This window comes from Gastrolobium bilobum, unplaced genomic scaffold, assembly GCF_033153095.1.
Source record: "Gastrolobium bilobum isolate Gb01-03AN ecotype WA unplaced genomic scaffold, APGP_CSIRO_Gbil_v1 utg12879, whole genome shotgun sequence".
NCBI lineage: Eukaryota > Viridiplantae > Streptophyta > Magnoliopsida > Fabales > Fabaceae > Gastrolobium > Gastrolobium bilobum.
The window spans coordinates 19,763-91,851 of record NW_026896657.1 but is presented as its reverse complement, the minus strand read 5'-3'; the positions used below and the strand labels follow the sequence as shown (position 1 = coordinate 91,851).

At 34.3% G+C, this 72,089-nt stretch overlaps 4 protein-coding genes across 8 annotated transcripts; 2 read left to right on the top strand and 2 right to left on the bottom strand.

Moving 5' to 3' along the window:
- Positions 1-8,201: 8,201 nt before the first annotated feature.
- Positions 8,202-13,200, bottom strand: LOC133301327 (P-loop NTPase domain-containing protein LPA1 homolog 2). Its single transcript, XM_061500956.1, has 7 exons — positions 13,054-13,200; positions 11,759-12,093; positions 10,545-10,626; positions 9,947-10,372; positions 9,099-9,836; positions 8,856-8,966; positions 8,202-8,582 (listed from the first exon to the last, which is right to left on the bottom strand). The coding sequence occupies exons 1-7, from the start codon at positions 13,198-13,200 to the stop codon at positions 8,202-8,204; spliced, it is 2,220 nt and encodes a 739-aa protein (XP_061356940.1).
- A 15,309-nt stretch (positions 13,201-28,509) lies between these two features.
- On the top strand, positions 28,510-30,075 carry LOC133301320 (uncharacterized). The gene has a single exon (XM_061500948.1). The coding sequence runs from the start codon at positions 28,510-28,512 to the stop codon at positions 30,073-30,075; it is 1,566 nt and encodes a 521-aa protein (XP_061356932.1).
- A 3,737-nt stretch (positions 30,076-33,812) lies between these two features.
- On the top strand, positions 33,813-45,536 carry LOC133301319 (phosphatidylinositol N-acetylglucosaminyltransferase subunit A). Of its 3 annotated transcripts, XR_009750170.1 has the most exons (10): positions 33,813-33,977; positions 34,161-34,303; positions 34,521-35,108; positions 42,440-42,594; positions 42,780-42,870; positions 43,035-43,151; positions 43,233-43,336; positions 43,746-43,836; positions 43,922-44,145; positions 45,406-45,536. XR_009750170.1 is itself a non-coding variant. In XM_061500947.1 (9 exons), exons 2-9 carry the CDS (start codon positions 34,184-34,186, stop codon positions 44,015-44,017), a joined length of 1,347 nt encoding a protein of 448 aa, XP_061356931.1. In that variant the 5' UTR covers positions 33,813-33,977; positions 34,161-34,183; the 3' UTR covers positions 44,018-44,058. The 3 variants fall into 3 exon arrangements, 1 of the variants encoding a protein (XP_061356931.1); XR_009750171.1 differs by lacking the exon at positions 45,406-45,536 and having other exon boundaries at positions 43,233-43,375; positions 43,922-43,945; XM_061500947.1 differs by lacking the exon at positions 45,406-45,536 and having other exon boundaries at positions 34,536-35,108; positions 43,922-44,058.
- A 111-nt stretch (positions 45,537-45,647) lies between these two features.
- Positions 45,648-60,792, bottom strand: LOC133301317 (protein LYK5). 3 transcript variants are annotated; one of them, XM_061500944.1, is made up of 2 exons: positions 59,459-60,792; positions 45,648-45,909 (listed from the first exon to the last, which is right to left on the bottom strand). In XM_061500944.1, exons 1-2 carry the CDS (start codon positions 60,763-60,765, stop codon positions 45,654-45,656), a joined length of 1,563 nt encoding a protein of 520 aa, XP_061356928.1. In that variant the 5' UTR covers positions 60,766-60,792; the 3' UTR covers positions 45,648-45,653. The 3 variants fall into 3 exon arrangements, with proteins under 3 accessions (XP_061356928.1, XP_061356929.1, XP_061356930.1); XM_061500945.1 differs by lacking the exon at positions 45,648-45,909 and adding an exon at positions 47,844-48,126; XM_061500946.1 differs by lacking the exon at positions 45,648-45,909 and adding an exon at positions 51,866-52,611.
- Between the last annotated feature and the right edge of the window lie 11,297 nt (positions 60,793-72,089).

Here is a 72,089-nt window from a genome sequence, read left to right as displayed (position 1 = left end):
TTGTTGGGGGGGATTGGGATTTGGGTACCCGTGTCTATATATAAACTTTGTCCTTCTTGTTATACTACATTTAATATTATATGCAGGAATTAAATATAATTGAAGTATAGACATTCTTCCAAGTGGTTTGCATATGAGGATCAGTGAAAATTGAAGCTGGCTTGGGAACTTGGATATACAAAATCACGGGCACTGTCTCAGTTTCATGCACTAATCAACTTTCGTTAATGGTTGCAAGACCAACAGCTAGAGACTCTCAGTAAGTAATCTCAATTGCAGAGATATTAATTTCAACCCATCTATTATTCACCTCACGTACAAATTTTTTGCTCAAAGATAAATAATGTAATTTAAAATATATATATATATATATATATGGGGCAAGATATTCTTACACCGGTGTAAGAGTTACAAGTCTTACACTCAATCTATCCACTTATATCCAATGGCTCACGTTACTAAAAAATTTGAGCCCTTAGATATAAGTGAGATCAGTGGACAAGATTGAGAGTGTAACTTACACTGGTGTAAAATGATCCTAACCCTATATATATATATATATATTCCAATATCTTCTTCATTATTCATGATAGTGAGTGATGATTCAGTCTATTTAAGATCTTATCATGGAAATCTGTGTACTCGCTTCGCTGTCCAATCTTGGTTCACATATTTCTCTCCATTTCAAATTAAGAGGTTATGTCACACGCTCTTCTGTGCACGAAATTCTTGCCCTATTTCTTTGTACTAGTACTACTACCTTTACCTGTAGAGCTTCGTGTTCTCTCTCTCTCTCTCTATTAGTACAGGATACAAGAGCCATTATTTTGCTTGGGTTTTGACTGACACATTGGCAGTTGATGATGGAAGTGTCTCACTTTTGCTATAGAAGAAGTTTAGGAGAGGGGCTTTTGCATTGCAAGTGTAATTTGCAAGAATAGGTGCAAGGGTATATTCTATGCAATTTTATCTTTATATATATTTTTATAAAGAGATTATTTTTCGTACTCTCTATCTCAAGGTACTATTGTTTCAAGGTTTGTCCTTTGGATTTGGTCACCTCCCGAGTCTTTCAAGGTCAATTGTCTGAAAATGATGCCAAAAATATTATTTCACCTGAGATAATATATATCATGGTGATTATCACCCATAATGACAATATTATAAACATAAGTCACCAAATAAATAAATCTTAAAACAGAGTGGCGATAAAATAATGAGCCATCATCATATATTTTCCTCTTTCCTCCAATTGTAAGACTATAATAAATTCCTAATTTTAGCAAAAATTGGGAAGTATGATTTGATATTGCTTATTAATTAATAAAGACTTTTCATTCGAATTCAATTGGCCTAGGATAGCGTCTCTTAATTCTACTGTTTCTCTTAGCTAGTTGATGCTGCTAATTAAGAATATCAAGCTCCAGGCTAACCTATAATTAATCTTTAACCAAATTCTTATTTGATATAGGTAGATAATTAAAGGAATATCCTCATCTAAATCTAATTTGGGAAGTCTAATTGGTTGGCAAAGATCTTTCGTAAATGCTCATTTGATATGTGTATATATATACGGGAAGCACTTCTTTACCTGTAAAATTAATTAGTACTGTAATTTCTTCGCATTACTATATGATGCCATTTACTTTAAAGCCCTCTCTGTAAAGATTTTTGATATAAGCTTTTGAATATAAAATAAGCTAATTCAGTGTAATATTATTATTGAGATAAGTTATTCTACCTATCATTTTTTTTTTGTCTACTTTTGTCTACCATTCTCCAACACCATTAGATTAGAATCTCAAGAGGAGAGTGAATGAAAAATATTAGTTCAGATTGTGATCTAAGGTAGTGTTTGGTTCGGGAGAAATTTATTTTTACTAGGGAAATAGTTGGAAAGTGAGTTTGGTAGGAAAATGTAAAAAAAGTTGTTTGGTTGACCGAAATATTACCAGGGAAATTTATTTAAATATGCAAAATCTATGTTCGGGAGAAACTTTGCACCTGTTTTTTTACTTCCCCAGTTATCTCAAAATACCACATCTCAAGTGGTATTCTGTAACAGTGAATTTCATCCAAAAATCAATACAAAAGTCATTTTCCCATCTATCCTATTTGCCTGGTATTTTTTGAAAAAACCTGAACCAAACGTGGTATTTTTCAATATCCACTTACACTTTCTCATCAATCCCAAAATAAACCTTCAACCAAACACTACCTAATGATATTTTAAAGTGGTAGGCAAATGCAGGTAGAATAACCTATCTCATTATTATTTATGTAGTTCTTTCCTCTTTCCCTTGATTTTTCTTAATTAACCTCGATCAGCTTTTAGAGGATACCCTTTCATTACTGGGATGTATACATTTCATGCAATTACTTGGTTCCCAGCCTGTTCACATGATGTATAGTATAAAGGTAAAACCTGATGAAAGACCAAACAAATTATAACTGTAAAACAAAGCGTAGATAAACGCATGTCTCCTCTTTCATTGGCATCGTGTTGTTAACATTTTAGACAAACCAAGAGAAAAAGTCATTCCATCAATTTTGAACTCTTGTTGTCAAGTGTTAACCTTATATATCTAATCGTACAAAAATAGCTGGCTCTCCGTTGCATGTTGTGCTGAACATTATAATGTAGTGCTATTGCTATGACTAAATGCTCTTATAAATTATGTTTTTCCTCCTTTTCACAAAAGTGGACTTCATTAAACGACCACTTCAAAGAAAATAAGTTTATAAGTAAATGTTAAGTAATTACTTATATATAAATGTTTGAATTATCTAAAATTTAACAAGCAGGATTGTTTATATATTACTACTTTATCCAAATGTTATATTATAAACTTTCATTAATCAATGCTTGTTGGTCTGAGGAAACGGAGATTAATTCCTTAAGCATTTAGTCCTAGACTCAACTTCAAGATTTATGTGAAAACATTGATGGGAAAGAGGTTTTTGCTTTCAACGCCTGATCTTATCTTTGGAGATTAGTCTTTCACTTACTAAGTGCTGATATTTTGAAAATAAAAATAAAAATTCACATCGTATAAAAAAGTTATTTAATAATGTAAGTAATTAAGATTTATTATTTAAATAATTAAGTGGGAGCCTCCCTTATATATAGTTTTCAAAAGGATGCAAAGGGTAACTTTTTCCCCATTTCAAAACTTCTAACTCTAGTTGGGGAAAATAACATGAACTTTTTGCGTCAAAATGAACACAATATATCATATGCCTCCATGTACTACATAGTTTCCATCATCCAATGTTTGAATATAACTCCTGTAGCAATAGCAAAGCAAGGTGGATCTGTAGTTTGAAGCAGGATGCTCATTGCTTTGTTTGACTAAGTTCTATAAGTTCGTACAAAATGTTCTGATGAGATTCTTATCCAGCATGTCTTGTTGGAATGATGATGTAAGGGTTGATTTCAATCTAACTTATTGATGTAGATGTGGAATTGATGAGGTTCTCCTTCTTTTAATATTTTTTGCCTTCAATAATATGCTGTAACTGCCTTATAGAGAACAAGGTATGTTGCCACATTTTGTTAATTTCATACTATATATTCATGACGGAAATGATATATATTTGATAATATATATAAAGAAGACAAGGATTTCATTTTTGACATCAATACTGTGAAGCTATCATTGAAACTGTAAGTCACGATTAGAAAGTCACATTTGATCGAAATAGATATAGATTTCATAACTTAATTAACAGGAGATTGTGGCATTGTGATGTATATATATATAGGAAAAACATTTTTTCATATTGCATAAGGATTCAATTCTCATGTTGTGACCTTTCGATTTACGTGTAATTTTTTTTTTTTTTTTTAATAAATATGGAGTTCACCACTAGTTGAGTCACAACATGAGAATTCAATTCTCATGCAATATAAAAAAATCAAATCTTATTTATATATATATATATATATATAAAAGCACATCATTTTTATCTCAATGCTTGCTTTTTGATTTCTATTATATTATTTACTTTTGACTGATAATTAACTCATAATTTGCATGTAGTCAGAAAAGAAACGTGATATGAGTATATTTTAACCTGCGCTCCACTCAGTGTGCTAGTTTTCTTTCTAAGCTTCGAGCTTAGAATGCTATTTCTCTACAAATTCGACATTCCCCTTAATTAGAGAGCTTCTTTCTCCTTTTTTGAGATATAAGAAATCGTAAATTTTGTTTCTTTTATGGTAATAAAGAAAATAAACAAGTCATTAGGATTGATCTAGTAGAGAAGAGTTTAGATAGATTGTATAAGATTGTAGGGTCAAATCTCAATATCACCATTATATAAAACAATAATAATAAACAAGGGTTTGATGTTTGTCCTTTCAAGGACATAAGTTATATCATTTTAGGAGAGAGATAGACACAAGGAATAGAAATTATGAAGGAGAAAGTGCGTGGTTTATTTTTAATTTAAATTTTAAATAAAAAAATATTATTTTATGTCTATCTTTCTAAATAACACAATTTTATATCATTTAAAATGACAAACCCTTCTCCCAATCAACAATGATATTTACACAATCATCCAAGACAAATTATTATCTGTACAAAGCCAAAAATTCCAAATGAATTTGAGTAGTGGGCTAAATTGGCCACATTTTATGTCTTCTTGGCTATTATCAAGTGCGGGTTTTTGGTCCCTGTGTATTGTACGTTATGGTCCCAGTGTATGTCATGCTGCTAGGTGTATATGCGGCAGACATGCAACTCAAAGGACTGTCTTGGGACCCATGCACAAGATCTCCTTGGACAGCAAAATCAAACCTATTTTCAGAAAATTATAATAAAAGCCTTTTTTATATACTTTTATTTTAGTTCGGTTTTTCATGATATAATTTAATTAGTTTCATCTGATTTATACGACATTGGTATAATTTTTTTTTTATCAGTACAGTATTTCATATCTATTAAATAAAGATAAATAATCGTTAAATATTTGATATTTTTAATTTAATAATATACTTTATCAGACAAATTTATGCAGTATAAGATAAATTAAAACTAATATGATTTTATTATGCATAATATACATTTTACAAATTTTTAATTTAACAATGAATTGGATAGGGAATTTATATCATTAAAAAGATTTACTAAAAACTTATAAAGGAAAATTTTCACTTTAGTGTTCAACTTTTTATTAGAATGCATGTGAATATTTATTTACATGGGTTTATTAACGTGTGCCGTTAGCTCACATGTTAAGAAATTAAAAATAATATTTATTAATTTTTAGTAAATCATCTTATCGACTGAATAAAAAATATTAAAGACTAATTAAAATTTTATTTTAAATTTCTTAATTCTATTTCATAAGAACACACATTAAGAAAACCTATTTACATTGTTATATAATATATAAGACTTCTAAATACATTTGAATAATCATAATAAAAATCTTGCATACTCATTGAATTTCATGTATATAATTATATGTGTGTGTGTGTGTGTGGGGGGGGGGGGGGGGCACGTTGTAACTGTGAGCAGGTCTAAATATCAAAAGCTTACACAGTTCATAAATCATTATGAAACTCTCATAGGACTTTATGTCCTAGTCCACTCATTTTGATGCCCCTTAGGTTCTGATCTCTGATAATTTCTTCGGTGTTACTTTTAGTGTATTTTTTCATTTATAATATAACACATATATTAATTTTTGTTAAATTACTCTTTTATCTGATATTAAAATAAATTATTTAATAAAAATAAAACATGTAATGAGTGAAAGATACATTGAAAACTGTATATGTAACACTGAATAAATTTTGCTGATCTCTCCTCTCAATCTCACTGTATTCCTCCATGTTCTCTCTGACCCAACTCTCGCCTCAAAAATCTATCAATCAGTTTTTTTTTTTTTTTAAAAAAAAAAAAACTATCAATCCCTCGTCTTCAGCGCTATGTTGTCCTTATTTGAAGTTTTCTCCAATGTTCTTTGATGCGGATTCGGCGATGAAATATGTGTCGATGTAAAAAATTTCAAAACACTCACTTCGTCTCCTACAACTACAAGTTGCGGGGAAAACTTTTTTTTTATACAACTTTTTATCCTTTTAAATGGTATAAATTGTATCATTTTAAAGGAAATAAGTTATGTTCTTTTAGCTATTTATAATACATAATTATAATATTAAAATTATATTTTTTTCACTTTCTACATCAGTCAATAACTTTTGAAGAGAGAAAAAAAGTACAACTTTAATATTATAATCAGCTTATATAATGATTCAAAATTCGAGTCCCAGAAGATACAGTTATGTGAGTACATAGTTATAAAGTATTAAAATGATATAACTTATATTCTTTAAAATGATAAATCGTTTTCCCCAAGTGGGAACAGTAAGAATAATGTTGCTGGAAAAATAAATTAAGTCCGGCTTACCCCTCGATAATTATGCAACAATTTATTTTTTTATGTGTTTTGTAATTGGCCCCACTACAATGTGTATGTGGTAGCACCCTTCTCCCATTGCATGACAAACAAAAAGCCCTTAATTATTTATAGGCTTTAATATTTTTACCATGAATATAAATAAATTATCTATATTCAGTCTTAAAATAACGTCGTTTTGTTTGAAAAATTAAAAAATTATAATGAGAAAGACTATTATAACCTATAATTACAAAAATACCTTGATTTCCACCCCGAAACGACATCGTTTTGAACTCAATGTAAATAACTTATTTATATTGACCGCAGAAAAATCGAACCCTTATTTATATATAACAAATTGATAAACGTTTTTTCCTCGCAAAATACAAGTATAACAAAATATATATATATATATATATATATATATATATATATATATATATATATAAGCACTAAATTTGGACACCCGAATAAAAAGTTATAGCTTTCCAAAATTTTATTGTAAAATTTTCAAAATTTTGTAATGCAAATGGGTTTTTTGATACCCACAACCACAAAGCTCCTACTCAGTCCCTAGAGTCAAATCCAATATTATGAGTATATGATTATAGAAACTTGTTTAATCCAAAAAATCTCGTGAAAAAAATTTTAATCGGAAAATTTCGGAAGGCTATAACTTTTGACTTGGGTGTTCGAATCAGATACTTTTTTTTTATTTCACATAACTTTTTGATAGCTACGCGTTGGCAAATTCTTGCGAGGAATTTGGTCACCATTTACTCGAGACAGGACCCATATACGCATATACTCGAGTATATGGTGTCATACTCGAGTATTAAGGTCATGTACTCGAGTATTTACTTTTCCATGCAATATACTCAAGTATAAAGATCTTGTACTCGAGTACATAGCTCGGTCAATGGTCAAACAGAAGGGTGGAATGTTTTGGAACGGGAGCAAAGTAATATTTTTTAATTTAATTAGGGGCACTATAGTCAAAATGGCTAAGATTTTGGCTCAAATTCAAAAAACCCTTCCAATTACGAGTTATTTGTAGAAAATCTCTCCATTTTTTGAGATTTAAAGAGTCTTATTAACAAATTTCAAAACAAAAGATTTTCTGCAAATAAGCCATAGAGGATATTTATTGAATTTTAGCCTAAGATTTTAAACGGATTATATTACTTATGTACAATCATCTCTCTGACAAGTTAAAAAGGTGAAATAAATCAATTACAAAGATGAGCCCATCAAGAATATTTAGCTGAAAAGATCAAGAGTTTGTGTAACTTTGCTACAGTTAATAAGTAATAATCTCGTGCAAAGGAAAAGCAACAATCTCAATTATAGCACATCTAGTTTTGATGTATACATTGCTGAGAAATTCCAAGGTAGACAGTGGAATAACTAAGTGCAAATGAAAACGACATTCAGTACTTGTATGGTTTATGTACAACAATTAACCGTTGGCTGGATCCATTGTCATAAGGTGTACTAGGTTCAACTACATTTCTTATAAAACCGCAATTACGTATCTTAGAGCGAACAGGGTTTGTTCAGCGAATTTCATAGTAGACTGTAAGCAAAATCTCACAAGTGCTTGCAACTCAAAATCTAAATAAAATTGCGCCTCAATCAAGCACTAAAATAAATAGTATTGACAAGAACTTTAGAGACCTTACTATACTATGGAAAATCGTAAGAAACAAAATCCCTCAAGCGAAAAAGCGTTGAACAAAAATGTGGGGTGAGTTTGTCAAGACTTCGAGTAAAGAACGAATGTCCTGCTACCTAAGAGGAGCACCAGAAAGGATGGGACCTTGGATCGCCGAACTACCCTTTCTTATTGCCGGAATACTAAGGGAACGTTTTCTCAATCTGGCTTTGCCAGATGGTGACAGTCTCCGTTCACTCTTTTCCATAAGGAAAGAGGAATAAGAGCACAGGGTCTCTGGCACTGGCTCACTTCTAGTTCTAATGAAGAGATCCAGATTTTGACGATACTTATTCCCTTGCAACTTAGTTCCGAACTCCCCGGGAACAGCAACAACCTTATCCTTTAACTCCTCATCGTCATCTGACCAATAGCCATTTTCCAGCACATCTTGCATTGCTAGATCATCATACTCTTCGTCAGATTTTGTAGATTCCTCATCAACTGAGCCTACCTGTACAACAACAAAATAAAAATTAAACATGACCCAAAACATAGTTTCATACCATAACAACTCAATTAAGCTCTGCCATTTGCAAAATTTCACAAATGTACGTGCCTGGAAAGGCAACTGAGTCATTCACTGCCAATCGTCAATTTACTGACTGTGCTAGCATGGGCAGTACCAAAGGCAACCCAAAAGGTTTGGAACTCTACTCGCGTAAATTTCATCACATATTCAGACATTTCAACTAGGTAAATCATTTAAGCCAATACACAAGTCTACCTCCTCATGGATATGTTTGTCACCATCGTCACTGAAATCATCATCACTGCCCACCTCTAGTTGATCATCAATCTCTTCATCACTACCATGCACTGAAAGCTCCTCCTTGAGCTAAAAAATTATACCAAAGAAAAATAAATAAATGAGGGAATTAATTTCATTAATGTCAATTTTTTCCCATTTGACATTAATAAGCCATTAATTTTCATGTTGAACAGAGACCAACAATACTTTCAAGTTTACCTCCTTCGCGGGTACATCAGACAGCCTTGGTGAACTACAGCATGAGGATAGATATCTACTACCCGTATCAGTCCCATCAGCTCTTGATTCATCAACACTTCCAGCACGACTAGTGCCACCGTCACTGGGCCATGCACTGATTCCATACAAACCAAACTGAAGGTTTACAGGTTCTGCCTTGCCAATCCGCAACGGTCCATACATTGGATTTCCAATTCCATTCTCTGGTCCATAACCCAATATAGGCTTCCCAGTACTGTCAACTGCATTAACTGGCCAAGCCTTTGCCACAGACCCATCAGTATTTACAAGAGCCATAAGATGCCTTGAAGAACCTTGCCTCTGGATCAATTGGAACATTCCTTTTGAGCTCAAAGAATTGGCAGCACATTGATTTCTATATTCCTCATCCACAACAGTTACAGTATTTCTAATAGGATCATATAGTTGTTCCCCAGCTTCCCGCTTACGAAGACAACTGAAGACAGTAGCATGGATGGCTGCCACACTCTTATCAACATTTGTATTGTTTATTTTGGGAACTAAATGCTTGTCAGCCCGTTTACAGAGATAATCCTGGATTGTTCTGATATTTCGGATATACTTTACATATTTGTTTTTAGCTGGGTCCAGCGTCATATACTTCGCACGTACAGCAAAACGTTCCATGTGCTTATCCTCATTTGTAATGTATATCATGAAAGGTATGATTGAAGGATGTTTCTTCATAAGCCCCATCTGAATGAGATCAAGTTAGGGTTGTTATGTAAAGATGAAAATAACACATAATTGACATACAAAAGGAAAGAAGAAACACTGAAGGATCCAATAAAGAAAATCAGACATACAACAAAGTTGAGGCTCAAGTGAACACCCTCAACAACAACAGACTCTTTTCGTTCTTCCCAGGCAGTGATTAACCTATCAAGACTGTCAATCACCATCTCACTCTGTGCCTTAAATCCTTCAACAGCCATTTGTTTTGCATTTAGCAGTTCAGTAGTACCAGAGCCAACCTCCATCGTCCGAATATCAGATTTACTACAGTTATGACCCTCGGTTACTTCATCCATTGGAATCGAATGTGACACACCAGCCAACTTTTTCGCTTTCCTTCTGGCCTTTGCATCTGCAACAGCAACAGGATCCAAACACTCGCCCGCATGGTAGGTAGAGGCCCATAACAAGGGGTTTTCCTTCTCGTTAGCAAAACTTCTCATCATGTGCCTAATAGAATCAGTTGATACCACTGTTGTGATTCCCAACCTACTACCCTGAAGTTAGGATATAAATAATACTGAAGTTATTGAACTGTAAGATATAAATGGTACTCATTTTCAATTTCATTATTCTCTACAAGTTACATATCCTACCACAAATTAGGTAAAAACTGGCATTACATAATTGTAATTGCAAAAAGACAACAACTTCTGTATGCAAAGATACCAGCAATGCAGACAATGTGGATTTGCCACAGCCACTAGTGCCACACAACAGTACTGTCACAGATTCCTTCCGTTCTCGGATCCTGCCACCAAACAAAATAATCACACATACAAGAGGGAAAATTGTACTGTATTTTACAAGATTTCCTCCTCACAACCAATTATAAGTGTAAAATTTAACTAAAATTGTAGTGAGTTACAAATGCTAATATTAAAACTCAGCAATTTCACCCAGAAGGGAAAAAGGTTTTCTACAAAGGAAAAAACATGAACGGACATTCTGTCTGTCTAGATTTTGTTGTTAAATAGAACATAAGTAGAGTCAGAAAATATTTACAATAAAACAAACACCAGAAATAATGTGAAATTGTTTAACCCGGCAACTACAATCAAAACAGCTTGCACATCATTTAAAAAATTGAGAGATCAATCATTCTCCCTTCATTAAGATTCTTGAAAATCAATCCAGATTCCACATAAAATAAAAAGGCTGTTATTTCAAACATCAGAGTGTGACAGCAATTTAGAGATGAGTTGCAGAGTATATTCAGAGGCAACATTAAAAAAAATTGTAGCAGCATATCTTGGGATACCATATGCTTTAAACACTGATTCTGATTGCTCTTTCTGCATATAGATTCCATGTTAATGGCTAAAAATTACACCTAGCTTGATCCAGACAGATATTAAAAGGAATGTAGTTGTGTGAACATGATAGAGCTGTAAATTCAAGCATCTAAATGCAACCAGGTGAGGATACACTCTTTATTTTTCCATGACTATGATGAGGGGGCAAAAAAGCATAAGAATTTAAAATGGAAGCAATTTTGTCATCGTAAAAAGCATCTTTACATCTTTCCACAAACGCTATAAAAAAATATTTCTTTTCTGCTTCTACTTTTTCTTCCTAGAAGAAGCATCAATTTCTTACTTCAAAAGCAGATTTTATGCTTCTGTTGTCACAAAAGCATTTTATTTATAATATGACAAATAACAGATATGGAATTGAAAATGTATATGAATGTAGACTAATGTTGCTAGTCAATAAAAATCTTGACCATAAAAAATCCATCCATGGCAAACCATCTCTAACCATATCACTTCAGATTCCCTTGCATCAGAGCAGATGCTACAACCATAGTCATTTTTTCCTTCTATTCCAGTTAATGTAGATCAAAATAGTTGCCATAAAGATATAATCGATACCATCCGTACCTGCAGGCTAGCATCAAGTCTGCTCTCTGGTTGGGACCCAAATACTTGTACTCAGCCAGAGCATCACAGACAATATCTAGAAAACTTTCTCTCCGAATAAATGCAGTAGTACGCCTTTTGTACAACTCAAATGGTACACTCTTACTTCCACAATCTTTCCCTAAAAGTAAAGGGTTGCCTAAGTCTGTTTTACCCAGGCAAAGGGCAGCTTCATGGCAATCTTTTCTCACAATATTTTCCTTAGGAGCATCAAGATCTGATAAAATCATTCCTTCAGGCTGCAAAGCATTAGTAGAACTCCCACTCCTTGTGAGTTCAAACACTCTTTGGCTGATCTGATAAGAGGAAAACATAGTCAAATAACATAATACAAAAGTTCAGAAAAAGACATGTTTAATAGAAGGGGGAGATTATACTTACCAGTTACCACCTCTTACCACCAATCTTGTTATCATTAGATCAAAATCAAATCAACGGTTATAAAATGACATCAAGTGAGAATCATTAATTTGATTTTGATCCAATGATAACAAGAATGGTGGTAAAAGGTGGTAAGTATAACTTATCCCTTAACGGAAATATGAGGACTAACTTTCAATTAAAGGTAGTTTAGACATTAAACATTACAATTAAATTGGTAGATGCCATATAATGACCACTAACCGTATTATTTATAGTATAAACCAATTAAAAAAAAATCATTTATCAAGCATTCCTTTGCATTATAAGTAACTTTAAAGCAACGTAAATTTCCCTTTATAGCTTGACATAACCCACTTTTGTCTATTGAAGTGAGTAATATTGTAAAAAAAGATCACAATCGAGCCACAATAATTACTCAACCATGAAAACTCGTGTTAATTGCAACATCTTTCCCTAAAAGATAATAAATTAATAACAAGAAGATTGGAGAAAAAGATGAACTCGGTATGCTTATTAAACCCTTCCATAGCTTTACGAAGCACACATCAAATATTGTTGTCGTCATCTCCATAGGCACACACAACATACGGAGACCAGATAATAAAATAGATCACAGTCCAAACGACGAAAAAACACCATCAAAGTTAACAAAATAGCGCTTGTTCACATTGATAACACAACTAAAACGTTTCAACAGTTTCAGATTATTCAGATAATAAAGATACAACACAAGATATACACATCAACCAACTAAAATACTCGCTTATCAAATCACAATGATCGATCAAGATGAAACGAGAAAATTTAAAAATAGATATCATGTAACTAAATTATTGAATAGAATTTGAACAACATATGCATATATGAGTTACCTTGAAGGCATGTCGCGCTTTACATCCCATCAGCTGCAGTGTACTCTGCAGAACAGGACGTGTATACCGAAACGACTCTTTCCCTTTGTCTTTCTTCTCACCTTCGTCCACCACCACCATGTACAGTATTTTCCCCACCTCAGCCATCACTGTAAATGATCCAGATTCAGCAATTTCATTCACGAAAAAATAAAATAACAGGATCGCACTCATGCAAAGAACAACAAGCAAAATCAGCACTAACTTTCACCGCGTGAAAAAGCCACTGGCGAACAAAAATGGCAAGGTAAAAATACTTTCCGACATTTATGCCGTGAGGTAACCGCATTGAAAGGAAAATGCAAAGAGAAAATAAAAAAATGCAACAACGGTGAGAGAGGATCACTCGACGGAAACCTGGAGGAAACGAAAGCGATCGAACGGAGTGTTGATGGATCAGAGAGAGAGAGAGAGAGAGAGAGAGAGAGACGACGTTAGGGTTTGTTGGAAGCGTTAGGATCCGCCATTCTGTTTCCGCGAGTGCGATTGGGAAATCTCAGCATTCTCGTTCACCTGTGTTTCACGCATCTCATTCTAACCTTCCAAACCCAAAGAAAAAAAGAAAAGAAGACCAACGAACTTCCCTCTCTTTAACGGCGCTTTCTCGCTCTAAAACAAAAAATGCAGGGTACGAAATGACGGATTTAGCCTTTGGAGTTAGAACTATACAGCAAAAGCGTGAAGGTGCGGTTTGGAATGGAACCCTAGGGAACCGTGTTCTTTGATTTTATACTTTATATTCCCGGGATGACCGCAACTGGGTCCCACGCACGGGGATCAAGGATGGCAGGCCCTGTGATTTTGCCTAAACTGAGGGGTCACTTTCCATCGTTAATCAACTATAATTGCTTGAGCTCGAGGTCCATGCGACGTGACATCAGATTTTAAAGGATTTTCTTTAGTTGTTGTTATCCTGTTTCTGAAAAGATATTTAGCTCCTTCTTTTCTTTATAAAGATATTTATTAAAGGGGATTAATTTTTTCATTTTACCTTTGAAAATTTTCTCATGCTAAATATTTAATAAATAAGTGGAGTCTACAAAAAAAATAAAGATGAAACTCACCTTCTTTTTTTTTTTGTAAATTGAAACTCACCTTTTAATTATGTGTGTAACATAAGAATCTTTTCTCATGTAAAATGAAAAAAGATTAACCCTTTATTAAATTGGAATTCCATAGGTAAAATATCAATTTAATTTCATTTTCTGAAAAAATGTCAACGTAATTTCAACAAAGATTTATCGCCTATTTTTCCTCGATGAAATTTTCAAAAGTTGACTTGCTATTTACGTAAATAAACGTGACAATAATAGTGTATTGAATTGAAATTATGTGTATCTTTATTTTGATATTTTTTAGGCTAAATATTTAATATTGTTATTTAATTACACAAGGAGATGATAGAGAGAAAATAGGATCAAGATCTTTTACACTTAATAAAAACGATTTTATTTCTCTTATATCATATAAGAAAAATTTTATTTCCTACACATAAAACAAATAACAAAAAATTATAATGTGTTAATCATAAAAAATAGTTTATTTTATAAGAAAATAAATTTAAATATAATTGCATTTTTATTTCCTACACATAAAACAAATAACAAAAAATTATAATGTGTTAATCATAAAAAATAGTTTATTTTATAAGAAAATAAATTTAAATATAATTGCATAAAAATGCAACATTAAATTTATAACAATATTTACCAAAAAAAAAAAAATTTCTAACAACACCTGCATGAGATTTTGCTGAACTCCATATGATCCCATTGGTAAAGAACAACTTCCGCGATGAGTCACACATATCGTAAGATGAACGCCACACACATCGTAACCACCCCCCCCCCCCCCCCCCCTTCCTTCAAAAGAATCTAATATATTATTGTAGGGATAAGATACTGTGACAATCAAATAATGTTACTACCAATGTTACTATCATATCTTAACTGTTGATTTCGTCAATCAACAGTTATCATTTTTCAAATCAAACTCATTAATTAATTATTAATTTGCAATAAATGATAACCGTTGATTGGCGGAAATCAACGGTTAAGATGTGGTAGTAACATTATTTGGTTGTCACAATATCCTATCCCATTATTATTGTATTACATAAATGGATTCTCTTATTTGAAAAAAAATGATTATATGAGAAGATCATGAATTTGGATTCTCTAATATAAAAAAGTGATTATGTGATCATGTTATTTGATCACAATCACTTGATTGATAATGAGATAAGAGAGAGAAAATTATATGATTTTTAAATAAGTGATTGTGATCAAATAACATGATCACATTACTACTTTTTCACATGAGAGAGTTTACTCCCGAAGATCATAATCATATCAATGGTTATAATTTTATAATTATCTATTTTAATTTTGGAATAGGTAGGATATTGTAACAACCAATTAGGGTTACTATATTAAATATGAGAAATCATAACTATACAAAGGTGGAAATAAATATAAAGTATTAAATATGGGGAATCATAACCATACAAAGATGAAAATAAATATAACCGTTGGATCAACATAATCGATTTTACGGTGAAATTGATTGGTAGTAACCTTAATTGGTTGTTACAATATCCTACCCCTTTAATTTTTTTCTCTTTTCCTTTATTAATATTGATCCATCTTTATATGATTATGATTTCTATATGACCATGTCATTTTTTTTTCACATGAGAGGATCTATATCCACCATCTTACCTATATCCCACCAATAAAAAAGGAACAGTGACTAATGTGACCACGTTTTTGGCATTTATATACATAACTGTCACGCTAACAGTAAAATTTAACAGACTATCATGCGAACAAGTATCCTATATGAAGGTAATTCTGTTCGGAACATATCCAAGATTAAGGTTTTAAATTCCTTCTAAAGATGATACTGGAGAAGATCGAACAGATGCTCTCATCTTCACCTACTCAGCTCCTATGCACTAACTAAGTTACCATCATTTGATGAAATTGTAAGTTTAAAACTCAATGCTACTATTGTTTTCAAAAATAAAATAAAATGAGGGTCATATTACCAAAAAATAAAATAAAATGGAGGTCAATATGACCTGACCATAGTAAGATAATAGAAACTTATTTGCATGACACAAATGTAATCTGATGCTTTGCTTATCAAATTTCGGGCCGTTACAGTCCCTTCTAGTTCTAATGATTGGGTTACGTTAGAAAATAAAAGAATTGTTTCATGTAATTTTGGTGAAAAGAAAAAAGTCAAAGAAACGGAGGGAAGAGGAAGGAATCCAAGCATTGTCTTCCGCTGAATCCAAGAATTGTTTCTAGCGTTGAATACACTGCTTTTTGGCCATTTTCTGACGAGTTTCAAAGAACTAATCGTCGTTAAATTTTATAACACACATTAGGAACAAAACCTATACAATAAACTTGAAGTATGATATGATGAAAGGACGCCTACGCAATAAACTTGAAAAGGACGTCCTTGCATATCCATTTTTCTCTTAATCCTTAAAAAAGTGAGCAGCTCGTGATTGCCTACTAAAATTTTAAAAAGGTACTGGAAGATGGAAATCGAAATAATTCAACTCAAAAATTTAAATTAAGTGAGATTTTTTAAATGATTTATACTATTTTTTAATATGTCCCCTCATACTAAGCCTATTAGACTTGAAGCTTAAAGAGTGAACAATGCACATGCTCACTTACTTGTACTAAAAAACTTCACAAGACTTGATTTCAACTCAAAAACTTAAATTATCAGTGATAGCATTTTCAATAACTTATAATAGGGTTCACTTTTTCTGCCGTTACTGCAGATAAGTTATCTACAGTAAATCTAATACGATGTCGTTTTGGGCAGAAATCATGGTATTTTTGTAATTTTAATTTATTTTAGGGTTATTATAATCTTTATAATTATAATTTTTTAATATTTCAATCCCAAAATGACATCATTTTGAAAATAAATATAAATAACTTATGTGCAGTAATTGCAGAAATATTTTTCTCATTATAATATTATCTAATACTACTGCCTCATCATTAATCTAGTGAAGGCATTAATTTGATACCGGTTAGTAGGGGTATTCATCAACCGATCCAAACCGATTCAAACCGCGGTGACCGAACCGAAAAACCGATAACCGAATAAACCAAAAATCGAAAAATCGAAAACCGATTAAAAACCGCAAATTTTAATTGGATTGGATCGGTTTTTGGATGGGTTGATGAAAACCGATCCAATCCAAACCGATCCAATATATTAATTTCCCTCTACCTGCTTGGGTATTTCCCTAATCATAGCCTAAAAATTTCTAAACCCAAGACCCATTAACCCATCAACTAAACCCAAGAAAAAATCTAGTCATATCTCATCAACAAAATTTTATCTTTGTAGAGCTTCATATCTCATTGCCAAAATTTAAAAAATTATATTATAGTTTACTAATGCTTTTGTATTTCAAAAAAAAAAATTACAAAGCCAATATATACAAAAGATATTATTTGTACAATAATCATGAAATAAATTTTAGGATTTTCAAAAAACCAAAAACTGATCCAATTTAAACCGAAAAAAATTGGATTGGATCGAATCGGATTTGAAAAAAAATCAAAACCGAAGGGATAATTATATGATCAAACCGAAGGGATTGGATCGGATGATTTTTGCTTCTAAAACTGATCCAATCCAAACCGCGAACACCCCTACCAGTTAGAGCAATGGCCTTTACCTCTAGCCATTGTCCACCATTGGTTGATACGGAATTTATTCTTAGCTGAAGTACTTACCTGCCTATTTTACTTTCGCAAGTCGAACTTGCATAACTTTTCTTTATCCCCCGATTTGGAAAATAAGAAGTGTCAAATAACGTAGCAACAAGAACCACGAAGCCCCAAACATTGACAAATCTAATGGAGGATATACGAAAAAGCAAGAAAGGTAGGTAGCCATAAAAGAGGAATTTTATTCCAAGACACTACATTAGCGGCTTTAATTTTAATGGATGTCCCTTCACTGTTTTTCTCTCTATTTTCATTTCTCTTAATGCACTAAAAGTTACTTATAAACATAAAGCGATAAACTAGCATCATGTCATCATATAACAGGTGAAAAACAAATTTTTCGTGTTGACACAAAACAATTACCAGACCTATAATTTGTAAAAAAAAGAAAAAAACAAAAACAAAAAGCGCGGAAATCCATCTATCAGCACGACAACTTTTTGTTTTTATGTAACATTACATTCATTTAACCCAAACATAAATTAGGTCAAACATATTTTAATAAAAATTCTTATAATAAAAGCTCTTTTTTATAATGAAGAAAAAAGTTAAAAATTCTTAGGAGGAGCTTTTTTTAAAGCTCTTATATATTTTTCTTAAATTGTATGCTTATTTTTAAAATAAAAAGTTATAGAAATAGACAGAGATAATTTTCTTGAAATATGTGTTTTTAAATAACTTTTAAGCTGATTTTTTTATATAATTACCAAACAACTTTTGACTTTTTATTTTAAACTCTCTTTTTTAGCTTTACCTTATAAATAAATAACTTTTGGATTAAAAAAATAAGATCCAAAGAGACTCTTAATTCTGATTACTTTTGTTAATGGTTTTCCTTTTATTCGAGTGGAAAAGCACACACTTGGATTGGATGCCTCCTATTTTCAATGTAAAACAGTAAAAGTGGGCCTGTTGTGACTTGTGGACGAGGGTTCGAATCCGAAATTTCCATTTACGATTGGTATATTTTGAGGGGAAAAGATTAATCCAAAACGAGTCTGTATATTATAATGCAATGTCTCAACTTATTGTTCGATGATCGGTAATGTGATAATGGTATTAAGTGCCACCTTTGTTTAATTCAATTATGATTAAAATTTAGAACAATTAAGATATAGATCCAAGTTTAAATTTTCAAATGTGTAATACAACTAATCTAATTAAAATATTATAAATAACTCAACTGATAAATTTGACAAAAATTCAACGAGAATACGTGTTTTTCAAAAAATTTAGAGGTGGGTCATGCTTAAAAAAGAAAAAGAAAACTGATTTATTTAAAATTTTAGTGTATGAACAAAATACATTATGCCCTTGGTCCTTATAATTTTATAAAGTTTGTTTAATATAACACCTTTATAATTTTCAATTCAAATCCAATTAAGCCCTTATGATATCATCTCCACAAGAAATAAAAAATGATACATTAACAATATTGGCTGCCGACATTTTTTTTTGGGATTAACTAATGTGATAATATATTTTTTTACATAAAAATTGCATAACACAATTAATATATGTATATAGGAATAAGTTATATTTACAAATTTAAAGTTTACAAACTACACTATGTACTATAAGTAGTACATGCTTAAGTAATATGTAACATACATAGTAAAATTTATAAGAATTTATAAACTTTGAGTTTGTAAATAAAACCATTCACATGTATATATGTCACTTAGAAGAAAGAAAATAAAGTCAGGGACTTATGGACGAAGACTACAAGAACCAAAATTTTATTTAACCTTTCTAAAATTAAGAAACGATGATCGTGTCAATAAGTACATTCAAACATTACAACCCTCACTCTCTTTCAATTTTCTACACAAAACTGTTCTTTGCCGGTAACCAAAAACAAAAATGATATATAAATCAAGGGAATACTAGTCTCCTGTGGAATAATATTTCATGCCATAAACATAAAACATGTGAGGTCTACTTATTTATTTATTTTTTAAAGAATAAGTTTCACATATTTTATGTCTAAGATATGAGATATTAGTCTTCTAAGACTAATATTTCCAATAAATCAAATGGTAAGCCCTTGTGGGGAAGCGACCACAGGAGCCTTAAGCTTAGGCTTTTCCACCATGATGGCCTGTGTGGTCAAGACCATTCCAGCAAATGAAGCAGCATTCTGTAAAGCACACCTTGTTACCTTAGCAGGGTCAATGACTCCAGCCTCCATTAAATTCTCGTACATATCTGTCATAGCATTGTACCCAACCTTCCATTCACCATTCTTTATTTTCTCCACATTAACTTCACCTTCAATTCCAGCATTTATAGCAATCAATGCTGCAAGATCTTTCAGTGCCTAAATGTGAAATGTAAATATAAGCATGGGTAGCAGTGTTAACGGGCCAAGCCGAGCTTTGGTCTTAAAAGGCTAAGTCTGTGTTTAAATGTGTCGACCTTACCAAGCTTGTTACCTGTTATGAATATAATTATCGGCCTGTGACCTGCCTTATTTACAAAAAATAAAAGTTTAATTTAGCCTGTTAAAAAAAAAGATAACAAAAATCTATTCAAACAGAATATATAATCAACAACAATAGTAATTCCATAAATATTCATAAATTCAATGTATATCCAAACAACATAATATAGAACAAAACCATTCAAAAAGTCTGTTTAACTAATAAAATAAGGGTGAAATAGATTGAGAGGAGAGAGAGGGCTACTACAAATAGTAAAAAAAATATAAATAAAAATAAAAATTAATATACTAGGACAGCCTGTGAGGCTCCAAAGCCGAGCTTTTGAATTGGAGCCTGAGGCCTTTTTACTAAACGAGCTTTTATACAAGTCCAAGTCTGGTTCCAACAACCAATATTAGGCATGTAAGCTCGGGCCTTCACGAGCCGAGCCAAAAGCCCCTGACTCGTTTATCACCCCTAAGCATGGGTAACTTCTTACAATTTCATTGAATCACATTGAGAAAAGTATAAATACAAAATGTAACAATCTAAACGTCAATACACTGACAAATATTTTATTTTTTTTGGTTTCTCAAGGTATCCTTCAGCCTGCAGCCGAAGACAAATCCTTTCGAAGCGGGAGATCACATTAAGTGGGTAAACCTCTCCCAACAAAGTCTTTTCCATACACACGTCAAGGATCGAACCCCTGTCAACATGCTTAAGCAACCCAGCTATCTACCAACTATGCTGGGCTTTGTTGGTCACCGACAAATATTTTAGCATTTGGACTCGTTGATATTATAATTGGGCATCATTATCTTACTATATAGAAAGGAGAACCAAACTTTTGAAAATTAGCTGAGGTGTCGCATTCTCCTTAAATCTCAGCTTTCTGTTCACACTAGAGGATGTTTTGAAAACTTACTTCTTTTCCATGTAGTGAACAAAATATGTATGTTTGAATTTCTGTTCACACTAGAGGATTCTTTCCGTTTTAATGTAAAAAAAAACTTTTGAAAATTAGCTGAGGTATCGCATTCTCCTTAAATCTCAGCTTTCTGTTCACACTAGAGGATGTCTTGAAAACTTACTTCTTTTCGATATAGTGAACAAAATATGTATGTTTGAATTTTTGTTCACACTAGAGGATTCTTTCCGTTTTAATGTAAAAATAGCTGAATCATTAAAACAGGTGAGTGATTTCATTTCAAAATTCAAAATTTTAAATCAGCTGACTCATTAGGTATTTTTGGGAGTTAATTAAGATCATAACGGTTAAAATGTTTTGAAATTTTCTATGTATTCATTGCATGTATAAAGACGATATTTGGTGTTGCTTTTGCCTTTTGGTCTGCATCACTGCTACGAGCATTTTGTATCTTCTTTGGTCCATTTCTCTACTCCTCCAATGTATTCAATGTCCTCAAAATATGACTTCGTAAATGATCTTAATCCGACGAAAGAAGAGTGAAGGATTAAAGTGCGTGTAGTTAGGTGTTGGAAGGTTCCCAGTTTTAATCAAAAAGATTTTGATGACAATGTGGATATGGTGTTGGTCGACGAACGGGTAATGTATTTTTTCTTTTTTTCAATGTTTTTATCTTTTCAGTAGCTCATTCTCGGTTTTTTTTTTTTTTTCGCTTTGTTGCGTGTTTTCATTTTATAGGGTGGAAGGAATCATGCTACGGCCAAGGGTACTTTGCAGGTTCGGAAGAAAATTCGTGAGGGTGATGCTTATTTTATAAAAAAATTTGGACTCGGGTTGAATACGGGTAATTTTAGGCCAACACGGCATGGATATCGTCTGTCTTTCAACTTGAGGACGGACGTGAAATCCATTGTTGATGCTACGATTCCTGAGCGTGATTTTGATTTTGCTGAGTTTGACGTTATTGAGAAAGAATCCTCTGACTCTCCTTATTTAATAAGTGATGGGATTGGTGTATTGTGTTATTCACTTTTAATTAAGATTTTGTATATAGGACGTAAGGCTGAAACCCATGTTATTTGTTGTGTAGACGTCATTGGTTTGCTGTCTAGAATTGGGGAAGTACGTGAACATGTCATCTCTGGTAGGAATATAAAAATGGTTGTCGTGGAGCTTGACAACCTGAGGTATTTATGTTATCTATATTTCTGATATTATTGTAATGTAATTTCTTATGTGTTTTTGAATTTAAAGAGAATGGGATTTTACATCATTTCTTATGTGTCTTTTGTTTCTATATCATGATAGGGGTCAGAAACTTGAATGCACTTTGTGGGAGTCATACGTAGACGAGGTCCAAACTTTCTTAGCAAAGAATCAGAGTGCTCAAAATGTTATAATACTTCAGCTTGCAAGGATAAAGGATTTTAGGGGTACTTTTTTTGTGATTACAATTCTCATTTTTTATTTATTTGTTTTGCTGTTTTACTTTTTCTTTTATTTACGTAGCATTTTTTTTCAGGAAAGATTGGAATAGCTAATACAAAGTATACGACGAAAATTCTTTTTGATTCCAATATACCTGAGATCGTAGAGTTCAAAAAAAGGTGGGCTACCGTGAGAAATTATGAGGCATTTCTTTTGCTCTATTCATTCATTCTTTTATATATTTTTATATTCCAGGCTTTCCGGTGATCTGATGCAAAGTAGTAAGATGTTGACTCAGTTGTCCAGCCCATATTCATATTCTTATGAAAATGATTTTCTCAAGGATACAGAGAGGAAATTTCTTACTGATATTAAGAATTGCATAGATGCTACTACTTGCATTACTTATGGAACTGTAAAATCCATCGAAAGTAAATACAACTGGTGGTACAAGTCCTGTAAGAAATGTCCATATTCAGTGTGCGAAGATTTTGAGAAATGGTATTGTAAGAACTGTCAGAAACATTGCAATGAATATACTCCAAAGTAAGCCATTTTTTGATTTGCCATTGTTATCGAAAAATTATTCATGCACACTGTGTGACTGATGTAAAATTCAATTATTTATTTTTTTAGGTTCAGTGTTCAAGTCAGAGTTGTTGATAACACGGATTCTGCTTCTTTCGTACTATTTGATAGAGATTGTCTTTCTTTATTAGGAGTGAGTGCTGCTGAATTGCGCGAGCAACATTTTAAGCGGGTTTGGTTCTCAAAACTTTGAATTTTTTTTATTAGTGAGGTTCTCAAAACTTTTAACACCCTTAGTACTTCTTTTGTTGTGTTTCCTTTTTTGTAGGGTGCAGATTTAGAACATTATCCGGAAGAGTTGAACGTTCTTAAAGATAGATCTATGTTGTTTAAAGTGAATGTCAAAATTAGCAATTTGAACTCATACAGTGAGCCAAAATATCATGTGGCCAAAGTTTGCATCAGTGAAAGTATTATCACATCATTTCTGAAGACCACGGTGGACCCAAATGTTTGTTTTTTTTATTATTTTTCATAACCTATACTTTTCAAAGTTATGACTTTTTTGCGTTTATGGAAAAAACATATCACGATGATTCTGTATTTGACAGTCCTTCTGATGATAATATTATGTCGATAGGGTCAGGAAAAGCTGTGGTGAGTTGGTATTATTGACATAATTGAAAAATTTGATTGCCGTATCCTTATATTAATAGCGGTCAGAGTCATTTTGTTGACAGGATGTTCAGAGCCATACCTGTGACAGTACTGATGATGCTGATATTTCTCTCACTTTGTTGTCACCGTCTGTGAAGGATGGTGATGTTGTTGAAGATAAAAATAATTGTTCAGTTGTCCGTCCTCTAAAAAAAATAAAGCTGGTGAAAGAGTTAAGTTCTGACTATAGATATTATAAAGTTTACGTGATTTGTAATTTCATCCCTCTCACTCTGTGTGCCTTTTTGTTTATTTTGGCACAGTTTTGATGCTGCAGCCGGTGACACTTTGGAGCAGAAAGAAAATCTGTAACTATGCTTTGGTCGATTTTTTGTAACGAGGAGCTATTGACATTTTCCTTATTCTGTTGCCTATTATCATGTGTTGAACTTTGACAGTGTACCAAGGTCTTAATATTTGTTTTTAAATATTTTGATATCAACTTCGCTTCTTCATTTTTAACAAAGTTTGCAAAAAAAATTTCTTTTAATATTTTGTTATCAGCTTTAGTACGACGTGTGAATTTCTTTAGTACGACGTGTTTCAGTTTTAGGGATGTCATTTGAAATTCCCCATTATACCAATTGTTAACAATTAATTTCATTATTAGTAATTGCTTGACGTTTCGTTTGAAGTTATTTTTAATGCTCCCCTTAATATTTCGAAATAGTGTGTTGGACTTTTAAATTTTTAAACAAATTAATAAATGCCAATAAAAGCGGTAGATTGGTCGATTTTTTGTAACGAGGAGCTATTGACATTTCCTTTATTCTGTGGCCTATTATCATGTTTTGAACTTTGACAGTGTACCAAGGCCTTAATATTTGTTTTTTAATATTTTGATATCAACTTCGCTTCTTCATTTTTACCAAAGTTTGCAAAAAAAGAAAACTTAAAAGTAATTGAATAAAAAATTAATTTATAATATTTAAAATATTTAATAATTCCAATGTAAAAACAGCTTAAACATTAAAACAGGTGAGTGTCAGCTGACTCATTAGATGAGATGACCAATTCCAATGTGAAGGTAAGTGGCGCATTAAATGTTTTGTCTACCACCTCATTTGTCTTAAATTATTAGAAACTTTAAATCAGTTGACTCATTAAATGAGATGACCAATTTTAATGTGAAGGTATGCGGCGCATTAAATGATTTGTCTGTCACCACATTTGTTTTAAATTATTAGAAGTTAAAATTGATTTCCGATTTTTAAAAGATAAATCGAAAAAGTTAATTTTCCGTTTTTTTCCGTATTTTAAAATATTTAATAATTCCAATGTAAAAACAGCTGAGTCATTAAAACAGGTGAGTGATTCCATTTCAAAATTCAAAATTTTAAATCAGCTGACTCATTAGATGAGATGACCAATTCCAACGTGAAGGTAAGTGGCGCATTAAATGTTTTGTCTGCCACCTCATTTGTTTTAAATTATTAGAAATTTTAAATCAGCTGACTCATTAAATAAGATGACCAATTTCAATGTGAAGGTAAGTAGTACATTAAATGCTTTGTCTGCCACCACATTTGTTTTAAATTATTAAATATTAAAATTGATTTTTGATTTTTAAAAGAAAAATCGAAAAAATTAATTGAATAAAAAATTAATTGTCAGTTTTTTTTTGTATTTTAAAATATTTAATAATTCCAATGTAAAAATAGCTGAGTCATTAAAACAAGTGAGTGATTTCATTTCAAAATTTAAAATTTTAAATCAGCTAACTCATTAGATGAGATGACCAATTCCAATGTGAAGGTAAGTGGCGCATTAAATGTTTTATCTGCCACCTCATTTGTTTTAAATTATTAGAAATTTTAAATCAGCTGACTCATTAAATGAGATGACCAATTCCAATGTGAAGGTATGCGGCGCATTAAATGATTTGTCTGCCACCACATTTGTTTTAAATTATTAGAAATTAAAATTGATTTTCGATTTTTAAAAGAAAAATCGAAAAGATTAATTGAATAAAAATTAATTTTCCTTTTTTTTCGTATTTTAAAATATTTAAAATATTTAATCATTTCAATGTAAAAATAGTTGAGTCATTAAAATAGGTGAGTGATTATATTTCAAAATTCAAAATTTTAAATCAGCTGACTCATTAGATGAGATGACCAATTCCAATGTGAAGGTAAGTGGCGCATTAAATGCTTTGTCTACCACCTCATTTGTTTTAAATTATTAGAAATTTTAAATCAGCTGACTCCTTAAATGAGATGACCAATTTCAATGTGAAGGTATGCGACACATTAAATGATTTGTCTGCCACCACATTTGTTTTAGATTATTAGAAATTAAAATTGATTTTTCGATTTTTAAAAGAAAAATCAAAAAATGTAATTGAATAAAAAATTAATTTTCCGTTTTTTTTTCGTATTTTAAAATAGTTAAAATATTTAATAATTTCAATGTAAAAATAGCAGAGTCAGTAAAATAGGTGAGTGATTATATTTCAAAATTCAAAATTCAAAATTTTAAATCAGCTCACTCATTAAATGAGATGACCAATTCCAATGTGAAGGTAAGTGGCGCATTAAATGCTTTGTCTGCCACCACATTTGTTTTAAATTATTAGAAATTAAAATTGAATTTCGATTTTTAAAAGAAAAATCGAAAAAAGTAATTGAATAAAAAATTAATTTTTCGTTTTTTTTCGTATTTTAAAATATCTAAAATATTTAATAATTCCAATGTAAAAACGGCCGAGTCATTAAAACAGGTGAGTCATTCCATTTTAAAATTCAAAATTTTACACCACAACTTAATTGAATAAAAAATTAATTGGATAACTATCTGAAGTAACAATTACCTGCAATTCTAAGTGGCCAGAAATTACACGGTTTCTTAGAGCCAGAAACTTAAACGCTGAAGATCGACCTGATATTCTTTGCAGAGTTTTCAAGTTCAAGTTAGACCAATTTCTCTATGATTTAAAAAAAGAACATGTTCTTGGCAGAGTTAATGCATGTAAGTATATGGGCAAAATCAATTTTTACAATTTTGCTGGAACCCACAAATGCTCTATATGTATTATTGTCTTCTAATCCAGCCTTTGATCGTTTTTGAACTGTAACAGATGTTTGTACAATTGAATTTCAAAAACGTGGAATCCCTTATGCTTATATTCTGTTGTTCTTGCACCCTTCTAACAAGCCCAACAGTGGACTTGATATTAATAGATTGATTTTAGCAGAGATTCCTAACAAGGAAACTCATCCTTCTCTCTTTCTTGCTGTCACAAGTTACATGATGCATGGTCCCTGTGGTGCTAACAATTACAAGTCACCTTGCATGAAGGAGGGAAAGTGTACAAAGAAATTTCCAAAGGGTTTTTGTCCCGGTACGATTATTGATGATGACGAATTCCCTCATTATAAGAGAAGAGATAATGGGAGGGTTGCGAAGAAAAATGGTGTTGAACTTGATAATCGTTTTGTTATGCCTTATAATGCAAAACTCCTTTTAAAGTACCAGGCTCATATTAATGTGGAATATACCTGTCAGACCAGTGCTATTAAATATCTTTTTAAATACATTCATAAAGGAAATGATAGAGTTACTGCTGCTATACATCATTCAGATGATGAAATTAAAATGTTTTATGATTGTAGGTACTGAAATTAATCTCCATTAACTTTTGAATTACGGTGCATGTATTAATTTTTATATTAGACTTCATTTAACATAATTCTTTATTTATGATAGGTATGTATCCGCATGTGAAAGAGCTTGGAGAATATTTGGATTTGAAATTCATTACAGAAACCCCCCTGTGATGAGATTGCCATTTCACTTACCCAATGAAAGACCGTTGTTTTTCATGATATTGCATCAATATCTGAAGTAAAGACAAGGGAGGAGTTTAGACAATCAATTTTTGAGAGTTGGATGGATGCAAATAAAAAATTTCCAGAAGGTAGGCATCTTACTTATGCTGAATATCCAACTCATTTTGTTTATAATGCAAATAGTCAAGAATGGCATCCTAGAAAAAAAGGATTCTCAATTGGAAGAATAAATCGTTTTTCTGCAAATAGTGGAGAAGATTCCTATCTTCGAATGCTTCTTTATTTTAAAATGGGTTGCACAAGTTACGAGGCCCTGAGAACTATCAATGGGGTGATGTTTCCAACATTTAAAGATGCTTGCTATTCTCTTGGACTTTTGGATGATGACAATGAATACATTGATGCAATTAAGGAGGCAAGTTCTTGGCAGTCAGCTTCTTATCTTAGACGTCTTTTTGCTCTGTTGTTGTTCGGTAACTCAATGAATAGACCTGAAAATGTTTGGGGGAAGTGTTGGCAATTTCTCTCTGACGATGTTCTTTATCGACATAGAACAACAGTAGGACATCCAGGTATTCATTATGAACATATCATATGCATTATAATTTTTTTTATCATTATTTTTTCTGTTGAATATACCGCTTTTTGTGGTAAAAATAATGTACCTTGAGTCCTGTTAGAATTGTACTTTCAATTGTCATTTTTTCATTGTTTTCCACGTTTCTACAGATGCAAATCTTACTGAAGAACAAATAAAAAACACAAAACTTTCTGAAATTGATAAAGTGCTACAGAGTAATGGAAAATGCCTTTCTGATTACCCTTAAATGCCCTGCATCACTGGTGCATCTTTTCTTGATATGCACAATCGCTTAGTGCTTGATGAATTACTGTATGACAGATTGTTTTTGGTTGAAGAACATAAAAGACTAATGAGTTCCCTTACAGATGAGCAAAAAGTTGTCTATGACAAGATAATTTCAGCAGTTTCAGTGGGTACAAGGGGATTCTTTTTTCTATACGGATTTGGTGGTACAGGAAAAACATTTATTTGGAATACATTGTCAGCATCCATTAGATCAAAAGGAGAAATTGTACTTAATGTTGCTTCTAGCGGGATTGCATCACTTTTGCTTCCTGGAGGCCGGACAGCACACTCTAGATTTCGTATTCCAATTCAGATCACTGAGGATTCAACCTGTAATATACGGCAGGATTCTAATATTGCCGAATTGCTGGCGAAAACAAAGCTAATCATCTGGGATGAAGCTCCAATAGTACACAGATTTTGCTTTGAGGCTCTAGACAAAACACTTAGAGATGTTCTTAGATTTTCTGATTCAAGTTGTGTTGATAAACCATTTGGTGGGAAAGTTGTTGTTCTTGGGGGTGACTTCAGGCAAATCTTACCTGTTGTTCCTCATGGAAGCATACAAGATATAGTCCATGCAACCATTAATTCTTCTTGTCTTTGGTCTCATTGTCATTTATTAACTTTGACCAAGAACATGCGGCTTAGTTCTGGAAGTGACATTCACAATTTAATGGAAATAAAGGAATTTTCTTATTGGCTTCTTAAAGTCGGGGATGGTGTTCTTGGAGATGATGTGGATGGAGAATTTATTATAACAATTCCAGATGAATTATTGATTAAAAAATCATTGAATTCACTTTCAGATTTGATGGATTTTGTGTACCCTGATATCTTGGATCATATTTTAGAACCCACATTCTTTAAAGAAAGTGCCATTCTGACTCCAAAATTGGCAGATGTTTCTATTTTAAATGAGAACTTAATGTCTTTGATTCCAGGTGACGAAAGAATATATTTAAGTTCAGATAATATTTTGAAGCAAGACAATAATTCTTCCCTTGAGGATGATGAATTCTCACCTGTGATCTTAAATACCTTCTCCTGTTCTGGGCTTCCGGATCATAAATTAATTTTGAAGGTCAAAGTTCCAGTCATGCTATTAAGAAATATTGGCCAATCAAGAGGTTTATGCAATGGAACAAGATTGCTTATTACAAGATTAGGCAATCATATGGTTGAGGCAACTGTTCTTACAGGAAGCAATATAGGAGAAAATGTGTTAATCTCTAGAATGACAATGAGCTCCTCAAGTCATTCTTTTCCTGTAAATTTCCAAAGAAGACAATTTCCCCTCGTCGTTTCGTTTGCCATGACAATCAATAACAGTCAAGGACAATCGCTTTCTCATGTTGGAATTTATCTACCCAGGCCAGTCTTTAGTCATGGGCAATTATATGTGGCACTATCCCGAGTAAAGAGCAAAAAGGGATTGAAGATTTTGATAGTTGATGATGATGGTTGTGTAACAAACAGTACCTTTAACATAGTCTACAAAGAAGTATTTCAGAGATTACTGTAATTTATATTGCTTCTGTCGATTGGATACAACGTTGCTCTTTGGTACAGGTAAAATCTGCATTCCTTAAGTTATATTTTTTTCAAATGTTGATTAGCGTTGAATTTTGATTATTTTTATACTGTATTTTTGAAATATGATTCTGAAATTCAAAAGCAAAAAACCACATTGAATAATACTTCTGACAATTACCTGTTCAGTTCTTCTGTTCTTTATTTGCTAAATCATATGTTAGCTAACATATACTGTTTTTATTTCTTTTATAGTTAGCAGGCTGATGTCAGAGATATTTTGCTGGAACACCGAATTGTATCATGTTATTTGTGAATTATTAATTGTGAGCAGTTTTGACATTATGACATTTAAATTATTTTTACATTGACATTATTCTATTTATCACTTTTGCAATTGGACGTGAAGGTTACTCGATACAATTAAACGTTTCATCCTACAAAATTTTATTTTACTTTTTTATCTTTCTGAATGCTATAGCCTTTTCAAGTTAAAAATTATAACAATACAATTATTTTTTATTATGATATTATTATTAAGAGTTTCTTATCAAGATCAACGTGTGGATTTACCAGTAAGACGACACACCAACAACGGCGACAACAATTTTGTTCTTTTTCTCCCGGACATCGCACGGGTAATTCACTAGTAATATTAGAAATACAAGCCTATTTGCTATTTTAGAATTTCTAGATCAATTAATTGGGCATCCTATTTGTTATTTTCCACAAGTGATCAGAACAACTTGCAGCTTCAAGAAGAACGAGATGTTGGAGGATTCTTGAAGTACCTAGCCATATTATATATTATTCAGAGGAAGAGGTATTATAACAAACTCCTCAATATGTGAAAATCAATTGGCATTCTCACCATTTGCACTATGTCGATTGGTAGTTAAAGGTACAAACTTGTCAATCACAGCCATTTCCTGTGAAACACAGGACATCATGAAGGGAACAACTAAGTGACCTACTATAGAATGTTAGTTTGAATAGAAATACAAGCCTCCAACTGTGAAAGAGAAACCTGATCATATCCACATCACATGCCATATCATCAATATATATACTTGATAGAATTTCAGGCTTGCCACGTGACTGAAAAATTGACTACAATCTTGCTTCAAATCAGTAACCTATAGAATTAATCACAGAACTAGTATGCTTCAGAATAAAATGCAGCAGGCACGTTCAAGAAACCGCTGACTATAAGTTTGAATAGAGTTCTTAGAACATCTCTAAGGTTAGACTAAATTTGTTCCATTTTATTTTCACCAATGTTTCCAACTAGAAGAAGTGGAGATATAACATACCTGTTAAAATAGCAATGTACTGTTTCCATTCTATCAATACCTTTATCAATTACTGTTTTATTGCATAGCTTAAAATCAATAATTGAACAATATAGAAGGTTCAAAAAGAAATATGTCTTTCTTCCATTCTTTGTCCTTTAAAGGAGGGGGGAAGATCCAGAGAAGATAGAGATTACCTCCCTCCCTAATAAGAGTTGCACCAGCATTTCCATGGCATCAGCTAACTCAATAGCCCGAGCAACAGTCACTCCATCATTAACAACTTTAGTACTTCCAAACTCATCTAATACTACATTCCTCCCTGCGTAATTTAAAAGACAATTTTTTGTTTTGAGTTTTGACCTAAATTTAAGTATTTAAAAGAAGGCTTTAATGTTTCTATCGCTCCCAAAACGACATTGTTTTGGGTTGAAAAATTAAAAAATTATAATGAAAAAGACTATTATAACCCTGAAATAAATTATAATTACAAAAATACCTTGATTTTCGCCTCAAAACGACGTCGTTTTGGGCTCAATGTAGATAGGTTATCTACATTGACCGTAGAAAAAGCGAACCCCAAATAATTATTTTTTCTTATGATGGTTATCTAAATAAATTCTAACTTTGACTATATCAACTATTAACATTTTATTTGAATTTTTCAAATTAATTATTATCCACAAATCTTTCGTGATTAAAAAAATAAACTTAAGTCATAAATGTAAAATTATCATTTTTTTGGGTAAAATAGGTACAACAGTTTCTATTTTTTTTTTTTTGGTAACTTGAAGGGGAAAAAAACCCCAATAGGAACAATACTAATCAAGCCAAATACATCGAGTTTCACCGAAACCACCTAAATCAGCTAAATACAAAAAGCAAATCCCAGAGGGGGGAGATGGGAAAATACTAAAATCTTCTACATCCGGATTTAATAAAGGAAGATTAGACAACCAATCCGCACATCAGTTTCCTTCTCTATACGTGTGCTTGATTACCACTCTTTATTCATCCAAGCCCGTATACGAGTAACAATATGAGACTCACAGGCTGACTTACTCCTAGCAGTAAGCCACGTGACCGCTGTTGAAGAGTCACTTTCAATTACTAATTTCCTCCAACCATTATCCCAAGCCAGTTGTACTCCTTTTAAGATACCCCATAATTATGCCATAATAGCAGTACAATGACTGATTCTATAGGAAAAACCAGAAAGCCAAAGACCAGTACTATCTCTAAAAATCCCTCCACACGCAGCCGGTCTTGGGTTACCTTTGGCAGCTCCATCAGTATTTAACTTCACCCATCCTTCGTCTGAAAACTTTCAGGCAATGGGGATCTCCTCCTTTCTAGAGCAAGAAACAATAGACTTCTTTTTTCTGGACACATTCCAGATTTCCATCGTTCGAGAATCAACCAATTGCTTATTATAGGCATAAGGAAGGCACTGATTACCATGATACGTATCATTTCTCCACCTCCAAACTAGCCAAACGGTAACTGCAAAAATGATATTCCAAGGAACACCACTAACATCTACCAAAGTAACTTGAAGATTGGATAACAACCAAGAATTTATATCCAAACTAAAGAAATTCGGACAATACCTGTTAGCACCCAACTGGATCCATAGACCACTAACACAGAAACAGTCTCTTAGAGCATGAATGGCTGACTCATCCTCCACACGACAGATACAGCAAAGAGCCTCCCCCATATGAAGATGATTCAATCTCAAATTCGTTAGCAATCTACCATGAGCCACCTTCCATATGAAGACTTGAATTTTATGGGGACCCTTCCAATCCCAAATGGACTTCCAGATATTAGAATACAATGACACCCCACTTGCATGACCAGCTAACAAATTATAGATGGCCTTAACCGAAACCTGTCCATGGCCAGACACATTCCATCTAAACTGATCACAACCATCCTGAGGATGGGGAAGGAGGATGCTACGGATAATTTGAATATCCTACAACAGTTTCTATTTAATGTGTATGTTTTTGTGCAGAAAAAGTTTTTCACCACTAACATAAAAATGAGTGAGTTCCATTATAAAAAATAAGAGAGAAAAAATATTAATTTAGATGAGTATGACAAACAAAATTTTCTACAATAAAAAAAAAACATTTTTTCCATGTGTAAATCCTTTTTCACTAATGTAGTAGAATTATCTGAATATAAATGAAATATTTTGTATAATGACAAAACTTGTATTGGTGTATTCCAAATTGCACAACAAACTTGTACCTAAAAAAATAAAAATTATACAACACAACAAGCCCATTACTCTTTTTTATTTTATTTTTTTTAAAAAAGGGTCAACGGATTTTGGGTTACTGCCTTACTGGTCCGGGTTATGAACCTGATTGTACTGACAGAACCCTTCGGTTGAAAGAGCTTCCTTTGCCAAGCGATCTATAAATTTTGTTTCAGTTATCAAATTCTTTTTTTGGTAAGGATTCTGTTATCAAATATTTAGTAAGAGAGATACTATTACTAGCTACTTGAAGCTTTATTCATTTAATAAGCATTTTATTTGGCATCAACGAAATCAACATGAATACAAACGGAGTCTTGCTATAGTGTGCAGGTGAGTCACTGTTTTCTTAGCTTTCGTTGTCTTTCATTCTCGATTGTGTTAGGGTTTACACTTTGCAGAGCCTTCATGTCTTCACACTCAGCAAAGTATCGCAGTTCCTATCACTGGTGAAATCGAAAGATATTCGCTATAGCTTGCGATCTCTTTTCTTATTGTTGTTGTATTTTGCTGCAGTCATCGGAGTGCGAGGTGACATAATGAGTGATCCCCAAAAGCATCGAATCCTGATGGTCTCAGATTTTTTCTATCCCAACTTTGGTGGTGTGGAGAATCACATATATTATCTCTCACAATGCTTGCTCAAGTTAGGCCACAAGGTCAGCCAATAAATTTATTTATTTTTTGGGGATTCGATTTTCTAACGGTTTAATTAACGAATTTATTAGGTTTCATAGCATTTCGGATTTAAATTGTACATGAGAGTTTGTGTAGGTTTATATAATAGTAAATGCAAAATATAGGGGGGAGGAGAGTAATTTACTTTTATTTTTCTTAATTATGCTGAGGTTGTTTGTAATAAATGTGAATTAAAAGAAAATGAATACTCAGGTGGTGGTTGTAACTCACGCTTATGGAAATCGATCTGGGGTCAGATATATGACCGGTGGTCTGAAAGTCTATTATGTTCCATGGAGGCCATTCGTTATGCAGAATACATTACCCACCTTCTATGGGTTACTACCAATTATAAGAACTATCCTTATTAGAGAAAGAATTACTATAGTTCATGGACATCAAGCATTTTCAACATTTTGTCATGAAGCTCTTATGCATTCGAGAACCATGGGATACAAGGTTGTGTTTACAGATCATTCGCTGTATGGTTTTGCTGATGTCGGAAGCATCCACATGAACAAGGTGTTGCAGTTTACCTTGGCAGATGTGAGTCAAGCCATATGTGTTTCACATACAAGCAGGGAAAACACGGTGCTGAGGTCAGGTTTGCCACCAGAGAAGGTTTTTGTAATACCTAATGCTGTTGATACTACCATGTTCAAGCCAGCATTGGAGCGTCCCAGCAGACGGGAAATCGTGATTGTTGTTATCAGCCGATTGGTTTATCGGAAGGGAGTAGATTTGCTTGTTGAGGTCATTCCAGAAGTATGCCGATTACATTCCAATGTGAGTTGATGAAAACATTAATAGCTTTTCATGCATAATTAGGAAATTTGGGTCTTGAGTTCTGTCTAACATGAAGACAATGTTGTTATGCTAATGCCCTTGTGGGAATGTTTTGGGTTTTTATTATGGTGCTTAAAGTTGCAAATTTTTGTTTGGTAAAATTTCTTTGGTGCTTCTTCTGTTGCTCTGTACAAGTTATAGATGCTTTTGAGAACAGCCTAAGGGCTGCTTTTCAGGGCTGCAGTTGGCTATCAAATATATGCCATATCTAAAGAACTTGTACCTTTTCTTAAATTCTAACTTTCTCCTTTCCTAATTTTATGCTTGATAAAATAATATCTGTTTTTGTAATTTTAGATACTTAATTTAAACAACGTTCTGCAACATCAAATCAGCATCTTTTGCAAAGCCACAGCATTCCCTAATGCGTTCTTTCCACATTGATTTCTGATCATAATTAGAGAATTACCTGAACAAATTTGATGGAAAATAGGTTCCATGTGGGAGACTAATTCAAGATGATCTCCAAGAAAAATGAATGGGGATTTTACCGAGGAAGATAGTCCTGCTTTCATGATGAATAATTACATAGGGCTCGTAGGAATGTGATACAACTGCTACTATTAAACTCACAATCTGGAGGGTTTACACAAGAAGAGCGAAAATCATTAATAAATTATTGATTTGGTCAATAATTTATTCCTTATTTGGGTCAATAAGGTGATCTAGAACGTCACGTGGTAGCGTTAAAGGGTGCCATTGAGCGACTCCGATTGGAAACCAGCAACAAGGTGGAATCTATTGACGTGAAACTTGATGGGTTTGAAGAAGTTTGAAGTTTGAAGTTTGGTCAATGCTGAAAGTGTGGATGGAAAGGAGTGGGAATTCTAATTCTAGTGATGGTGTGGGAAGCGAATCAAAGGTGTTTGGTTCGTCAATATTTGGAGAATGAGGGCACACAAGGTGGAGTTTCCAATTTTTTATGGTTCCGACCCTTTGGGTTGGATTGCAAGGCTTGAAAAGTTCTTTGGGATCGAAGAAAAGCCCCAATCTGATAAGGTCACATGGCTTTTGTCACTATAGAGGGCAAGATTGTTCATTGGTTCAGGTACGTCAAGCAAAACAATTCCTAATCTTGGATGGGAGGGACTCGTGACATCCATGATTCAGAGGTTCGGGTGAGAGTTCTCATGGGAACATCTATGAATGATTATCCACCATGCAACAAGGTGGGGAGGTGGAAGACTACATTCTTGAGTTTGAGTCTCTAGTGGCTCAAGTTAGCGATATTGGACCAAAAATAGGCTTTGGGATATTTTCTTGGGGTTCTACAACTTGAAATTTGCAGCAAGATTAAAATTCAAGATTCAAGTGCAGTTTATCAGGCAATGAAGCTAGCGCGAAGTATTAAGGAGGACCTCCGACTGTATAGCCATAGTAGTTTTGCGTCGCGTTCATTAGCAAGTGGTGTGCGACATTTTGTGGGAAGAGGAGCAAAACCGTCTTCTTACACAATTTCTGAGTCACAAGGTGGGGTCAGGGAATTTTTTTTAAAAAATAATGGGCCTAGGCCCAATCTTGTAACAAGGGCACCAAACAAGATTTTTGAAAAAAGTGAGTTCACATTGACCAAAGGGGTGGCTTTTTTAGGTTCGTACGATGCCAACTTCTTATCATAAAGGAATTAGGTTGTCATATGATGAATTTGTTAAACGCAGAAACGAGGGGAAATGTTTTCACTGTGGGCTGCCTTTTGGTCCCAGTCATCGTTGCCCAAAGAAAAATCTTTGATTGTGCATTTTGGGGGGAAGATGGGATTACTAATTGTGACGGAGAAGGGGATTTGGCTTCTATGGATTATGGGATGGTGTCTGAACTTCAATGGCTCGGTTGTTGTATATTTCAGCTAGTGGGTTGATTTCACCTAAGACAATGAACATTAGTAGATCGATCATGTCTTTTCCCATCTTCAAATTCCTCTTTTAGGGTTCGATTGGGGGATGGGCAGAGGAAAATGTCTCAAGGTGGTGACATTGAGGGAACATGAAGTCAGAGGGGATTTCTTTATTTTTGATTTGGGTGGAGTGGACCTCATTTTAAGGATGGCTTGGTTGGAAACGTTAGGGGAAGTAAAATTCAAGTGGAGAACTTTAGCCATGTCTTTTGTTCACAACAGACAACTAGTGTTAATTCTAGGAGATCTGATAAGACTGGCAAAGTATATCAGAATATAAACGCAGCACACAAGGAATTTGGCCCAGTAACCTGGATTTTCTTTATATTTATCTACGAAGAGTAAAATTCTAGTACAGTGAACTTTCAATCTAAAGCTTTAAAGAGACAATTACAGAGAAATAACTAATAAATTCAGTGCAATTATAGAGGCACTGATCTCTCCCAAGAACTCCCAATTTGCCCCCTCCATCATCCTTCATTTGCTCTGTTTATGTAACCACCTGAAATGCACCCCTCCACGTCAGCAGCCTGGCCCACAATAACCGAATTCTCCCTGACAGAATTTCTCTCAGCACCCACACCTCCATTTTGCCTTCTTTCCTCTGAGTCAGCAGTGGGAATTAATCTCCCGTGACGCTTTCTACTATACACCTTAATAGGATTCTTATCAATACTTCCCCCCAAAATTTTCACCTTGTCCCGAAGGTGAAATTCCGGAAATTGAAAGTCCAACTGAGCTGAATCCTCCCAAGAATTTTCAAAGGATGGAAGTTGTAGCCATTTAATCAAGACCTCTATTCGTCCCAAGGAATTTCTTCGCCACTGAAGGACATCTTCGGGCTGCACAACGAGTTCCCAATCCTCATTCAACATGGGAGGAAGTGGCTGGACCTGAACCGTAGGTGATATAGCTTTTTTAGGAGTGAAACATGAAACACATTATGGACTTTACATTCCAATGGTAAGAGTAATCGATAAGCCACAGCTCCAATTCTCTCCACCACCTCATAAGGGCCATAAAATCGTGGACTAAGTTTCTCATTTAATTTCTTAGCCAAAGATTTTAATCTGTATGCTTGAAGCTTGAGGTAAACCATGTCATGAATTTGAAATTCAACATCCCTGCGATGCTGATCTGTATGTGCCTTCATCCTACTCTGAGCAACCAACAGATGTTGTTGTAATTCATGTAAAATTAAATCACGATCTTGCAGCAGCGTAGATACCTCATCAACTGGAGAAATTGCAAAACTGGACCGAAACAGGGTTGGTGGTTCAGAACCATAAACTGCCTTGAAGGGGGTGGTACCCGTGGCCGTCTTGAAGGTTGTATTATACCAAAATTCTACCCAATGCAACCAAGAGGGCCACGTTTTGGGTTTAGGTGAACAGAAACACCGTAGGTAATCTTCCAAGCAACGATTTACTACATCCGTCTGCCCATTAGATTGTGGATGATAAGAGGTGCTATACTTCAACTTAGTACCACTGCAACGAAACAACTCCGACCAAAAAGAGCTAAGAAAAACTCTATCTCTATCACTTACAATGGAGGAAGGGAAACCATGTAATTTGACAATTTCTTTGATGAACAATAATGCAACTACCTTGGCTGTATAAGGATGCTTGAGAGGAATGAAATGAGCATACTTAGAGAGGCGGTCCACCACCACAAAAATTGTGTCAAAACCGTGAGCCTTAGGCAAACCTCCAATAAAGTCCATAGACAAATCAGTCCACGTGCTTGTAGGGATAGGCAGTGGCCGTAGAAGCCCAGCCGGAGACAGCGTAGAAACTTTATTTTGTTGACAAACCGAGCAAGAGGCCACATATTCATTAATACTTCTGTTCATGCCTTCCCAATAGACCACACTGTTGACCCTCTTCAACGTTCGCAGAAACCTAGAATGCCCTCCCATATAAGAATCATGAAACTCATGCAATACCAATGGAATGAAATTGGAATTCTTAGCTAATACCAATCTGCCTTGATGATACGAACTCCCTCCATGGAGGCTGAACCCGGAATGTGACTGTGGGTTGATCAGCAAGTCTTTAATGATGGTTTTCATTCGATTATCCTCTTGTAACTCCTGCTCCAGGGCATCATATTTACTCACATCTACACAGGAAAGGGAAAAGCATTGTAGATTCCATGACAAGGCATCCGCTACTTTATTCTCCTTACCCGGTTGATATTGAATTTCAAAGTCGTATCCTAGCTTGGAGACCCATTTCTGCTGTTCTTCTCCTAAGATGCGCTGGTCAGTAACTTATTCCTTAATTTAGCTTGGAGATCCTACCCTTTCTCATTCCTTAATTTAGCTAAGGCGCTATAAAAAAAATAGACGTGGAAGAAGCTGCGTTGGTGCTAGTGTTTTCGGCAGCTTATTCATATTTGGGAAGTGTGGAGCGCATGGAAGGTGATGAATTGTCTTCTCTCTAAATATTCAATTAAAAGGTTTGCTGCAAAAATATACATCAGCATTTTATGTGCTAAATGAGCTTCCTCCTAGCAGAGAAGTTGATCATCGTATTCCTTTAAAGGAGGGAACTGACCTTGTTAATGTCTAACCCTATAGATACCCTTAATTGAAATAAAAATGAGATACCAAAACTAGTGAGTGAAATGCTGAGTTCTGGTATAATTAGAGTCAGTAACAACCCCTTTTCAAGCACGGTGATCTTTGTAAAGAAAAAGGATGGCAGTTAAAGGATATGTGTGGACTATAGAACTCTTAATCGGGCTACAATTTCGGTAAGTTCCCAATTCCGTGATAGAAGAATTTTTGGATGAGTTACATGGAGCTTTGTATTTCTCACATATCGATTTGCATTCTAGCCATCTTCAAATAAGGATGGCTGAGCAAGATATCCTGAAAACATATTTCAGAACGCACCAAGGGCATTTTGAGTACTTGGTGATGTCGTTTGGGTTTACTAATGCCCCGACAACATTCCAACATGCTATGAACTCGACATTGCAGCCTTATCTTTGTAAGTTCGTCCTTGTGTTCTTTGATGACATTTTAGTTTATAGCCCATCGTGGGAGGCACATCTAGAGCATTTGGAATAGGTGTTAGGCACTTTACATCAAGCCAAATTTTTTGCAAATTTCAAAAAGTGCAGTTTTGGGAAGCAGTCCATGATTATCTTGGCATATCATATCCAACAAAGGGGTGTCCATGGATCCAAGGAAGATTAAAAGCATACTGCAATGGCCTACTCCAAAGACCATTAAGGCTCTTCGTGATTTTTTGGGGCTCACTAGATACTACATTAGGTTTGTACAAAATTATGGGAAGTTGGCTCAGCCCTTAACTGCCTTGCTCAAGAAGGGCAATTTTGAGTGGTCCAATTCAACAAAGGATTCTTTTTATGCTTTGAAACAGTCTATGGTTACAGCCATCCTTACCAGATTTCTCAAAGCCATTTATTATAGAATGTGATGCTTCGGGTGAGGGGGTGGGGGCAGTTTTGATGCAAGACAAGCATCCAATTGCTTGTTTTAGTAAGGCTTTAGCTCCTGCTACTCTTTTCAAATCTATATATGAGAAAGAGTTAATGGCTCTTGTTTTGACTATACAACATTCGTGGCCATATCTTTTGGGGAGGCGATTCACTGTTTACATCAACCAAAGGAGTTTAAAATTTCTTTTAGAGCGACGAGTGACAACTGAAGATCAACAACATTGGCTGGCCAAGCTTATAGGTTATCAGTGTGACACTGTTTACAAGGTGGGGTTAAATAATAAGGTGGCTGACGCTTTATCAAGGAGGGAGGAGGACAAAGAGTTACAGGCCATTTATAGGCCTTTTTGGCAGGACATTTCTAGTTTAGATGATGAAGTGCTTAGAGACCCTATTTTGCCTGAAGATAAAGGCTGACTTGGAAAGCGATCCAAATTCTCACCCACAATACACTCTGGAGGAAGGGAGACTATTTTACAAAGGGAGGTTAGTTCTTGCTTCTACTTCAACCTAGATTCCCAAATTACTTCATGAATTTTACTCATCTCCTTCTAGAGGACATGCTGGTGTATTTCAAACGTTTAGAAGATTGGCTCAATCCATTTTTTGGGTAGGAATGAAAGGGACAATGGCTGCATATGTTGCTACTTGCCAAGTTTGCCAACGGAGTAAGTATCAAACTTCTTCTCCTGCCTGTTTGCTTCAGCGTTGCCCATTCCAAATGCTATTTGGGAGGAACCGAGTACGTATTTCATTGTGGGGCTGCCAAGATTAAAGGGGTTTGATACTATACTAGTTGTGGTTGATAGATTGATCAAGTATGCTCATTTTATCATGGTGAAACATCCATTCACAGCAAGGAGTATTGCAAAAGTTTTTGTTAAGGAGGTGGTTCGATTACTTGGCATTCCTTTAAGTATTGTTAGTGATCGGGATCGAACATTCATTAGTAAATTCTGGCAAGAGCTTTTCAGGTTGTAGGGCACCACTCTTAAATTTAATATTGCTTATGACCCTGAAACCGATGGGCAAATGGAGGTAATTAATCGAACCTTAAAGACCTACTTGCATTGTTTCTGTTTTGAGCAGCCCAAAGTGTGGTTGAATTTTTTCCTTGGGCCGAGTATTGGTATAATACGATCCTTCAAATTTCTTCCATGTGTGGTCAATAATTTATTACTTATTTGGGTCATTGATTTTATTCAGTTTACAAATTTTGCTGATTTGATTTTGTAATTTAATTTGTTGCCAATTCTGTTTTGTTACCTTTTCTTTGGAGGGGAACTTGAATACATAGATAGAGATTGTGTGTTTTTAGTGAAAAGCAAGAGTTATAAGTTGAGTCTGAGAAAAAAGGGAGTGCCCTTGGATTAAGAAAGTCTCCTCTGTACTATTTTGATCTCTTTTTCTCTATAATAATAAAAAGAGTAGTATCAGAATGTTAGTAAAAGAATAATTTTGCTCTTTTTGTCATATATACTTGTTGGCAATGAGTCTTTATCAGCTAACTTGAACATGCATGAGGGACCAACAAATTTCAAAATTTATGCTTAAATAGACTGAGAAGCTTATATCCTCCCCTGTTCCTGTCCCAAAAGAAAGGGGGGAAACATTTGAATTAGCATTTGCTCGGGTCTGCATTCAAACAAACAGTTAGTATATGGATATATAGCGATCTTTTGAACATCAAGAATTTTTGGCAATGTTAAAGTATGTGTCGGCACTGATGTAAATTTTTTATCTGTTGACAGATAGCACTGTCTTTGGCCTTTTTAGCTGAACAGCGTGACACTTTATAGATGTCCTTACTAAATAGTTCACCAAGAAAATATGTAATGCTACGGAAATGAATTGGAATTTTAATTCTAGTCTTTCAAAGGCCTAACTTACATATTTTTGGAAGGTTCGTTTCATTATTGGAGGTGATGGACCTAAGCGTGTACGGTTGGAAGAGATGAGAGAAAAGCATTCTCTTCAAGATCGAGTTGAAATGTTGGGAGCTGTGCCACATGCACAAGTCCAATCCGTTCTAGTATCTGGGCATATCTTCTTAAACAGGTTTAGCTTCCTTGGCAAATTTCTCCTTTCTTTAAGTTTTGCAATGATGAGTTTATAATCCTTTTGTCTAACTCTGTAAGTTGAGCAGTTCTCAGAGCTTGTGTGAGATGTTGGGGTTCTCAATATCAGCCCCAGTTACAGTGCATATCTATTTTCAATCATTAATGATGTTTGCACTGTTTCAGCTCCTTAACAGAAGCTTTTTGTATAGCCATTCTAGAGGCTGCTAGTTGTGGATTGTTAACAGTCAGCACACGTGTTGGAGGAGTTCCTGAGGTAGGTGAAACAGATTTTCCTTCTATACCTGTTCAGTGTGAGAAACAAAGCTTTATATAAAGTTTGTCTGAGAATTTGGTTTATGACTTCAGTTTCTTTCCAATTCCACAATTTTGGAATGCTGCCTTGAGGGGCTTGATATAGATTCACTTCTTTTTATATAGGTTTTGCCAGATGACATGATTGTTTTGGCAGAACCTGATCCCGGTGATATGGTGCATGCAGTTCAAAGGGCTATATCTATGCTGCCAAAAATTGATCCACAAGTCATGCACAATCGAGTGAGTTTGTTGTTTAAATAGTCTTTCTCTGATGCATATAGTGGGGGAACTGATTCCTTTTTGTTTATGTATCTTTTGTAGATGAGGGAACTCTACAACTGGCATGACGTTGCCAAAAGGACCACAATTGTATATGACCGTGCTTTGAAGTGCTCCAATCAAAATCTATTAGAACGTCTCACACGGTACACTCTAAACATCAGAGGTTCAGTTCGATTGTAATGGTAACATATAGTTAATAGTTGTAATAAGACGTCCACTGTTCAATCAGTTTTAGTTATATGAATTTGTTAATTACACTAGCATAACATTTTTTAATCTGCTTGTAACATAAGCTGCTTGATACTTGGTAATGCAATGTATTTTGGGATCTTTATTTCTCTGCCCTACAATCCTCACAATTATTTTTATGGGGATAGGAATTCAGGTGTAACATTGATGCCTAATTTAGAAGGAGGAACGTGCATCTGATTATTGTGTATAGATTTTCCTCTTTATTCAAAGATTGATGTCAGTTTAATATTATTAGAACATTGTTGCTGTGTCGAATTAAGGAGATACTTCTACCGGTGTTGATAGTCTCTGTTCTTTTAGGTACCTCTTTTGTGGAGCATGGGCAGGCAAGCTATTTTGCTTGGTTATGATTGTTGGTTTTTTGTTATGGCAGCTATTGGAACTATGGCAGGTAGGCTGGTGGTCTTGGATGTGTGTGACATTTTCAGCTTATGTATGTTTTGCTAACTGTATTACTTGCGCATTTACATTATTAGCCTGCAGATGATATTGAGGAGGTGCCAGATTTTACTCTTCCACACAACTGTGATGAAGAGATGTTGGAAGAAAACCCAATGAAAAGAGTAGCGTGACACATTATTTTGGTGAACCACGGAGTTTTGTTTTGCCCTCTATCTGAAATGCAGAATATCAAAAGAATACTGATGGTGTTCCATTAGCTGCATTCCTCCGTCCCAGTTCCCAGATATGGAAATTGGAGGTAATCATCAGTCCTTTGCATGGTTGGCCTAGGCGCATTTATATGTGGCTTGAAATTAGAGGCCCGAAGTATGCTGATTGCTGTATAGAGAACCACGCGGTGTGCCAAGTTAGTGTTAATGTTCTCTGCTTGACTTTGTTGAGTTTGACAGTCAAACACGTTAATTTGGTCTGTGAGATAAAGGTTCCAAATATTTTTAATACGAGAGCATCTCGGGCCAGAATAACTTTGGACCTCTAGAAGTAATTCTAGAGTGATATCCAAAAAAGCACTAGCTCTTTCTACCAATGCAGTTTTTTCATTCCCTTCCATGAAATGCTAGATAATTCAATAAACTTGCTGTCATGTGATTGGTGTCAAGTTTTCAGAGGGTGAGATGCCCAAAGAATGTGAGGACCTGGTGAAAGACCAAAAAAAAAAAGTCTTCTCACTTTTTAACCATGATTGCCTAGTCAATATGTCTGTCTTAATAGTATTTTTTAAAGTAATAGATTTGGGGATATTCATGGAGTGGGTAGAGAACTAGAGATGATTTCCATATAGGAAGACAGCTAAGAATTCTTGAAAGTTCGAAAGAGGTGACTGCAATATGCTTTTCATGCCTTATTCCCGCATTGGTAACTGCTAGTTTCACTCACCTTCCTAAAATGCACCACCTGGTCTTCTCCAAATACACCTATATTTGGGAAGATCCTCTTAAGTTAAAATTTCACATGAAAGGGTCATGTGAAATTTTTGTATTTATTTCTTAGTGATAAATTATAATTAGATCTTACTTATTTGATATATAAAAAGAAAGAGATAAATATGAAAATTTCACGTGACCAGATCATGTAAATTTTTAACAAGAAAGGATACACTTCCCCAATAATTTGTTTGAAATAATTTTCAAACCTATGGTGTCAGATTGGATTGAAGGCTTAATTACTTCATCTAGGGGGTTACAAGAAGAAGCATTAATGACTTTACTATTATGGCAGATCCAGAAATTCAAACACAGATCATGCACTGACTCAGATTAAATCTCATTTCGAAACTTCAAAAGAAACTTTTTGCGGTCAAATCCCTGCCTTTTGAATTGTTTATTTATATTTATTTATTGGAGAAAATATTTTTCATTTTAGAGGACATAAATTTGTATCATTTTAAATAAAATTATTGTGTTTTGTTGCATATATAGTAGTTTTTTTATATTTTCTCCTCTTTACAAAATGACAAATATTTTTCCCTTATTTAAATTCACGGACCCTCCGAAACCAGTGTTTATAAAACCTGTTAGTGGAACTGGATGATCAAAAGAGGATCACAAAAACAATGGATTCAGAATCAGTGAAGAGCACCAGTACAGAGAGGGTTCAACCTGGTTTTGATTCTTCTTCAGGGAAACAAGTTCCCACAGCAGCGAAAACCAAGTCACCTCCTTCCAAAACGAAGAAGGACAGGCACTCGAAGGTGAATGGGCGAGACCGTCGTGTTCGGTTATCAACAATGTGTGCTGCTCGTATCTTTCAACTCACTCGTGAGCTAGGCAAGAACACAGACGGCGAGACCATTGCATGGCTCTTGCAGCAGGCGGAGCCGTCAATTATTGCCGCCACTGGCAGCGGCATTTCAGCTTCCAACAACAGCTCGGTGACATTGGACACGGTTGCTGGTGAGGACAAAACTGCCAACTCGGTCACCAATTTTGGGGAGCTAGAGTTTCCGCCGTTGGAGTTCGATTGGTTGGAAAACTTGGAATTTTGTGATAATGAGATTGCATTGCTGGACAATGGAGAGGAAATGAAGTTAACATAAGGTTAAACAAAATTAATTAATTAAAATTCAAAAAAGCAGTGTACTAAATAACTTTGTTGATGTTGGAGCAGCAGTAGTGTAGAATGAATGAAGAGTATGTGGGCAATTCAAAGGTTGTTTACTAAATTACTTTGTTGTTGACTTGTTGTGATAGCTAATTAAAGTCAAACTAGTAATAGCGCTTCTGTTTGTCAATCGTCATGCAGGCATTCTAAGAATGGGAATCCGGATCGTCTCTTTCTTGTCCGATTGTCAAGGAGCCTTTCTTTTCTTTTCTTTTCATCTTCGCTGTCTCTTGGGGCTTATCCTTGTTTCGCTTATCAGAACAAGATTATTATGAACATTGGACAATTCCTTAGTGTTACAAGTAATACATCTCTCACAATTAAATGACAATTAAAATAAGAAACTGCTACAATTTAAATCAAGATCATAGATTTCTACAGGATATAGATTGTATCATATAATCAGACAATAAATTTGACAGTGACATATATGTCACTTGTGACATTAAAACATCATTTAATTTTCATAAAAAATGACAACAAACCCACATGCAATTCCAATTTCTTGCAACTCTATCATTTACACTCATAGACGGCGTATCTTAAATGTTATTATGTTTGCATATTTAATTATTATTATTATTATAAAGAATTCTGTGGGAAATGTGAATAATAAAACTCATGATCAAAAACACCAAAAAAGTAAAACTTATGATGAAATATTTTAAAAAAATAAAAGTCATTAAATTGTGAGCCATAGCATCCTAGTTGTATAATTTCTTAATATACAACATTTTAAAAATTTTAAGAACATATTTTCTAACATAATTATATGGGATAAGTTATTCTACCCATTCTTATTTTGCCTACCTTTGCTTATCTCTCTCAACACCGTTAGATTACAATTTCATCTAGGCAGAGATTTGTGGAATAAAATAAACTATTTTTCCCTTTCTTTCTCCTAACTACCTCCCACACTCTTTCTCTCTCTGTCCCTTTCTCTATCGATTTGCGTAATTTATAATTTAAATTTATATTTGAATCTAAATCCATGTAATGATTAATGGCATGATAATTCTGCTGGATGAGTATAATTTTCAAAATTCCTTGAATATGATATAATTGAACCCTGCAGAAACCAAAAAAATACAAAAAATGAAAACCACGAATAATCCCGTCCTTTGAATTAATCCACGATTACAGTAACGTTTCTACTTTGCTGTTGAAATTTGAAATCGAATCAACTTATCTGCTTCTTCTTATCTTGTTTTTCACCTTGAAGTGGGAAAATGATTTTTGTTCTCTCTATGTTACGTCCAAAAACAGGCCTATCTAGTTCCATAACATAGGGCATCTGGGTTTGTTTATTCTTGACACCCCATTTCAATTTTTTTTGTAAATGCTCATAACAATGGCTAGGCTGGATGAATTGAGAAAAAAGCTTGTATCTTTTTTTTATGCTGAAGCGCCATTGAAGAGAGAGAAAGGGGAGGAGAGAGAAAGAGTCAGAGGCAGTGGGAGAGAAAAAGGGATAAAAGAGTTTATTTTATATCGTAAATCTCCACCGTTGGATGAGATTGTAATCTAATGGTATTGAGAGGGGTAAACAAAGGTAGGAAAAATAAGAGTATGTAGAATAACCTATCCCTAATTATATATATATATATATATATATATATATATATATATATATATATATTTGTTTGTTGACCTTATTTCAATATATGGAGAAAACCTTTGGTATATTCGTTGTACCTAGATTTTTACTAAATGGAAAAAGCTTTTGGGACTTAAAGGAAAAGATAAAGAAAAGCAAGGGTATAAAGATAAAATAAATATTTGTTGTACCTAAAGACTTAGCCACTTTCTTTGCTCGGTCTCCTCCAAGACGGGTCTCTAGGAGGGCCAAGATGCTGATCTTAAAACGGGAAGTTAAATCTCTAATAAGGGGGCACTCCTTTTTCCCAGCCCCTCTACAATTCCATGTTACAATATTCATAAAAACAAAATTACAAATCAGAATAGATGATAAAAACAGATTCAGGTCCATCAAAGATTAATGATACCATCACTTGGCATTTCTATTGGAGAGGACTCCTTCAAAATTGCGGTGTTATTGGTAGCTGCCTGCGCTGGTTCCACCATCATGGACTTTTCTTGAGGTTTGTAAGAATCTGCACTGTTAATTTAGGAATTTAATTAATTATGAGACTAATGAGATAATTCCATAATTGACCCTGATAATTATGAGAAGGCTTAAATAATTATAGTAAGTGAGTATTAATGCTGAAAGCCACTTTTCTGACGAAAAGTGCAGATACTGATTCTGCTCCACGGTATAAATGCGTACCGATGAAGTATCCCGAAAAATTATGAAAAGTGTGTATATATAGGACTATTATAACAAGTTTAGAGTCTATATATTGAGAATTGGTGTCAGAACTGATACCGGCTATGTAAAAGCGCGTACCGGCAAAGTGCTGCGAAAAATAAAATAAAAATATGAAAAATCTTAGAAAATTGGCTAGGTTCAGATCCAAAGTTTGGGATTAAAATGATAAGCGTAGCTATTGGTGCTAATACAGTGTGTTTAAACTTAAACGGGCTATAAATACCCATTTTGGCCCAAAACCCTTGGCCATATTGGCTTCCTACGTGAGTTGCTCAGCAGCTGAGTGCCTCCCCTTGCCACCACCCTTCTCATCTTGAAGTCTTGACCTTTATGCATGGGAATGGACCAAGAACACACCTTTTACCTTGATTCTCCCTCTTTGATCATGTAAACACTGAGTAGTGGGTAGTGTGAGGGAGTGTAGTGTCCCATTTCTGAGTGTCATCCTTGTGAGGGGTGTGGTGTTGCTGTCCACCTTGGTTGAGAGGGTGAGAGCCTTGTTCATACCATTGGAGGCTTCAAGAAGCCATTGTGTTAGAAAAAGGTCCAAGCTTGTGGTGCATTTTTGTGGTCCTTGAAAGTCAGAACCTTGGGGCTGTGTTGGAGGCTCCAAGTTAATGTCATTTTTTGAGTTTGAGACACTTGAGGTATACCATGATCACCTCCTTTGTATTTTCATGATTTTAACTTGATTAAGCCACTCAATGAGGAAACTTGAACCATTTGAGTTAATGAATAATAATTTATGCTTAAAAGATGTTAATGAACCTCTGTTTGTGGAGTTATTGGACTCCCAATCGCATTTGGACACTTAAAAATAGGATTATGCAGTAAACAACTCGAGTTTCTGCATTTTGTCTGATAAGTATTCGAATACTTTTCGTGGAGTATTCGAATACTCATCAGCAGGTAATCGAATACTCATTGAAGGAGTATTGGGATACTTTTCTGGGAAGAAAAATATTCGGATACCATAGTGTAGTATTCGAATACTGAGTAGTATTCGAATACTGTTGGGAAAGTATTCGGATACCATGTGGTATTCGAATACTTAAGTGAAAGTATTCAGATACTTTCTGGAGACATGGAGTATTCGAATACTCATCGAGGAGTATTCAAATACCTCCTGCAGAATTTGCTTGAAATCACCTAAAACAAGTTGGAAAGCCTTAATCACTTAATGGAACCTCGGACAATGAATATTAATGATTATTTATTGTATAAACAGACTGTGATTGTGCTGTTTGGTGACATTGAGCTAGTGTGAACTTGGCTTGGATTGATTGCTTAGGAGGTAAGCTTTCGTGTCCTCGGTTTAGCCATTGTTGGTTCCACCATACATGGTTTATATGCATGATGTGTTTTCATGTATTGATATTTAAAATGCTGTTGAGTTGTTAAGTGCAAGTGCTTTATGATATGCATGTGTTGTTCCCCCTAGACGGTAAGCCTGAGTATGTGGGGTCATACAAGATGGTGATTCTGTGAGTGGAGTGCAAGTGGCGTCTTGCACTGATTGTAGGTTATAGACGTATGTAATTCTTGCATTTTTCTCTGGCCAGTAGGATTGTGACACACATGACATGATATTATGCTGCATTGCATTGATTTTGGAACTTATATTATTATACTGCTTTTAGAACTTATATTGCACATGTAATTGAGCTTGGGGTGGAGAGATCCTTGAGGACCTCTTGTCTTACTGTGATTTCTATTTAGAGATCTCACCCCACGTTTGGGGCACATTTTCAAGTTCAGGTAACTCGGGGGTTGATACCTGGGCGGCAGGAAGCCAGAGCTGAGTTGAGATTTACGCTTTTGTGATGATATGCTCGGATGTTGACATGTTCTATATTTATTATCATGTTATTTGATTTGAGACTCTGTTGAACTTTGTTGCCTTATTTAGTGAGCATGGGGATTGTCCATGCCACATTGTTTTGACTATGTTGATTTAGATTCGAGTTGTATAAACTATCAGGATTTTTCCGGTCTACGTGTTGTAGTTCCGTGACTAGTTACACACTTATTTATGTAATGAGGTTATTCAATGTAGCTAGCTGTTTAATTGCAATTTACATACAGGCGATGTTTTGGGAAAAAAGATTAAATAATCAACTTGGTAATTAATAATGACGTCATAATTGAAAAGAAAAAGTTAGTTCCGCATTTTTATTAAGTGCTGCTTAATACGATGATATGATAACAAATCGGGGGTATATACGGGGTGTTACAAGGTTCATCATAAAAGACATGAACATTTCTTGGAGGATTAGATATGGCAGTAGCACCCTCATTCATAGGGTCCGGGGGCCTTGAGAGATCACCAAGAATCTTAGACATGCCAGCTTTTATTGTGTTGGATGATGTAGTTCCCCTATCCTCCAACCCCATTATTAAGCTAGCCTTCAAAGACATGGGAGCAGAATTTGTTTTCGAAGATAATTTAAAAATGTTGGTGGCCACAGAAAGACTTGCTTGTCTCTTTCTACATTCAGACAATTCCTTGAGGCCCTTTAATCCCTCCTTTTTCCCCGGCTGCATATTAGTACCATGTTGGATCGTTATTGACTTTTGACTAGGCTCCTGATTGGTTGCTAATTTATTGTGCTGATCCTCCTTATGATGATGTTTGACAGTTGCGCTCTTATCATCCACGTGATGGGCTGTTATGATCTTCCATTTACTGACCATTAAAGCTGGCTTAGATTTAGGATTGGTGACAACCGTAATTATCTATTTTCCTTTCTTGGTCGTTATATTTTGCAGAGTTTGATCCTTATCATTAACTTTTCCAACCCTTGTTAAGTCAGTTATCAAATCACCATCAATGCCATGATCTACCATTGTTGTGCAATTTCGTAATCAATTAAATCACACAAAAACACAAGTGCACGTATCAACAAGTAATAGAGTGGATGTGTGAGTCCAGATATCGTTCCCACAGAGATTATACTTTCGTGAAGCAATCAAGGTGACAAATATGATTTGTTGAAGAACTAAAGACTAAATTAGCACTTAAAAGTAAAGCAAAGTAAACTAAGGCTACTGATTAACTAAACAAGAATTCAGTATCAAAAGAAGTGTTCAAATGTATCAAGACAGATTAGGATCAATTTTCCCATTATTGCAATATAAACAGAATGCAGTAACCATGCTATAGCAATTATCCAAACAGTAACCAAAACACCAATGCATGCAAGGGCTCTCACCAACAATACATTTATACTAAGTCCCACATTTCTATGGCCGACAAAGTTATGAGTCCATTAAGCTCAAGTTCCAATTGGTTTTGTGGTGCAAGTAATTTCTCTACTCACAATTAACTAATATTACTTAATTAAACCACAATGCTTTATAACATTCAGGAAATATCTATATTTCTATAACATACATCCTAATTATCTTGCAACCCTCTCTCGATGAATCAACGAGATTAAAGAAAATATAATACTTTATTAAGCAACCGAAAGGAAAATCATGTAGCAAAGTTTAGGCAATATTGTTTACATCATAATAAGGGTACTCTATCACCTAATCCTAATAAATTAGCCCATAATATGGTGAACAGAAACAACAAGGGAAGAATAAGACTCCATAGATCTAAAGTAAAGAAAACAGGGACGATGCTGTAGCACTGCTATCGCAGCAACATGAGCTCCACCACCATCAACCTTGCCTCAGCCGTCGGAATAGTGCAGCAAGTTGCTGGGTTCAATGATATCTCAATTGAACTTCAGCTTCCTCCTTTGATCCGCGAGATTTCTCCCAACGAACCCTCAAATTCCTCCCAAGTGTTTCCTCCACTTTCTCTTTCTAAATCTGCCTCCAATTGGGTGTCTCAAAACATATCAGTCGTAGCAGTTCTTTGTGTAGAGTTCGTTCCTTTATAGCTCTGACATTCTGGGCTTCAATCATCTCTTTCAGTTCATGCAAATCATCACTCAAAGCTGCCTTGTGATTGATTGAGATTGGCACTCTGTTTTGCTGTCAAGGTGACAACATGTGCTATAGCATATCTCACAGGATTCTTTCCATATTTACAATTTAGATTTTAATCCGATCTGTAATCATTGATTTGATGAAGATAATCTTGTGATTTCTTGATGATGTTGAGCGCGTCTTCCAATCAGATCTTTTCGTACGCGTTCAGAAGCTTCATTAACCAAATTGGGCTTGGATCCATGATTTGCTAGTGCTGATGTCAACAGTATATACTGCTGACCTCATCTCCATTGCTACAGCACTGCTTCCTGATGCTACAGCATCGACCTGCAGTAAAATAACAAGTGCATTTAAATGTTTCTAAAACCCCAATTTATGCCCAACTTCTCATAATTAACATAATTCTCCATTAAACCATGAAATCACAAAATTCATGCATTAATCATATAAAATCAAGAGAATAACATGCAATCATAGTACCCAAAACATCACATTTAAGCCTAGAATAACTCTTTTTTGGAGAGTTATCAACCATAGCTGTAAATCTCGACCTAGAAGAGCCTCTAACGGATTGAGTAACGTTCCTACCTTGTCCCACTTGTTTATTATTCATTATATTCTGCCCAAAATTAGCATAGGAACGCGCTGAATGAGGAATTTCAGATTTTGACGTATTGACGACATTCAATGCAACATTTGTAATAGCTGGAGCTGATCGCATTTACTGAGGAATAGCAGATTTTGACAATGTAACGACAACATTAATTGCAACGTACGTAACGGTTGGAGCTAATCGCAATGTTTGAGGTATACCAGATTTTGATGATGTAACCGAAACATTCATTGCAACATTTGTAACAACTGGAACTGCTCTCGTTCGTCCTCTGTTTCTACTTCGCTGGACAACCATCCATGGTCCGGAAGCTTCTCTATCAGTCGTGACTTCCTGTCTGTTCATTTCTGAAGTAGTAGTTGGATTCTGTGAAGTATTATTTTGTTCATTTGAAGGTGTTGAGATATATAAAACCATTAATGTAGCATCACTCAACAGCTTAAGCTTTTGGGGAGAATTGGTTCTTTACATGGTATCAGAGCTTCGGAGTACCGGGTTCGATCTTCACCGCCCCCTACCCCCACCCCCACTTTCTTTCTAGTGCATTGTCCACCCTTCAAGCCCAGTGAGCTCTCGTGTGAGGGGGCGTGTTGAGATATATAAAACCATTAATGTAGTCCTACCCAACAGCTTAAGCTTTTGGGTTGAATTGGTTATTTACATAAGGATTAGAGAAGGTAAGACATGCATCACATCTGTGGCTGAATTTCCTGCAAGCGAAACAGATGAGATGAAGTCCTTCGTGTCCTACTGGGAAGATCCGGTTACCTATTCTGAATTTCGACATTAAGCCTTTGCTTAGATCAACTTTGATACAAATTTAAGCAAATTTGGCGCGATCAGTGAATTCACCTTCTCCTAAATCATCTTTACGAATAGAGTTCCTGTTGATCTTCAGGGTACGACCAAACAGGTCCCCTATATTCCGTAGATGATTTGTTGTGTAAAATTCTATTGGGAGCCCAGGAATTCGAATCCATACAACTAGTTTCTTGACGTTGTCGTCTTTAGGATCAAAGAACGGCCGCCAACGTTGCACCACCACATAGAGGTCAACTCCTATACAAGGGCCTTACTGCAAGACAAAATTATAGTCCTCGACATCTGAAAATCAGAATAATAAGTAGTCATTTTCTAGGTCGATAAAATCATAGGTTCTCGAAAATTTCCGCACCTTGAGAAGCCTGTTCAGAAAGAATTTGACTCCAACCTTTTCCCCCAGTAATTTGACTATCACTGATTGCCTCCACGGTTTGCAACTATCCTTGTGAACTTCCTTGTCAAACCGGTAAGTTGGACAAAGCGGATCATCATTATGCACCCCTTCCCATTTGACTCCATCTTCATGTCTTCCTCTTATTCATCAATCCTCAACTTGTTAAAGCAGTCAATCTCCCTTTCCATCGTCGTGACTCCCCCGTTTAGATGCAGTAGAGTGTCTCTATACGATGTAGCCTTTCGGATGGGATCTCCTTCTACCACCCTTCCACTGTTAATTAGCTTTCCCTATTATCATATCAGTTTTATCAGCTTAACTGAATTGTAGTTGTAGTTATGTTAGTTATCTTCAGTTTCTTGATATAGCAGTTAGCTTTTGTATTGTATAAACAGTGGTCACACTGTACTTGGGTTCGATATGAAAATATACAGAGTATTATTCAGAGCATTTCTTTCTCTTTCTTCATCCTTTCTTCTCTCAGTTTTCTTTGATAACATGGTATCAGAGCTCTATTGATATCTGGTATTCGTTGTTGTCTTCTTTACTCGAATTCTTCTTACTTTCTCTGATTTTCTACAATGGCGAACCAAAGCTCATCACCAGATAATCAAATGAGTCCTTTCTTTCTTCACCCAAATGAGAATCCTTCTTTAATTCTTGTTCCTACTCTTCTTAATGGCAAAAATTATCATTCCTGGCTTCAAACAATGACAAGAGCATTACGATCCAAGAACAAGCTTGGTTTTGTGGATGGCAGTATACCCACTCCAGCTGAAACAGATCATTTGCATTATGCATGGGAGCGATGCAACATGATGGTTCTTTCTTGGATCAGTCATTCAATCACAGAGAATATAGCACAATCTGTTCTTTGTATGGAGCAGGCTTCACAGGTTTGGAAAGATTTGCGTGAGAGATTTTCCCAATTAGATACTTTTCGTATTGCTGATCTGCAAGAAGATATCTTTCGACTGCAGCAAGGAACAAGGTCAATTTCAGAATATTTTACTCAGTTAAAGATCCTATGGGACGAACTTGACAGTCTTGAACCTTCACTCAACTGTTCTTGTGGAGCTTCAGTACAAATAAATGCTACCAAAGAAAGAAATCATATAATTCCTTTCTTGAGAGGACTCAATGAGAGATATTCACAAGCAAGGTCTCAGATAATGCTCATGCAACCTTTACCAGGTATGACTCAAGTTTTCTCACTAATCATTCAGCAAGAACGTCAATTGAATACAGATAATGTTGAAAATGAAATTGAAAGAGAGCCCAAGGCTCTGTTAAATGTCACCACTCATCAATACACACAAGGAGGTGGACAATTTACAAGAGGAAGAGGTCGCACTTTTGCTGGAAGAGGTGGACAATTTTTTGGAAGAGAACGTGGAAACATAAACAGAATTTGTACTTACTGTGGTAGAACTAACCACACCATAGAGACTTGCTACAAGAAACATGGTTACCCACCTGGTTATACCTTCTCTCATAAGGAAAATGCAGTGTCACAAGAAGAAAATGATGCAAATCTTGATGAATTCTTTGAAGAACAATCTCAGAAACCTCATGAACAAGGTTGTACCTTCTCTAAAGAACAATATAATAGTCTTTTAGACTTGCTGCAGCAAACAAAAATCAGTTCCAATCATGTTTTAAATGTTGTGCATACCAATATATTCAATACAGATTCTACTCAAACAGGTAATTCAAATACTCAATGGATATTGGATATCGGTGCTACTGATCACATTTCTTACAATTCTAGCTTATTCACCTCTATTAAACCCATCAAACCAATATTCATAAACCTTCCAAATGGATCTCAAGTTCAAGCATTTTATTCTGGAATAATTCATATTTCTGACTCACTCGTATTAAATGATGTTCTGTATGTAGAATCATTTCGTGTGAATCTTGTATCAATCACTAAACTTTTACGTGATTTGAAATGTTCCATCACTTTTAATGAGCCTTCCTGTTATATTTTGCAGAATATCAGCCAGAGGATGATTGGTTCAGCTAAACAAGTGGGTGGTTTATATGTGCTTAATCAAGAATCTCCTAAAAGACAAAACTCCACAGAAACCAGCCACTGTAATATTGTGAAAAATATAACTAGTCAATACTTATGGCATTTTAGACTTGGTCACTACTCTCAATCCATTATGCAGACCATATGTACAAAATTTCCTTTTATCAGCAATAATACTGTCATTCCTTGTGATACATGTCATTTTGCCAAACAAAGAAAATTGCCTTTCACTTCTAGTTCTTCTTTATCTTCTCATATATTTGATTTGGTTCATGCTGACATTTGGGGACCCTATAGTATACATTCCACTTCTGGTCATCGATACTTTCTAACCTTAATTGATGACTATTCTAGATTTTGTTGGGTTATTCTAATGAGAACTAAATCTGAAACACGTGATCATCTCAAGAGTTTCATAAAACTCATTGAAAATCAATTTCAAACTACCATAAAAACTATTCAAATGACAATGAACCTGAATTTTTAATGTCAACATTCTTTAATTCAAAAGGCATTATACATCAAACCACATGTGTAGAGTCTCCACAACAAAATGGTGTTGTTGAAAGAAAACATCAACACATTCTGAATGTAGCCAGATCCATTCTTTTCCAATCAAAAATTCCAAAAAAAAAATTGGAACTACTGCATCACTCATGCAGTACATATCATAAATAGATTACCATCTTCCAATCTCAAAAACAAGAGCCCTTATGAACTGTTACATAATGAACCTCCTCTGCTAATTCACCTTAGAGTCTTTGGATGTCTATGTTATGTTTCTACTCTCTCTGTTGGTCGCACAAAATTTGATCATCGAGCCAGAAAAGCTATTTTTCTTGGATATAAAGTTGGAACCAAAAGGTTATCTTCTTTATGATCTTTCAACTCATAACACTTTTGTTTCTAGAAATGTTATTTTTTATGAATCCATTTTTCCATTTGCCAAATTAGATCAGCAAAATCCTTTACATATAACCACTTCATCTAACCAAAATATACCTACATATGATGATCCTATACCCAATTCAACACAACCAACCTTATCCCAACCTCAAAATTCAACTTCTGATATAGATATACATCACCCTTCCACTACAAAAGTGATCCTCAAACTCAAAACACTTCAAGGAGATCAACCAGAACAAAGAATTTACTAAAATACCTCAATGATTTTCACTGAACTTACCTACTACACATGCTGCAACCACTGCATCCTCAGGTAATCCTTCAACTCTTTGTTCTTTGACTTCAGTTTTATCTTATGAACATTATTCTCCCTCTCATACCTCTTTCTGTCATAATATCTCATCTCATTCTGAACCACACAAATACAAACAAGTTGCATCTAACCCATATTGGCAGCAAGCAATGAAGGAAGAAATACAAGCTTTAGAAAGGAACAAAACATGGATCCTTGTTGATTTACCAGCTAACAAACAACTCATTGGCTGCAAATGAGTATACAAAATAAAACATAGAGCTGATGGAACTATAGATCGATACAAAGCCAGGCTAGTGGCTAAAGGTTTCACTCAATTGGAAGGTATTGATTATTTAGACACCTTTTCACCTGTTGTCAAGCTTACAACAGTAAGAACCCTGCTTGCAATTGCCACTGCCCGAAACTGGTTTATTGAACAGTTAGATATAAACAATACTTTTCTTCGTGGTGATTGAAATGAAGAAGTTTACATGTTGGTACCTCCAGGTCTTCATGCTTCCTCTTCATCTCAAGTATGTAAGTTGCAGAAATCTTTATACGATTTAAAGCAGGCTAGTAGGCAGTGGAATGCCAAACTTACATCTGCACTACTTGCTTTGGGTTATACTCAATCCTTGGCTAATTACTCACTATTTGTTAAACACAAAGAGAACTCATTCACTGTTAATTAGCTTTCGCCTTTCAACACTTCGTTTCAAAAGGTCTACTTCCTCTGTCAAAATCTCGCTACTACTCCCCTTTTGCACGAATTTTTTTTTTCTGCTTGTGTCGTATATATGCACGTTCCTTTTAATTAGTTATTTTTACTTTCAATTTCTGGTTTGTTAGGGTGTTGTTAGTATGTTACACGACTTTCTGTTAGTAGGTTACAATTTAGGGTGATGTATATGTAGCACTTAATAGTTCTATTGTATTAACAATCAATATTACAATTTCTCATATTCTTCATCTTGTAAGATAATTACTCATTATATATTTGTAATTTAGTTCAAACACTTTTTATTATTGTTTATTTTTTGTTGTCTTAACAAAAAATATAAAAATACAAGTTAAAAGCGCACGGTGCAGGTCTATTCATTAGCAATAATAATATGCTTTTCTTATAGAGAATTCCGTGAGGAAATGTGGGTATTAAAACTCATGATAAAATATTTGTAAAAAATTAAATATACATGTAATAAAATAAACTCAATAACATGAAAATAGTATACCCTAATTGTACAACCTCTTAACAAGAAAAAAATAAAATAATAATAATAATAATAATAAATTCCAAGTGTAATTTTGTTAACAAACTTCAAGTATTATTTTTTCCCTCTTGGTGTACGGAGATTATTTCAATAAATCGTTGACTATATAAAGTTGGCAGCATTGATATGGAAATCAAGTGTATCAAGACAACCTAAAATAATTGACTCTTTCTATTTTGACTTATATCACCAAGAATACCTCAGCCAGTGCATGGATAATCAGTTAAATAGGTTATTCCCCCTTTGAAGTTCAAAACTGAAAGTAAACTTTGTTAAAAGAAAAGCGTGTTTTATTTTATAGTAACATATTTTACGTACCATAATACTAGAAGGTCATCCTACAAATTCCGAATATAAATATTTTGCCTTATCTTTCCCAAAGTATTGTTTATAAAATATACACATTCCACACTCCTGTCGTAATCGAATCAACCAGGTGACGACCCATTCTATCCAATGACTAATCATCACAAATTGTAAAACAAAAACAAAAAAAAAAATACAAAAATCAATGTTAATTTACTCCTATCAATGACTTGTTATTTTAATGCCGCCATTTATAAGAAGGCAAAACTTCAAAATATTCTGCGGAGTTTTCTTAATTATTAGTTATCTCTTTCACAAATTTTTTGAATCATTTATATAATTATTTAAAAAAAATTTATCACTTACTCCCTCACTTAAAGTTTTTTATCACTTATCCATTTTACTTAAGAGGTAAATGATAAAAAAACTTCAGAAAAATAAATGATTCAAAAATTTTAGAAAAGAGATAAATAATTATGAAAAAAGTTATAAGATTTTTTTTGAAGTTTTCTTTGTAAGAACTCACCGAGGAACCAAGGAAACGGTAAGATCAGGCATCGTAATACTCTCAGACCATTTCTTTGACTTCAAATAAAGGGTGGAGATCTTGCCAGCGACGCGTCCCATGTTAGGCCTCTTATCAGGATCCACGTGTACGCAATCCAACGCTACACGTGTCAGCTTCTCAGCAACGTCGATCGGGAACGAGTCCTTCAGCCTTCTATCCACCCAATTCCTCAGCTTCCCTTCTACGCTACCACCACCGCCGTCCACGGCGGCCATCGCCGTCGCAATCACCGACGTCTTCACGAAATCGCGTGTGGTCTTATCAATCTTGAACGTCAGTGGCTCCTCCCCTGACAACAGCTCCAGCAGCACCACCCCGAAAGCATACACATCGGACTCCTGAGTCAAAACGCCGGTGGCTTGAAATTCCGGCGACATGTACCCTCGGACGCCCTCGAATTGCACGGTGGAGCTCCCCGATTTGGATCTCGTCGGCGACGGTTGTTCCTCCGTGATTTCCCCCAATTTTTTCGCGGCGGTTTCGTTTTCTAGCTCGATCTCGCCGCAAAGCTGTGCGGCGCCGAAATGGCAAACCCTAGCGTTGAAGGTATTGTCGGTGACGATGACGGCGCTGCTCTTGATGCGGTTGTGGACGAAGTTGATGTTCAAACCGGTCTTGTTGTGAATGTAATCGAGCGCGTGAGCGAGATCGGTGGCGACCTGCATTCTCGACATCCAAGTGGAAAGAACGGTGAAGTGAATGTTCTTCTTGTTTCGGAGACAATCGGAGAGGTTAGCTCCGTTGACGAAATCGTAAACAAGGTAGATGTGGTCGCCGGAGATTGACGCGCCGAGGAGCTTTATGATGCTGACGTGGTGGCTGCGGCAGATGACGGAGAGGAGCTCCCGGAGCTGGGAGGTTTGGAGTTTGCGGCGGAACTTGCGCTGGAAAACAATGACGTCAGCGCCGCGGAGGGTGCATCGCCAGCAAGGGGTTGAGGAGGAGTGGCGCTTGGAGAGGAAGTTGTTGGTGGCGGAGCAGATCTCGGAGAAGTCGTAAATGTTTGGGTTTTCTGGGAGGCTGTCGCGGAGAGTGGCGAGAGATGCTCTGCTTGTAGTGGAGGTGTCGGAGGAGAGTCTGTAGCCGGTGGAGCCTGTGGAGCTGGCGTACGAGGTTGAAGGTTCGGAGAAAGTTCTTGAAGGTTGAAGGATGTTTGTTGGTCTTGATGTTGTTGTCCTTGGGGTTTGGGAGCGTGAAGTTCGAGGGGTTCGAGGGCTTGAGGATGATGGGTTTGTGGCGTTGATTGCCATTTTGGTCTTGCACATAGGGAAAATGAATAATAATGCAATCTAAGAAGATCAAGGCTTTATAATAAGATTGGTTGATTGGTGTTGCAATAATGCCTTAAGAAGTGTGAAAATGTGAATTGGGTTGGGTTGGGGTCAAAATGGAGTTTGAAGATTCAACTGAATGACTAGACAACCAATATCAAAAGTGAGAGGGACAGTGACACAATTGTGACAGTTCATGTGCTAAGATGAGTCATGCGCGTACAAGTTGAGGCAGTTTGTCCGCATAACACTCCTAATTTTAAATCGACGCCCAATTGGAACTTCAATTCGTTTCTCTTCTTTGATTTGTTCCATTCTGTTCACCATTTATTTTCATTTTTATACATTTTTTTTTTCCATTCATTCTATTTATGTATTTTTTGTTCTTTTTAAGTTTAAGTCGGATATTGTTTACCATTTATTTATTTGTTTTTGTTCTTTTTAAACTGGAGTCGCATCTGCACGTGAACAATAACGACATAGGTCAAGGGAGCATAATGCGAACATATAATTGTACGGAATAAATGTGTATCATTTTAAGTGATATAAATTGAATTATTTCATAGATATAAATAGATGGAATTTTTTTTGTCTTTATTTTATTTAGTGAGATTCATATTTCTTTTTGTCTATAAATGTGTATCTTTGTTTGTAAGATCAATTTTTTATTGTTTACTTTCATGTCTTCTGGTGTTATAATTGCATTTTCTTTGATTTCTTCAGAATCTTATTTTCTCACTTAGCTGTTATTTAGTAGAAGACACATTAAATTAAGGGTTTGTCTACTCTCATGTTGTAGGAGAGAGCATATCTTATGCTAAGACACAAAATGATGGGACCCACCACTAAAAAAGAGAAAAGAAAATAAAAGAAAATAGCAACACACTTATCGAAGTGTCTATGGCATAAGATAATAATCTCCTACAACATGAGACTACTATTTCCCTTAAATTAATCAATGTGTTATTATCTTTAGTATTTGGTCCCAACTAATAATTGGTAACTGCTATTAATCTTTTTTCTTTGTCAACAAAATCAAAACTTAAATACTCTTCTCTTAGTTCTAACATGTTAATCTGTACAAATTTTTAATGATTATAAAAATAAAATTAGATAATCAATCAATATAAAATCAAATTCTAAACAAATTTGATAGGTAGAGTGGATATGCATTACTAACTAAACTCTTCTTTGTATACAATGAAAAAGCCAGCTTTCCACATTGATTAGGGAGGGTAGCAGACCAAGAACAAAATCTGTCATATATGCTAGCAGGTTGAATTTGGTAAATAATAATTATCTCTAATTGGGTGCAATGAACGGGTGGAACACTTTTTTTTATGAATAACATTGCTTGTCTTTTACTTTTTAAAAGCACTTTCAAAATTTTATTTTACAGACCATGTTGCATATCATATAGTAGAACATATTTTCATATTTTAGAGAGTGACAGGGGCCCACCCTAACCCCATGTAGGTCCGCCCTGACTATTAATAACCCATAATGGAAGAATTACTGTGAAAATAGTCATGAGATGCACTACTAGGATATTTTAGGCTTTCTCATTGTGATTGACTACAACAATCAGTGATTGTTGTATGGTCTTATTGGTTCACTCACAACTAAAATATATGGGAAAAATAAGTGTAATGTTGCATGAAGATTTTTATGTTATGTTATAAAGACATCTAACCGTGGGATTCCAGCTATTTGATCACTGTAGTCCTTATTTAATAATTAATTATCAAATTGACCTTGATTATAAACTATTTTAAAAATTTAACCTTGCTTACAAACGTAACACCAATCTGTCTCTGTTTGACCGTTGATCATCAAGTCTACACGGGTATTTTTTGAAAATTTTACCCTACCCGGATAGTCAAGGAGATACCCTGGTATATTTCAAAAATCTGAAAAAATAGTTGAATTATTTACCCGAGTAGGTAAGTGGTTACCCAGGTAAATTTCCTTCTTTATTTCAAAAATCTGCAAAGAAGGGAGAGTGAGAGACAGAATTCTTTACTGTTGGCCAACAAATAATTCCTAATCTCTAAGAGCTCTCAATGATATCTGGCTGAAGAAAATATAATAAACAAGCCGCATCAATGAGAAAATAAGAATTTATAAAAAGGGCGAGGTGCCTGAAAAGTGAGGATTAACTAAACCAGTAAATTCCTACAACTGGTAGGCTATAAGGTCGTGTTTGGTACTCGGATTTTTTGTAAAAGTCTGGGAAACTGAGCTTAGGTAAATTGAAATCCTATGTTTGGTAGCCAAAAATTGAAAATTATTCCAGATATATTTTGTTCCTGGATTTCATTCTGCAGTGTAAATGGGAGTACAGATACCAGCTCAACAATACCACATATTTATTGGCTTTTTTGGTTTCCAGAGGAAGTGATAAATTGATAAAAAATTTTGGACCAAATTAACCCTACGTTTGTGAAGTCTGTGAAGAAACTTTAATTTTTTGGGTTCAAAGCACTGAGGAAGAGATAATCAGATCTCAAGCTCAGCCTTCAACCATCTTTTTGATCGAAGCACCTATAGTAACAACAATAAAAAAATGAAAAATGAATGAGTTGAATTGACCTGTAAGAGAAGAAAAAATCAGAAAGAGCTCAACCAAACACTTTTAGGTGGTGACGTGGTGGCCGAGAAATGGGTGGCAATGGAGGCGAGAAGAAGAAACAAAGCTCTGAACCTAATCGTTTATGATTTGAACGTGGCTCAAAAAGCTGTACAAAAAAAAAATGAAACTGGGGTTATTTTTGTAAAATAACCCCACATTCCTACTATTTTTAACAATCAACCAAACATCAACTCAGTAAACTAACTCAAATATTCCAGGACAAATTTTGGTCAACCAAATACACTTTTATAATTTATCTGCAAAAAACTATTTCAGCCCACATTTCTGCAAAATTAGTTTCCCAGTTAAAAAAATATTTCTCCCTTACCAAACGCCCCCTAAATAACTTTCCCCTAAACTCCGACAGCTCACAAATGATTTGTCACAAAAGCAAATACAACAAAGTAAGGGAAAAAGAATAGGAACAAACTTAGCCAGTAGAAATCATCTAAATACTTTATCCCTAATCTCAAAGATTTCCCAAATAATATTTAGCAAGAGAAAATACAAAAGACTAGACTCCTAAATTTACTTTTTAAAAAATTGTAAGAAGATAAACAAGCCTGGAAAGTGGGAATCCCTTAAGGGGGCGTTTGGTTGAAGATAAATTTTAAGAATACTAGAGAAATATAATTATTAAGTATCCATAGAGAAAGTTGAATAGATGGGGAAGTTAAAAAAAAAGTAGTTTGGTTTGACAAATTGTTACCAGGAAAATATATGACAAAAAGTGTGTCAACAGTGCTTTACCCGAATTTTCTCAAAAAATCACCCTCAAATCGGATTTCTAAACAGTGCAAATTACTATCTTTCTCAAAAAGCCATGCATTTCACATAGATGGATTTTGGTCAAAAGCTGTTGAACCAAATATTGGTTTTCTAAAAACCAAACTTCATTTACCTAGAAAAATCTCAAAAAGCATGAAACCAAACGCCCCCTAAGACAAAATTTCCACTGCAAGTATATCTAATAAGAAGGATGCCTATATGTCTATCACTTACCACCAAGAACACAAAAAGATACTCTCTCTCTCCTGCTTAAAATTTAAAAACAGTATGTACCGATTGGCTTCTACTAAGTTGTTCTCTACAATGTAACAATGTAAACTAAATTTTACCTGCTCCAATAGCATATACATTCTTTAAGCCACCCATAACTTCATGAGTAAGAAGGTCACCGTTATCCCACACTATAAACAAGGAAATTTACCCGGGTAGCTCCCTTTCTATTTAGGTAAATAATTCAACCATTTTTTCAGATTTTTGAAATATACCAAGGTATCCCCTTAACTACTCGAGTAGGGTAAATTTTCAAAAAATACCCGGATAGGGAGGGGGATACCGAGTAGGCTTGATGGTCAACGGTCAAACAGGAGCAGATTGGTGTTATGTTTGTAAAAAAGGTTAAATTTTTGAAATAGTTTATAATCAAAGTCAATTTGATAATTACTTATTAAATAAGGGCTACGATGGTCAAAAACCCTTGGAATCCATTTTTTGTTTAAAAAAAATGGGTCCCGCCATTAACTATGTTGGCCGGAAAGAGAGGGATTGCAGGATACTCATAAACCCCAAAATATATATGTATTAATGATCGATTAATATTGTACAATTCATATTTGTGGATTTATTGGTGAAATAATTTCAACAAATGATATCAGTGACTTGATTAATTATATGATTTGTGATTTAACTGTTTATTATTGAACATGCTTGCTTCTTTTGGGATTGAATTTTGTTAACACTTATGTTTAGAGAACTTTGATTTGGATTTTCTTTTCTAAACCTAGGGTTTGAAAAAACCCAAATTGCAAATTAGTTCTAATTTGTGAATCTATATACATGGTTTTTATCCAATGATCCTTGTCAAATTTTAACCCCAATATGATTTTTCCAAATATTGTTGCAATTCAATCATTTTGAACTCTGAAGTAATAGAAAGTCTAACCTTACTCATTTTTCGTGTTTGGAGAGGTCTTGCACAAGCTAAAATTTTCACTCCTCCTAATTTAGAACGGGTCATTTTTACATTAGATCCATTTTAGGCAAAATTTCTTAAATTTGATATTGTTGACGTTGAGTCTTTTGATGCTTGTAGTTAAGTAGTCCTAAAATAAGCTTCATGTCAATAATATTTAAAATTAGTTAAGTTGTGATATCTTTGAGTTTCATTAAAAATAAGGTGGATTATTTTTAAAATTAGTTAAGGAGTCTTATAAGATCATTAGAAGCAAGATTGTCATTCTTCTTTTATAAGTTAGTTATGTTTTGTTTCCAATGAACATGGTGTTGGGTTTGTGTTCTTTTACTAAAGTCTAAATGAACTAAGAGTATGAGAAGAGCCCAAGAAGTCCAGAGCTCTTAGAGAGCTTAGAGCTAAAGTTTCTTGACACCTATATATATACTATCACTTAAGTCATAAGTCTTTAGATCATTGAACAGACGAGGTAAGTTCATATCTAAAAAATTGCTCACACACTTTCTCTTCTCCCTCGAGAGATAGTGCGGAAGGTTTGTCAGAGAGCGAAGAGATCAATTCATGAGTTCGTGCTGTGACACAGAGGACACCGATTTGTGGAGCATCATCTACGATTTGTGCTATAAGAGATAATCATAAACGATGATGATTTGTTGCATTCCAAATCGCAATGGTCTAAAACGCTTCTGCAGATCCAATTATGCCTACACATGATATAATTTTTTTGATAAATAACATGATATAATTTTTTAAACTTAACATGTGTTGTTTAATATTTTTAACATAAAAATTCTAGGAGAAACTTCAATATTTGTTTTGGTAATTGATATTCACCATGCTAATTTAATCACCTTTTTTTATAATATACTTGATAGTTGTAATATTTGGATTATAAATATAGAGATGTACCTATAGTTAAAAGTGACAAATTCAATAAGAATTCATGTCCCAGTAATGATATTGAAAGGGAAACAAGAATTTACCAATAAAATTGTATATTTTAATGAAATTTTCAAGATATTTTATCCCCTTAAATTTTATCTTTTTTTTCTGGCCAATTAAGAAAATATAAACAATTTAAAAAATAATTCTTAATGTACCTTATTTCCTTTTAAATTTCATCATGTTAGAAACAGGTTAGAACATGTTGGGAACATGTTGAGTAAATATCATCCCACAAATACCAGGTCTATTAGCATTTATACGTTATCAAATTGAGTCATGTCCTCTAAATAATTATATTTCTTTGTACATAATTAAATTTATAAGTTTCACTTGGTGTGACGTATCCATATTCCAAGTCCAAATTATTTCTTAATTTGGTACACTAAAGCGACCGAAGAGCCTCTAAACAACCGCTACCCCCAAAGGATCCTGAAAGATCATCAAGAATTAAATCCCCAAACTTATCAGTGGTCTATCTAGCAAGTGTAAATGCAGTTTTTTTCTCTACAACAGTGAGATTTGGGACAGTGCTCCAAATCCAATTTTCGTTGATATGAGTTACCTTGATGGATTCTTCGCGTTTCAATTCAGAAGTTCTGAAACTTTGCGAGTAAATCATGTGTGATAAGGGTACTATATATCTACATCATGCACCTTTGTAATTAATTATATGCAATTGTTTAGGTTAGCTTATTTTATTTTAAAAGCAATTTATAAACAAAAGTTTAGTAATGGATTTTTTTTTTCAAACAATAAATGTTTACTTAAGAATTAAGATTTAATTTAAACATGAAAGACTTCGTAATTTTGCAATCTCAATTAGATTCTGTACTGTGCGCATTTTAGGAAAAGACGCGGGACCCGTAAAAACCGACTCTCTTATTATAAATCTATCTATCCCTTGAGTTTCAAGATTTTCCAATTTAGAAAGATATACTCAGTCGGTGGGAACATGAAAGAGGTATAAATGGATTCTTCTTTTCTTAGACAGCAAAGTTTATCTTGATGCTTGATTCTCATGTATGAATTCGTTGGCAAAACAGCAAAGTTGCGTTTGAATTGTCTTAAAAAATGTACCATTTATATTTTATGTCCTAAACAAACACTTGATGCGCTTGCATTGTCTTTAAAACGAATATATCATTTACTATTTTACTAATGTTATGGACTCATATGTGAGGCCTATTTATTAATAAGCTACAAGGGGCAATCCAAATATAAATTAGATATAGTTAAGGAAGGATATTCATCAAGGATATCAATTATAATACGACACCATAATATATGGGCTTGAGCCGTCATCAGAAGCACTGAAGGTTCAGAATCCAATATCCACAGGTAAACTCTATAAATAAGTGGCAAAGCCTACAGGTACGTGACGCTCTCTCTCTTACTGTTATGTTGTCACTATGCACGCGCACCCCCTTTGACAAAGCTATTGTTCTTCTGTACACAGAGATCTGCTTCATTGACATAATTCATAGATACCTTAGAGAAGAGACATAGATTCAAACACAACATATTAGCTCTATTGAGTTAAGGGTTATGTTTCATTTTACATGAGATAAACAACTCTCATACACACACAAAAAAAGGGTTGGGTCCCACAATTCTTTTTTTTTTCTCCTCTTATGTGTGGGTCTCACTTATAATTTTATTTTTACAACATGAGATAAGGATTTTTCTACACCATAAAAAAAGTATTTCCCTTAGTTAAACATCTTTGTCTCTAAAATAGAACAATTGATATTTTGTTTTGTTAATATGGCACGATGTTCATGAATTTTTAGATCTTACCAATTTATTTATTTTTACATTGTATGAATGTAAAACTAATTATGGCTAAAGGTATGCATTGCAATGACCCCTGGACGTATAATTTTTACGTCATCTTGTGGGTATAGATTCTGTTTAATAATTTGTTTAGTTAGTTGTTCACATTTTTGTCTAAATAAATAATAAAATTAGGGAAAAGTATTTGTCCTTTTAAATGACACAACTTATATCATTTCACTCTCACAAAGAGATGAGACTCACACCTTTATTTTTTTTGTCCATTCTGTCTTCCCCTTTATCTATCTCTTTCTTTCACTTAAAATGACACAATTTTACATTTTTTAAAATAATACACATTTTTCCCATAAAATTATTGAATATTAACTATAAAACTATTGAACATCTTTTTAAATTTTATTAAAAAATAAATGCTTTTATCTTAAATGTTAACTCAAATGATGTCAAGTGGTTTAAGAAATTGTTTGACTCAAGAATAAAATAGATCAGCTATTAAAAAAAAATAGTCAGGTCAACTTACCTGCATTTTAGCCGATACAGGATGTGATTTGTTTTTCTCATGTTGTATGAGAAAACAAACTTTTCTTATATACATCATAAAAATGTGTGTCACTCATTTTTTTTTAAATAAGTGAATCTCACACTTTATATATCTATGACATAAGATTAAAATTCTCCGACAAACGTAAGATTTATTTTTCCGTTACATAACTTTGGATACTAAAAAAAATTATTTTTAATATATTGTTAGTGCTAACTGCTATGCAGTTAGATGGCCTATCGTAATGATGTCAAGTGTTTTTCCAATCAGGTTTTACTTTGACCACCCGCGTAGTCAAATTCTTTGTAATTCACTAAATTCTCTTTGCACCAAATAGCAGTGCTGGAAAAAGATAGATTTCCTTTGCTTTCATTGTTACTTTCCTTTGATCTCTTAGACATTTTGCTCTGCTCATTAATTTAGATGTTCATTCATTTACTTAAAACTTTAATCGGCCATGACTGAATGGATTTCCTCAGCTTACAAATTCTTCATAATTGCAGGTGGGCGTTTGTCGAAATTTAATTGAAAATAATAATAATAAATCTTTTATTAACTTTTTATAAGTGTCAAGAACCCATCCTCAAAATTTCAAGTTACCAATAATTATCAACTGACAAGTAGCAATGCAACCACAATTCGTTTATAGTACATTTATTCACATAAAACTTCAAATAATGCTAGTTACACACATTTTTTATACATACTTTTTACGGGTGAATAATTTTTAACATTTAATTATAATTAAGTCTATTAATTTTTCATACTTATATTTTAATTTGTCACAACATAAATGCAAGATAATGTGCAAGATTGATGTGGTTGAAATATTACTCTTGCTGTTTTATTGTTAATTTCCGCTTGTTTCCAAAAGAGAAATATTATTCTAAAACGTTTATTGTCTATCGACTCCTCCAAGTCAAAGTTGTGAATTTATGTCAGATTTAAAAATTGTAACACAGGTATTCACTCTTAAAAAAGTATGGTATAAAAGGTGATATTCATCCCCATGTACGATAGCAATTGAGATTTCTTAGATTATATCAACAACGACATTCTATATTAGCCCGTAAATGTACAGAAATTAATTAATTTTTTTTGTACGAAATTAATTAGTTTTCTTAGATGCTGACATTTTTAAAAAGCTTAAAAATAATATCCTTAATTATTATTAAGTGAAAAATTATAAAGAGATAAATTGACCAATGTTGATGAAACTTGGGGCTCAAGTAACCCTGAACCTTCTTCCTCCCTATATAAGCATTAGTTGTAGGATCGAGGTAAGGTTGGCTTATGAGATTTTTAAGGGTTTTGAGTGAAAATTCAAAGCTTTGATTTTGAGAGCATCTCTAGAGAGAAGCTCAAGTGTTAGACCTCTTTAGGGAAATTTGAGAGAAAATCACCATTGTATGTGAGGTTTGAGTGTACCACCATTGTTGGTGAAGTTTGATCTTTTGTAAGCCATTATTTTCATAGTGAAAGTTTAATTTTGAACTAGTGTCCCGTGAGTTTTTACTTCTTCACATTGGAGAAGGTTTTCCCACGTTAAAAACTAATAGTGTTCTTCTCTGTCTCTCTCCTATGTGTTTTTCATTTTTCCGCTACGCTGGTCGACCTGATGATACAGGCCGACCTCTGATTGTGATAACCGAGCTCCGAGCTTAATGTTGGACTTTCGCAAAGGCTTCTTAGCCAAGTTGAGGGAACTGAGTTCCCAACAGTGGTATTAGAGCCCAGGTTTGAAGGGTTCTGAGTAGGGTTGGCAATATGGGCCGAGCTTGTCGGGCCAACCCGTTTAACCCACTCAAGTTGGCGGGTTGGGTTATGAGTCTCAACCCACTAACCCAATGTAGCCCTCCCCGTTTACAAATGGAATAAAACGGGTTGATAACGGGTCAGATTATTTTTAATATTTGAAATTTTAATTTTTTTAATACATAAGAATAAAAGTACAAAAATTAAATTTTCTTTTATTTGCCCTAATTCTAAACTTCAGTCAGCAGCAATCTCGCCGGTTAGTTCCTCCCCTTCGTTCCTCGCCTCTTCGTTCCTCACCAGTCTGCCACCCGCTTCGTTCCTCGCCTTCGATCTCGCCGATTCACCACCTGTCATTTCCTATGCGTTTCTCTTTCTCCTGATTATTATGCGCAACAATAGAAAGGAAGACGTTTGAAAGGAGTGCAATTTTCTTTGGATTTAACTCCTCCCCATTCCGTTGCCCACTCAATTTTAGTGATGAACATCCTATCCTTGCTATGCTACTTCTTCCCCATTGTTAGGGTTCTTCTTAATCACCACCTAGTTGCTTTCTTTAAGCTCCACACACCAAATCTATAAGATTGTGATTCTGTTTTCGCCAATTTTCAGAGAGAGACCAAGCGACTCCAAATTTGTTTATGCTATTCTCGCCTCTGCACAACCGCCTTTCACAGATTTCGCCACTCACAAACACCGTCGTGCGACGTTCCTGGGCTAGGTTATTTTGGGTCTTTGATTTTTTTTTAAGAAAAAGCATTTTCAATTTTTTATTTAATTTGAAGAAGCTTATGGTTACCATCATTTAACATTATTTGCAGCTTCTATCTTTCTCTCGTTCATCATCGTTGAAGGCAGGACATAACAGGTATGTTGATTTGAAAAGGTTCATTTTGTTATCATCAATTTTTTTGCTGGTTAAGGTGTTTTAGCTTTAAAATTGTTGATATTGTTCTGTCTTATAGATTTATGAACCAGGTAGGGTCTTTGACGAGGTTTCGTATGCCCATTAATTGGCTAATACTGGTTATTGGTTGCCTTTTGACTAATATGCTTGCCATCTATTTTTGATTATTGCAATTTGACATAGATATTACCCTTTGGTTGTAAGATGATTATAATACTAATTAAAGAGTTTTATTTTAAAAACTTCTTGCCTAGATTGATCATGGTTGGACAACAAAAAGGAAAATATAATCTGGTTGTTGCTTAGTTTCTTATTTTAAAAACTTCTTTATCTTGTTATTATAATATATGCCTTTTTTTAATTTTCGTGGCTGCCTTCTTATTTTTTTTCCTTTTATAAGATGTTCAAATGATCTCAAAGTGCTTTAGTAACCATTATATTTGTGACTAATGGATGAGTGACTTTTGCATCTTCTCTTCACTATTGCATTGCTAATGTCAGCATGGTGATAATTGGTGGCAAAATTAATATCTAATAGTTTATCGGAGAATTTTCATACTTCTTAATTGAAACATGATTCTGTTGATTGATGGGAAAATGAAGATAGAGGGGATCCATGTTCATGAAACAGGTCTCTTTCCCCTTCTTTTTTAGTTTGAGATATTTGTACCATTTGATGTAATTAGAAGCTCATTGCCAGTTCATGTAATTAGAAGAAATCAAAGACAGTTTGAACATTTTTTTTTAAAATAGAAATCAAAACTAT

Excerpts from the sequence above, each read along its gene's own strand:
- LOC133301327 (XM_061500956.1), bottom strand. The coding sequence starts at position 13,200 with ATGGCTGAGGTGGGGAAAATACTGTACATGGTGGTGGTGGACGAAGGT. Across the intron at positions 10,627-11,758 it reads GACTTGATGCTAGCCTGCAG|GATCCGAGAACGGAAGGAAT; the intron begins GTACGGATGGTA and ends GTTTGGTGGCAG. Across the intron at positions 8,583-8,855 it reads ACAAACATATCCATGAGGAG|GTAGGCTCAGTTGATGAGGA; the intron begins GTAGACTTGTGT and ends GTTGTTGTACAG.
- LOC133301319 (XM_061500947.1), top strand. The coding sequence starts at position 34,184 with ATGAGTGATCCCCAAAAGCATCGAATCCTGATGGTCTCAGATTTTTTC. Across the intron at positions 34,304-34,535 it reads TGCTCAAGTTAGGCCACAAG|GTGGTGGTTGTAACTCACGC; the intron begins GTCAGCCAATAA and ends ATGAATACTCAG. Across the intron at positions 43,837-43,921 it reads AGCTATTGGAACTATGGCAG|CCTGCAGATGATATTGAGGA; the intron begins GTAGGCTGGTGG and ends TTACATTATTAG.
- LOC133301317 (XM_061500944.1), bottom strand. The coding sequence starts at position 60,765 with ATGTGCAAGACCAAAATGGCAATCAACGCCACAAACCCATCATCCTCA. Across the intron at positions 45,910-59,458 it reads ACCGTTTCCTTGGTTCCTCG|CAATGCAATCTCATTATCAC; the intron begins GTGAGTTCTTAC and ends TCCATTGTCCAG.
- LOC133301320 (XM_061500948.1), top strand. The coding sequence starts at position 28,510 with ATGCCCTGCATCACTGGTGCATCTTTTCTTGATATGCACAATCGCTTA.